We start from the raw sequence: 72,089 nt of genomic DNA on the forward strand, positions 1-72,089 counted from the left end.
TGTGTGTGTGTGTGTGTGTGTGTGTGTGTGTGTGTGTGTGTGTGTGTGTGAACTTAATTATTCCAGTAGTTTTTATAAAATTTTAACCATATTTGGTGAAGAGATTGACAGACTGTGGAGGGATTAATTTTTTTTTTTTTTTTTTTTTAAACCCTAAGTCAAAGGTCAAGGTTGCAGGTTTTCATTAGAGTTTGACTTAGCAATTTCAGCGTAAAAGTTCTTATTTGATTTACACAACTTGGCGCCAGAGTTGAGGGTAATGCAAGAACGAAGAGGTTCGATTTCGAGAGCAGTCAGCCAACGACCTAGGTTGAAGGGCAGGGCCAGAGTTCGACACATGTGTCTGTATGCGAACAAAATAACTAAAACAATTTTGATCTGATTTCGACCAAGGTTGGTGGAAGGGTTGAGGATCAGCCGTTTTGAGAACAGTAAGTCAACAGTCATGGCAGCATGGCAAGGTCGTCCTAAACAGTTATTACCAATTTACATCAACTTTGTTGAAGGGTTCAGAGTGAGGCAAAGATAAAGGGATATGATTTTGAGAACATTCAGTCAAAGGTGAAAGTCACAGGGCAAACTAAAAATTTACTGTCACAGGGGTCAGCTGAAACAGAGATAATTAGATTTGTACCAGAATTGATGGAAGCGCTTAGGATCTGGCAGTAATGAAGTAATTCCATGTCGCGGGCAATCTATCGAAGATCAAGGTAGCAGGTCAGAGTCAAATGTTTGGCCCTCAGACCAACTGATGGGCCCGGGTGTTGTACTCTCTAAGTGCTTATTGATTACTCTCCGAGGAGTTTATTAATCTCGGCAGGGGCTTTTATTACTTGAGAGTTTGATATAGCCTTCATCATTTACCTTTTCCCTACAACAGTGCCTTCCTATTTTTATTTTTTTTAAATCTGGTAGCAGCAAGAATAACTACAATTGACATCATTGGACTGAAGGGTTAAACTGGCTATTGGTAGCCGTCAGCTGACACATCTCACTTTCCCTCACCTCATTAGTGTGCCAGAGGTGGTGTTGTCGCTGAGCAGAAGCGCCGTTATCCCCTTCAGTCTGGTGATACAGTTTAGTTTTAGTCCTCCTATTGACAGACGATTTCATTAACAACAGGACAGGTTTTTGAAAGTGGAGGCATTAGATACAGCGTTACTAAATCCCAGCAGTACACCGGGGCTCGCCGTGGCGGAGTGCAGTTGTCTGGTAGTGATAGGAGTAAACGAAGGGGTTAACATTATACACTCACCGTCCTCTGGTCACAGCTTAAATCCGAACATTAGTGGGGGAATTCATGAAGGAAAGCGTGTTGAGGTGGCAGGAGGAGGGGTTGTGATTGGTGATTGAGAGGCTGATATGTATTGTGTCTGGGTAAACTCTTGGAATAGGCCTCGGAATGAAAGCATAATGAAAGGGAATGCTTATTTATCTATTTTTCCCCACTTGCGTACTAGTGACTGACAGTTCTTCATAAAGGAACACTTAATCCTACGTTGACGTACAGAAATATTGATTTTAACATCAGTGCCAGGATTACGTCTGATTTGAATAAAATCATTTCGCGATATTAAGAACACAGTATATAGGAATCCTACTTCAGGGGTTGAAGAGAATGGGTTTTAACTGTCACTGCAAGGGGTAACGCTGACGAGGACTCTACATGTAATGGCGCAGTATAGCCTGGGTGGAGAGAAGCAGCTGCGCCGTTCACCCCATGGACAAGCTTCCTCATATTTCCCAGCACCTTGCCGTGGGGAAGGACTCTGTTTGAATCCTGGCGAGACGCCTTCTACTACAATGGGGGTGCCGGTTTCCCACACGGTGTATGTTCTGTGTTGTACCTGTAGGCCGGCCCCATAGTAGTTGCTTACCTAAGGTCGATGAGTCTGCTGGGCCAAACAGACTAGGATTAAGTTAAAACAACAACAGCTGCCATGGGTGTAGGGATGAGGTCAGTATAATCATCCAGAAGCAGCAGAATTAACGTTTAGAAGTCGTCGTACTAAGTGGCCTAATAGATTATGTTTTCTAATGGAGACTGTTTCTAAAGCCTTCACGATGAGGGACCTTTCTTAACCAGAATAAAGATGTATGTGTTCAAGGGAGGAGTGGAAGTCGTTTGTATTGGGGAGTGTGTATGACCTCTTCCCTACGAAAACTCTCCTCCAGCGTTAACAAAAATCGTGTGGCCGTAGCAGAAGTACATAAAATAGGAACAGATAACAAGTGGAAGGCAAGATTAATGGAGTGGTAACCGAGAGAGAGAGAGAGAGAGATCCAAGTAAATAGACACAGGTTGAGATTCACATACGATTAGGTCTCTGTCGTAAATAAAATGTCTTCGAGATTGCCTACTTATACAAATACGTCTCTCTCTCTCTCTCTCTCTCTCTCTCTCTCTCTCTCTCTCTCTCTCTCTCTCTCTCTCTCTCTCTCTCGGAAAAACACAATAGCGGAGCACCTTTCAGTATTTTTAGAAACAAGTCTTAGTTCACAGTGACAGATATTCGCAGTTTTATGTGTGGATTCGTGAGAGAGACTAGGTTGGAAGAATTATGATGGTGTGGCTTGTATCATTGACGTATATCGTTGAAAAATTTATATATATTATACCCACGTAGATGGAAATATGTTGATTTATTGATATCGTCTGTGGTGTTATCATTGTCATAACTCTTACCTCCCCCACCGTCATCACTGTCATCACCATCATCACCGCCATCATTGCTATCATCACAATCTTTGCCATTTACCTCCATCACTATCATCAGAATTATCATCACTACCATCATCACAGTCACAACTACCATACCACCACTGCCACCACACCAACCACCACCACAGCTACAAATACCACTACAGTAATAATCTCCACAACTTCAACCACATTCACCACAATTTCTATCACTACCACACTCATTTACCACACCTTCCAATGCGTGGTATCTGGGCAGGTAGGGTTTCAGTGTTTACATGTGTGTATCTTGGGGTTCCTGGGTCACTCTCTCACTCCCTCTTTAATTTTCTCTCACTCACTCTCTGCCTGCCTTCTCTCAGTCTTAGTCTCGCAGCTTCTTACTCATATACTGGGATCTGAGAGGACATGGGATCAAACTCCGGCTAGGACAGGGAACAGCTTGGGGAGTTTAATTAATACGGTCCACACCTGAAATCACACCTGCTAATGCTGCCACACCTTTCCTGAATAAGACAGGTGTATCATGTAAGGGGTATGGACGATGGTGAATAATACCCAGGTGGTGACATGAGAAGGTGTGGCACCAGTCTCTCTCTCTCTCTCTCTCTCACACACACACACACACACACACACACACACACACACACACACACACACACACACACACACACACACACACACACACACACACACACTGACTTGCTCACTCACTGTCACATTACCATTTACATTCACTCCTTCTCACTCTCAACCACAATGACAGCCACTACGAACAACCACAACTACCACAACTATCCACTACCAAACTACAGCCTCCACTACCATCATCCCACCACTACCACAACCACTATAGTCAACCCCCACTACCACAACCACTATAGTCAACCACCACTATCACAACCACTATAGTCAACCCCCACTACCACAATCATTAGCAATCCACCACTACCACAACCACTATAGTCAACCACCACTACCACAACCACTAGTCAACCACCACTACCACAACCACTAGTCAACCACCACTACCACAACCACTATAGTCGACCACCTCTACCACAACCACTATAGTCAACCACCACTGCCACAACCACTATAGTCAACCACCACTACCACAACCACTATAGTCAACCACCACTACCACAACCACTAGTCAACCACCACTACCACAACCACTATAGTCGACCACCTCTACCACAACCACTATAGTCAACCACCACTGCCACAACCACTAGTCAACCACCACTGCCACAACCACTATAGTCAACCCCCACTACCACAACCACTATAGTCAACCCCCACTACCACAACCACTATAGTCAACCACCACTATCACAACCACTATAGTCAACCACCACTACCACAATCATTAGCCATCCACCACTACCACAACCACTATAGTCAACCACCACTACCACAACCACTAGTCAACCACCACTACCACAACCACTATAGTCAACCACCACTACCACAACCACTATAGTCGACCACCTCTACCACAACCACTATAGTCAACCACCACTACCACAACCACAATCAGTTATAATTACCACAACCACCACCACCTTCATCAACTACTACTTTCACCACAACTTTCACCACGTCTCACCACCATCAGCCACATACAGCAACATCCAGTCCAACCACCACAGTCATCAGATCCGTCACTACCAACCATCTCAACTACCATCACCATCCCAGCTACCACCACCATCCCAGCTACCACCACCATCCCAACCACCACCACCATCACAACTACGATCACCAGCCACCACCATCCCAGTTACCACCACCATCACAACAACTACCACCACCATCACAACAACTACCATCACCAGCCACCACCATCCCAGTTACCACCACCATCACAACAACCACCACCACCATCACAACTACTATCACCAGCCACCACCATCCCAGTTACCACCACCATCACAACAACTACCACCACCATCACAACAACTACCACCACCATCACAACAACTACCATCACCATCGCAGCTACCACCACCATCCCAGTTACCACCACCATCACAACTACTACCACCATCGTAACTGCCACCACTACTTACCACCACCTTCACAGTTACCAATACCATCATAGCTACCACCACAGCTACCAACACCATCGTAACTACCACCACTATCTACCACCACTTTCACAACTACCACCACCATCGTTTCTGCCACCACTATCTACCACACTTTTCATACCTACCACCACCATCGTAACTACCACCACTATCTACCACCACCTTCACAATTACCACCACCACCACCACCACTGCTACCAGCCACTGTAAAAACCAGTACTACCACCACAACTTCTGCAGCTACCATCAATACCTTCACCACCACCACCACCACCACCACCACCACACCTTGCAGTGTGTGGTGTCTGGGCAGGTACGGTTTCAGTGTTTACCTGTGTGTATCTTGGGCATACCAGGTCACTCTCTCACACTCTCTCACTCCCTCTTTTATTCTTCTCGCTCACATTCACACTCTCACTCGTTCTTTGGCTACCCTTCCTTTACACACCTGTACACTCCTTCACACTCCCACTCCATGCTTTTTCATCCTTACAGCCTCATACTTGTTTTTTATTATCTAACTCGTGCTTTTATTTTTTTCTGTTTTATGATCTGTATTTTTTTTCTTGTCTGGCTTTCCTTCCTTCTGATCTGACTTTTTAACCTTCACCAACAGAGCTGGAGGAGGTTATAATCGCCCCTGTTTTTCTGTTTGTTTGTCCACACGACGTCTCAAATGGTTATGGATGGATTACAGGGAAATTTTGTGGATATGTGGGTCGTGGACTAAGGAAATCTTTATGAAATTTTGGTGGTGGTCTGAGTTCAAGTCTCGGTACAGCAGTTTTTTTGGTTTGTCTGCCCACAAGGTCTCTCAAAAAGTTATTGATGGATTTCAGTGAATTTTGTGAATGTATGACTCCTGGACCATGAAAGAGTTAAGTGATTTTTGGTGGTGATCTACGTTATCTGGTGCAGGTGGTGGCGGAGGTATGCGTTTTCTGAGTCCTGTACTGTTTTTTTTTTTTTTTACGTGGTTTTCTAACTCCACCCGTTTCACTTTCATTCTCTCTCTCTCTCTCTCTCTCTCTCTCTCTCTCTCTCTCTCTCTCTCTCTCTCTCTCTCTCACTTGCTTCACTCTTGCCTCAATCTGATGAACTTTCCATTAGCCAAGCCTGAACGAGGTTAGGCCAGTTGATTGAGTAAAGGGAGGAGGGAGGGAGGGAGGGAAGGAGGGAGAGGGAGGGAGAGAGAGAGAATGGCCCAGAGAGGGAAAAAAATCAGGGAGGAAGGGAAGGAGAGAAAGGAGGAATGGAGAGAAAGGAGAGAAAAAGAGAGATGAAGGAAATGAAAGGAGGAAAAGGAAAGAAGGGACGGGGAGAGGAGTGAGGGAGGAAAGCGGTGGAGATAAAAAAGAAACGAGAAAGAGAGAGAGAGAGAGAGAGAGAGAGAGAGAGAGAGAGAGAGAGAGAGAGAGAGAGAAATTGAGAAAGGGAAGAGTGGAGGACAAAGGAAAGAAAGAGAATAAAAGAGAGATAGAGAGGTACCAATAATGAAGTAAGGGAGGTGGGGAAAGGCCGAGGGAAGAGATAGAAAAATGAAGGAGGAGAGAGATGGAAGGGGAGTGCAGGAGGATAAAAGAAGGAAGGAGGGGAAGGAAAAGGAAGGAGGGAAGAGGAAAGACAGAGAAAGGAAAGGGAGAAAGGAGGAGAGAGAGGAGAGACGGAGGAATATTAGAAAGGAGGAAAGCGAAGAGGAAGGAGAAGATGGGATGAAAGAGAGTGGGAGCAAGATGGAGAAAATAGAAGAAAGGGAGAAGGATAGGAGAAGAGAAGGAGGAAGGAAGGAAGGAAGAAGAGAAAGGAAGATGGGGGAGGTATATGAGAATGAAAGGAGGGAGAGGAGGATGAACAGAAGAAAGGAGGGAAGAGCAGGTAGGGTAGGGAGAGATAGAATGAGTAGGGAGCGCGGAAATAAATGAGAGAGAGAGAGAGAGAGAGAGAGCGGTAAGAAAGAGCTGATGACAAACAGAAGATCCGGGAGATAAAGAAAACAAGGAAAGAAGAGAGGAAGGGAGAGAAGAATAAGAATGATAACGATATGCACCCTGAGGAATAAATAACAGAGAGAGAGAGAGAGAGGGAGGGAGAGAGAGAGAGAGAGAGAAAATAAAAGAGAGGAAACTTGAATACAGTATTAACGTTCGAGAAAGGCCTTAAAAGACACTACGATGAAACAGACAGACAGACAGCTAGAGAGAGAGAGAGAGAGCGAGAGCCAGAGCCAGGCCATTAGCTCCCTCGTTAGCCGTGAACTAATGGCAGCGTGTAGTAATGCTAGCGATAACCATGAATATCGGCCCCGGGGGAAACTCACACGTGTGCATCACCGAATTACCGATAGTATTAATAATGCCCCTTGTACCAATAGTTTTTTATACCCGTTCATTAATATCTATGAGGATGTATGTATTTGCTGGGATATTTAATTTTTGGCAGGGGGGAACGGAATATTTTGCTTTTTATTTTGTCTGCGCTATTAACCCTGTAATACTGAAAGCGGGGTTGTTTTTGATTGGCGTTTGTGTGTTTGTTGACGTTTGTTTGGCAGCAGGATAATGGAAAAACTACAGCATGGATTTTAGCGAAACTTACGGAAAATCATGTTTAATATTCGGACAGAAAATACTTAAAATATGAATGGCGTTCGATGAAAATGAGGTTATTTATGAATGGATAACTCAGAGTGGGTACGGGAACAGGTAGATATTGGTCGGGTAAGTAGGTAGGCCGGTAGGTAGGAGGCTGCCTGGAGGAATAGGTGGATATACTATAGAAAGGTGGGTAGATAAGTAAGCAGGTGGGTGGGTTAGGGTCATTGCTGAATAGGGATTGAAATGGAGATCTTGCTGAGGTCAGCCTTCACTGATGATAAAGTAGGTTAGTAAGTAGATAAATTTTAGAAAGATGGGTAAGTAGATAGTGGTAGCATGTTGGTAAGTAGTACAGGTGAGTGGTTGTGTCAGTAGATAGTAGTATAACTTTGACAGGTATTTTTGGACGTAGCTTTGTAGGTAGGTAAATCTGCTGTTATGAAAGTAGGCAATTAATGTAGATATCACTTTGCTTAAATACACAGAAGCCTTAATGGACAGGTATGACGTTTTGAGCCTAGCCGATTACTGCACACGGGGATTTTGCTGGAAGAGTGTTTAGCGTTCTGCCCTTCGCCTACGTGCTCATACTCACGAAATTCATAGGCCCAGTCATCAGGGTCTCCTCTTTTAGTTAGCTTTTGAAAATTACCAGTTCCTTTCTGCTGGGGTAATCTAGTAGGTAGGTAGGTAGGTAGATGAGCAGGTAGATATGTAGGCATACAGTAGATAGTCAAAGAGAGGTAGACTAAAAAATTGACAGATGTATAAACAGAAAGACTTAAGGCTGATAGAGTGACAGGTGGTCAGACGATTGGCAGACTGACAGACAGAGAGGCAGAAAGACAGATAGATAAGCTGGTAAATAGATAAAGACAGATAGATAGATTGATATAGATAGATAAGTGGATGGATAGGTAGACTGACAGACAGAAAAGGATAACAACTACGTAGATAGAAGGACAGGTGAACAGACAGCGGAAAAACACACCTAGAGATAGACAGACAGCTAGATAGACGTAGACAGTTAGCTAGCCAGTCACCATTAGCTCCACTGCCCATTAAGAAATATAGTTCTGTTATGTCTGAAATCGCCAAAAGGAAATTCCAATAGAGTGGGGGGGGGTTGGGGAGGGAAGGGGGTAAAGAGAAATTGGATACCCCCTCCATGATTGGCCCTCCCCCCCCCCCACCGGCCAATCAGGGGCGGGGAAGGGCGGGGTTTGGCTGGGAGGGGCGGGGGCTGCCTGTGACGTGGACCAATGGGAGGCGGGTTGAGGTGGTGTGTTTTGTTTTGGTGATGGGCGTGAGGTTGACTGCTTGGCTTGCTGGCTGGCTCGGTGGATGGAAAGAATGGATGGATGGATGGATAGAATGGATGGATGGATAGAATGGGTGGATGGAGAGAAAAGGTGGATGGATGGAGAGAAAGAATTGGTTAATGAATGGAAAGAGTGGGTAGATGGATAGATGGATGGAAAGAATGGTTGATTGGATGGATAGAATGGACTGTTAGATGGGCATAGAGGAGAATGAATGGATCTAAAAAGAAATTATGGTTGGACTGACGGTTGGATGAATGTGTACTGAGAAGAACTGGTGGATGGTTGAAAGAGGTGGGTGGCTGGATAGATAGGTAGATGGGTGGATGGACTGGTAGAGCAATAGTTGTGTATAGAAAAAAATTGGTATAACAGAAAGAAAATAATTAAATAAACAGGAGAGGTAGACACAACAAATTGCGTAATAGATAGATAGATAGATAAACAGATAGATGGATAGATAAATATGGACCAAAAGAAGGTTCTGTTTATTGTTTTGGCTATGGGAGTGAGGTTGACAGTTGGATGGTTCCGTGGATGGATGGAAAGAATGGGTGGATGGATAGAAGGAATGGGTGGATGAAAGGAAGACATGGTTGAATGGAAATAGTTGGGTGGATAGAAAAAGAATAGATTGGAAATGAGGTTGACTGCAAGCTGACTCAAGGGATGGAAAGAATGGATGGACAGAGTGAAAGAATGGATGGATGAATATAAAGAAGAATTGAGAGATGGATTTGGGGAAGACCAGATGAATAGAATGACTGGATGGATGAGCGTAAGAAAGATTGGATGATAGATGGACGTAGAGATATAGAGAAAAATGGGTGGATGGATGGATAACGGATAGATAGATGAATGGACGTATGTGTACAGAGACGGATGGATGGATAGATTGAAAAAAAGTCGAATGCATGGGTGTATATGTGGATATAGAGAAGAGTGGACGGGTGGAAGAATGGATGGATGGGTGGATGGATGGATGAGAGAAAGAAAAAGGATGAATATATGATTTTAAAAAAGAATGAAGGGAAAGGAGGGCTGGATAGATGGACGGATGGAGTAAATGACAGTGGTTGAACTTGCGGATGGATAGATGGGCTGATATGGATGGATAAATGGATAGAAACGAAAGAAGGACGAATGAAAATGGTAAGATGGATGGAAAACGAGAAATGAAAGGATTGATCGGCAGAGAAGAAAGTGGATAGATGAAGGAAGGGGTAGGGATCGATAGATAGTACAGAAAGTAGATGGATGGCGGATGAATGGAGGTGGTGAGAAATGGATGGATAGATAAGTAGTGGTGGATAATGAAATAAGTAAATGGAAAAATTGAGTTAGAGATTGAGGAAAGAGAAGTGCATAGATGGATGGAAGGATGGATGAAAGAATGAATTAAAGCTTGCCAATATTCTGAAGCGAATGCAAGATGGTCTACACACCCCTGTATTACACTGACATACTATCGTAAAAATTGCCACCATGATATAATGAACATTGAAGAACGTAGGACCCCCAAATTTGTGTGTGTGTGTGTGTGTGTGTGTGTGTGTGTGTGTGTGTGTGTGTGTGTGTGTGTGTGTGTGTTGAATTTTGACCCCATAATTTCCTTCAAAATATCTATAAATATAAATAGATAAATAATAATAATAATAATAATAATAATAATAATAATGATGATGATGATGATGTCTGAAGGTATTTGGCCAAGGAACATATGTGTCAGATCAGAGGGGAACTGGTGTGGAGGTAAAGGCAAGGCACCAGACTGACAAGTGCTGGGAAGAAAGAAAAAAAATGAAGAAAGAAACTGAGCCAAATACAGTAGGTCTCCACACTAGGTGTAGCGACGTAATAAAGAGAAGGCTTGATTAATAGATGGATATGTAGTAGACAGATAGATAGATAGATAGATAGGGATACAGGCATATAGACTGATAGATAGATAGGCATACAGGCATATAGACTGATAGATTCACAAACAGGCAAAGTGATGAATGGCTGGACAGGTAGGTGGAAAGTAATAGATTCATAAATTAAGAATTAATTATTATAAGAAGTGAAATAATGAATATATACTCGTAGATAGATGGGTACGCCGATGAATATATATATATATATATATATATATATATATATATATATATATATATATATATATATATATTTGTGTGTGTGTGTGTGTGTGTGTGTGTGTGTGTGTGTGTGTGTGTGTGTGTGTATACACAGAGAGAGAGAAAGAAAGAAATAGATAGATGATAGTAGGTAAATGAAAATAGATAGTTAGATAGAAATACAGACAGACAGACAAACATAGACAGATAGAGGAGCTGCCATTAGCACACATTACCACACCTGTCCTTCCTACAGTCACACTTTCTACTCTCTCTCTCTCTCTCTCTCTCTCTCTCTCTCTCTCAGGGTAAAAGATATACCGTGTAATAAAAATGGCAAAAGAAATATAGACAAAAGGATACTGTATGTGTGTGTGTGTGTGTGTGTGTGTGTGTGTAAGAGAGAGAGAGAGAGAGAGAGAGAGAGAGAGAGAGAGAGAGAGAGAGAGAGAGAGAGAGAGGTATAACACTCGGAAACAGAAAGATTTAAATTATTGCAGTGAGAAAGAAAAAGTTAAAATGAACAGACAAAAATCAACAAGGTAAAGAGAGAAAGGTCAAAAGAATTCCCCGGAGAGAGAGAGAGAGAGAGAGAGAGAGAGATCAAACAGAATCAGGAGTACAAAAATCTAGAAACAGAAAGAAATAGAGAAAGAATTAGAAAGAGAATGACCAGCAGACAGAAATTAAAGAGAGGGAAAGATTAAAGAATTCCAGGGAGAGAGAGAGAGAGAGAGAGAGAGAGAGAGCAGGTGGAGGAGTGTAAGACAAACCTCTCCACCCACACAAAAACTGTGGTGGGGGGAGAAGGGAGAGGAGGGGAGAGAGTGGAGGGGGGGAAGTGGAGGGGGAGGTGATTTGCATGTGACCAGGCTAAAATGGGGGCAACCTGGGTATTGTGGGGGTGGGGGTAGTGGGGATGCGGGTGGTAGTGGACGGCTGGGTAGTGGTGGTAGTGGTGGTGGTGGTATGTGGTGGTGGTGGTGGTATGTGGTTGGGATGGTGATGGGTGGATGGTGGTGTGTGGCTGGGATTGTGGTGTGTGGCTGGGATGGTGATGGTGGACGGTGGTGTGTGGTTTGAAGTGGTGGTGGTGGTTGGGTAGAGGAGATAGTAAACGGATTAGGGTGGTGGTGGTGATGATGATGGTTTGGTGGTGGTTGTATAGATAGTGATTTTTAATGTGGAGGGTAGAGGTGGAGGTGAATGGATGATGGTGGTGGGAGTTGTGGTAAATGTGGGTAGTGTTGGAGCTGGTGATGGGGTGGTGTGGGAAGGATTGTGGTGTTTTTTTTTTTTTTTTTTTTTTTTTTTAAGAGCCAAAGGGTGTAAGCAAAATATTGTCCCCTCGAAGCAAAAGCATGAAAAATTTGTCCCCTCCAGGTATATTGAATAAATAAAAGCCAGAATCTAGCTCCATTATGTTTTTAAAGCCTAGACACAGCGTTCTAAAAGACTGGAGATCATAGGCAGTGGGAAAGACTGAATGAAAACAGCTTCCGAGTTTGCCAGTCGTGTTCGTGGATGACAATGTAGGTGATGTCTTGGCTTATGGAGGTGGATAGAAAAGGAGTGAGAGTGTGTAACTAGGCTGATGCTACGTGCCCGTCGCAATGGGGATGGAATGTATGCAGAGTTCTGAACAGTGGCCAGAATAAGAACAGAAGAGAGAGGCATCATTGCGTCGAAGATGCGGAGACTGGAGAGTCAGTGAGGATAGATCATGGGACGAAACACATTTGACTCTACTCTGTTTAGAAGTGCTGTATGTAGGGAGCCTCTCCACTCATGAGAGGTCTGCTCCACACTGGAAGCCCCTGAACAAAGTTAGAAACTGAGTATTGATGAAGAAAGCACGCAGTCAGTTCAGCATACCCAACATCCAGACTCTGCCGATGGCTTTTAATGTTTGGTGCAATATCAGATGTTTTACCGACATCCCGACAAGAGGATAACCAGGAGTATGGGACGAATGTTAGAAGATCGCCAGTGAAGCGTTCCTGGTGAAGCCCATATTTTTAGTTGGAAAGAAGGCTGTGAGACGAAAGGTGCTTCAGAATCTTTTTTTTTTTTTTTTTTAGACATACTGAAAGACTTTAGAAATACAAGAGATTACAACAACCGAATTATAGTTAAATGGTTGGGAGCAGTCACTGAGTGGTTACTGAGATGAAACTGTGATTGTAGTACCTAGCTCAATGGAAGTGTGAGAGAATTATCAGAATGATTAATTGTAAGTAAAGGGTCAGGTGAGTTGAACCTCTCCAAGGATAAAGGTTATGAGTAGGGTGTTGTACAAGCTGCTTTGGAGGTAGAAAAGTGTAGGCTTATTGACCTAGTGTATCAGCGGATGGAGAAGTGTCAAAAATGGAGGTGAACAACAAATTCTCCTAAAATAGACACTTCAGAGAAACAAAAAATGGAAAGAATGTCTTCCACTTTAAAAGTGAGAAAGTCAAAGAATTTTAGTCAGTAGAGTTAGGAGATAATTAAGCAGCAACAGATCTTTTACTGAGAGAATGCGGAGTAGTCAGAACAAAGAGTCCTGTGAATTCAAAAGACGCTACGAGTATATTGTTGCGTACATACTCGCAGCAACCACCTTTGGCCTTGAAATGAGTACAGAGAGTAGGTGGTGGTGATGAAGGACGTTGTGGTGGTGGTGTTAATGGTGGGGGGCTGTTGTTGGGAGTGGTGATGGAGAGGGGATGGGGGTAGAGACTGATAGTAATGGTGATGATCATGATGGGGTGGTAGTGGGTGATGTTGTTCCGAGTGATTTTGTCTTTGTTGTTGGTGGTGGTGGCTTCCAAGAGTAATGTTGGTGGTGATGGTAGTGATTGTGGTAGTGCATGGAGTGATTGTGATGGGGATGGTAATGGTTGTGGGAGTGTTTGGAGTGTTGGTGATGGTGATTATGGGTGGTGGTGGTGGTGGTGGTGATGGTGGTGGTAATAGTAATGGGTGGTGATGATGGTGATACTCGTGGTGGTGGTGGTGGTGGTGGTGGTATTGAAAGTAATGGATGGTGGTGGTGGTGGTGGTCATGGTTGTGGTGGTGGCAGTTCTCTGAGTGATGATGATGGTGGTGATAAAGGAAGTGGTTTGGAATAAGTGATAAGGTTGAGTGTTTAGATGATGAATCAGTAGTGCATGGCCATAATGATCACCACTTCAGTCATCATCATTATCTTCACCACCATCATGATCATCATCATTATGGGAAGACACACACACACACACACACACACACACACACACACACACACACACACACACACACACACACACACACACACACACACACACACACACACACACACACACACACACACACACACACACATTTGACCTCATAAATCTTCAGTTGATTATTAGTTACCGATTTATTAAGGCGTTTATTACGGCTATTCTTTATTCGCTCTGTTTATTTATCGGTATTTTTATTCCACCGTCGCTCTCTCTCTCTCTCTCTCTCTCTCTCTCTCTCTCTCTCTCTCTCTTACTTCCTTTCTTGACTAAGGCGTAAATGCTAGTCCCAATTAAGTCAGTGTTTGAGAGAGAGAGAGAGAGAGAGAGAGAGGAAGTGAGTGAAATAGAAAGGGGGGGGGAGAGGTAATGGGGAGAGACAAAGGTTGAGGAATTTGGGGAGGAAGAGAATTGTGGAAGGAGAGAGAGGTAGAAATGAAGTAGAGGGAGAGGAACGACGAGAAGGAGAGAGGAAGAGTGGAGGGAAGATGGAAGAGGAATGAGGTGAAGGGGAAGGAGAACGGGAAGGAGAGGTGGAGGGGGAGAGGGAAGGAATGAGTGGAATGGAAGAGTTGGAAAGGTGAGAGAGAGGGAGAGAGGGGGGGGAGGGAGAGAGAGAGAGAAAAGGAGGAGGGGAAAGAATGAGAAGGGGAAGGGGAACTGGAGAAGAAAGAATGAGGGGGGGAGAGGGAAGGAGAGGTAGAGGTGGAGGGGAGGAAGAGGAGGGAAGGAATTAGGGGGAGGGGAAGGGGCTGGGAAGGTAAACAAAGACAGACCTCACCTTCCTCCCTCATGTTTGCTGCACAAATGCTTTTCCTCCCTCCCTCTCCTCCCCCTCCCCTCCTAACTTCTCCCTCCCCCTCCCTCTCTTCCTTCCCCTACCCCCCCTCCCTTCTAGCTATTCGCCCGGTGTTCCTCTCCTTCGGCCTTCTTCCCCCCCCCACTCTCTCTTCCTCCATCCTTTATTCCCTCCCCCTCTCTCTCATCTTCCATCCATTTATTTCCTCTCTCTCTCTCTCTCTCTCTCTCTCTCTCTCTCTTCATCCATTATTTCCTCCCTCTGTCTGTTCCACCATCCTTTCTTTCATTCTTCTTTTCTTCCTCAACTTCTCCTCCTCCCTGTCTGTGTCCTTCCTTCTCATCCCACTCTTCATTCTTCTCTCTGTCTCTCCACCCTCTGTCCTCCTCTCTCTTTCAGTCCCTCTCTGTTTCCCTCCCTCATCTTCTTCCCTCCCTTTTGTCAGTCATCCTCTCTCCTTCTCTTCTTCCTTCATTTCCTGTGTTCCTCCTCCTTTCCTCCTTCTCTTGCCCTCCCTTATTCCTCACCTTCAGTTTCTCACTCACTCTGCATCCCTACTCCGTGGTTCTCTCTTTTTTTTTTTTTTCTCTCTCTCTCCCTCTCTTTCTTCATTCGTGGCTCAGTTCTTTTTCCTTTCCTTCTCCCTCCTTTATTTTGTCTTCCCTCACTTCCTGCTTTCCCTCCGTACCTCTCTCCATCTCTCCAGCATTCCAAGTCTCCCTCCTTGCCTTCCCTCTTATCTCTAGTGCATTTGACGTCATTTCTATCCGACCTCACCTTAAATACGCTGTGCAGTTCTGGTTAAGTATGTAAAAAGCATCTTAACTGTTTCTTTTAATGAACAAATCTCCGTTCTAGTTAACAGCTGTCTTGAATCATTTTGTTTCGTTTTGTATTTCGCTTTGATGTTCACCTTGATTTGGTTCTAAAGGGTTTGTTATGAGCGAAGATAAAAATGATAAACAAGGGATTTTATGTATATCACAGAATCTCAAGGAACTCAAGGAAATTAACCCCTTCATGGCCGGGACAGCTCACGTATTTTCTTCCAGCCACCGCCAGACGATTATATTGATCTGAGAGTAAGTAAAGGAGCCTGAGAGTTTTAATGAATACGGTTCCTGGTTCCTCACTAAAGACGGGAAGAAGGGAAACTCAGCTTATACCGTCTTTCAGTAACAAAATCATGAACAAGGACCGAAAGATCGATTTGTTCCTCCCAAAGGGTCGGCACAGGAAAACAAATCTGATTCTTTAACAATAGTAGAAGATTAGCCAGCACTGATTTTAAAGTGCGTTTGCTGTAGCTCCATTACATCCCATTCAGAGTATTGGTGTGGAACAGAGAGGTCATGGAAAATTTACTTGGTACTGAGCATTACCAAGGAGTTCTATATGAGGGAAAAAATGCCTAAAAGCATCGCCACAGGTTTCCTCTATGTTGAGTAAAATTGTCCGTTGATGACAAGAAAAATGTATAAAAGATATAATGGTACTGAAGGTGTTAATGGTCATTATGTTTATCACTATTCGAGGTATCTTTGGAATTTGTATACAGTTGGTGGCAAGTATCGAAGTAGATAATAAAGAAAAATATATAAGTAAATAAAATGTTACATCCTACTATAGAAATTAACGGTAACATTTTGACCCCTTCTACATAGGCGTCTCGTAAGCTGAGTAAAATCGTCTGGTGTATAATATAAAGTAAGTCTTGGTGATACTTTTTAAACCCCTCACTTTAATGGTCTCACCTAAGCTGCCTAAAATCGTCTGGCGGTAGCAAGGACGAACTGTGATATACGTTGTTGTACTGAAAGGGTTAAAGGACAATGATTTTAACCCCGTCACTTAGAGGCTTGTCCTAAAATAAATAAAAAATGGTCTGGCAGCAGCAGGAATAAATATAAGAGACGCCAATGTGTTGAAGGTTTGAAAGACTAACCAAACAAGACTGGCACATCCCATTTTCAGCATTTCCTGCGTGAGAGTCAGAGGTGAGCTACATTTCCTTATTTCATAGCTGGAGTGTTACCCAACCTGGATGTATTGTAGGATAAGACCATGGTAGTAGGTAAAAGTAACTACGGCAGCTGAAACACTGATATTTCCTGATTTCTTAAAAGCGGTACTGAACGCTCTAGTAAAGCTTTGGGATTAGGTATTGGCCCTAGATAAGTGGGTAGGTAGGAAGTTGAATATATTACTGAGATTTCCCAATTTCACAATAACAGTACTGACCACCGTGGGATCAGATGGAAACAGATATATATTCCTGCCCCAGGGAGTCACTTGGTAGTAGATTTAATTTTTTACATGAACACCTGCAAACCTTGGCTGACACATTCAAGAGGTTTATAGAACTTCAGTGTCTTCAGTGTCACAGAGATTGCTAGAGATTAATGTAACTGTTTCCTACGCCATTTCTTAATTATATTTCAGGTTTTATTGCTGTTCCATTTAATTTTATTCGGAGTGGCAGATGTAGTAGGGCCACACAGTTCTTGATGGCTGTAGTAGTCGCCACCTCATCCCACCACCACCACCTCCACCACCACTCACACCATCACCGTTACCACCGACATTACCACCCTCATCATATCCCCACCACCAGCTCCGCTATTCTCGTTGGCTCTGGAGACATCGTAGGTCGCGTTCACACGTGTGCTAGAACAAGTGCTGGCAACATGTAAACAACACGATAACGAAAAAGCTGCAAACATGCTCGACGCAGTGGCGTCCAGACCATGTTGGCAACATGATGATGAAGTCTCAGTTGCCTCCTTTGGACACACTTATCTCATCACCTCTGCTGCCAATAAGCTCGAAGCTGCACTGAAACATGTTTGCATACATCTGTCCAAATACTGCTGCATACGTGTATCCAAACATGTTGCCATCTGTGTAGTCAACACATGTTCGAGGGCATGTGTGGACGCGCCCTTAAGCACCTTCTCCAGCAGTTTGTTTTGCATGTTACATCATAACTACTCGTATTTGCCTGGCACGAATCCTCATAGCAGAAAAAGTCGTCTGTCACTCACCTAAATAACCACCTTAAGTGTATCCATACCAGTGAAAAAGATTCTTACCAAAGCGTTAATGTGTTGGTTCTGTTTTTAGTATTCAGATTTACTCCGTGACCTTTGAGCTGACGTCCATTACACAGGTTGGGGGTGATGATGCCAAGGGGAAAAAAAAAAAAAAAGGCTTTCAGTTTCTCTTGGGAAAACTTTTAAAATACCTTGAAGCAATGGATTAGTTTTCCCGCAAGCCAATATTGTGGGAAGGCAAGTAAGTCGAGTTCTGTATCTTCTTCACGAGGATTACTGCGGAGAGAGGGAATGAGCTATGGTACCCCCTTTATCTACTATCTTCTATTTATTACCGTCCTTGCTTAATAAGTGAAGAAACCAGAACTGTACTATACATTCAAGGTGAGGTCGAACAATATTTTTTTCTTGATCATATAATACCGTCATTTCTCTGGACCCCGTGATTCCAGTGACATTTTTTTTTTTAGTTCATTTATGCTACCTTCAGACGATTTTATGCAGCTGACAGAGGATTTCCAGCAGCAAAAGGATTAACGAGGGATTAATCTAACACCTCCAGTCCTAAGCAGCTCTCCAAAGTGAGGTAAAAACGTTCGGTGGGAAAAAGAATAAAGAAAAAAGTAAACTAGATTCATAGGGCTGAATATGAAGCTTGTGCGTGTAAAATCCAGTATTGTGTTTGCTTCCTTGGCTGCTGCATTGCACTGTTCTGAAAGTTTTAGCGTGAGTGGCTGGAGGGTGTGTGTGTGTGTGTGTGTGTGTGTGTGTGTGTGTGTGTGTGTGTGTGTGTGTGTGTGTGTGTGTGTGTGTGTGTGTGTGTGTGTGTGTGTGTGTGTGTTGGAGAGAGAGAGAGAGAGAGAGAGCTTGTAGGGGAATGAGAATGAGAAGGAGAGGGAGGGAGAGGGGTAGAAGAATAGTTGTTTCATTAACAGCTAAGGTAAACTGAGAGAGAGAGAGAGAATAAACATACATAGGTTCGTTCATGGCAGGGATTTTTTTTTTTTTTTTTCACAGCAGCTTTAGGCAGTTTAGTTTTAATTTTAGGATTCAAATTTCCTCCCTGACCTCAGAGCTCATGTCAGTCACCTTAATTTAGGGAGTACTAGAGCCAAGGTAAGTATATATATATATATATATATATATATATATATATTGCTGTTAAATCCTTTCATTGTTTTAAGGCATTCAGTTAGCTATCTCGTACGTCTGTTTAGTAAATTGATGTCTCTGTCTGCTTTCATGATATAGTTACTATTAAAACATGGAATTACAGTAGGTTTTTTATATATATATATATATATATATATATATATATATATATATATATATATATATATATATATATATATATATATATATATATATATATATGATTTAGTCATTACAGATTTGTACGGTACTACCCATGATTACTAACAACGGTGACACCCTATTTATATAATTCTTTCCAGCCCCAGACAACTGCAATAATCTTAGGAGAGGCCATTCTTAGTTTCTTAATCAACTCATTCTCAACAAGACGATTCCCGCAAGCTGAGTAAAATTGTAGGATGGTGCAAGATTGAAATACATAAATAGTTTTGTTGTACTGGCAAGTGTAACTGATGATCCCAGAACTGTACAGCACATTCCAGATGAGATGTAACAACAAGGTATTTTTGCAGCATAACAACGTAATTTCTCTTAAATGCTAAAGTTCTGCATATGAATCCTAGCACTGTTTGCATTCTTGGCTGCTTCATTGCACTGTTCTGAAAGTTTTAGGGTAAAGTGGCTGGAGGTTATGTGAGAGAAAAAGAGAGAGAGAGAGAGAGAGAGAGAGAGAGAGAGAGAGAGAGAGAGAGAGATTGTAAGGGGATGAGGAGGAGCAGGAGGGGGTGGGGAGGGAGGGAGGGAGAGGGGTAAAAGAATAGTTGTTTCATTAACAGCTAAGACAAACTGTGAGAGAGAGAGAGTTTTACATGGTGATTAGTCCATATAATTAAAAAAAAGTACGATTCCATTTTGACAGAAATAAAAAAAACAATACAACAGAAGGCTCTCCCCCACCCTCCAGTCCCTCCCAGTGATATCCCGGACAGAAAGAGAGTTCATGGACCGTGTGATCTGCGTCTCGCCATTATACCTTCCAAAAGGGGTAAAGAAATGCCCCTGGTTTGCGGGGAGTGGGTGGGATGGCCTGTATTTTGGGGTGGACGATGAAGCTGAGATAGGGGAGTATACCCTGTGAAATTTGGTGTTGTAGGCTTAGTGGTGTGGGTGTGGTGAGTTTACTTCAATGCATATTCCCAAAACGATTTTAAAATGTAACTAGAGGAAAAGAAGTGAGTGAGATGAGCTTGAATTATGGTGGGTAGGGAACTTGTGGAAAGGAGTGTTAAGGGAGAGATGCTTGGAGTGCAGTGAAGGTTCATGTAAAAAATTTCTCCATGAACAACAACAATAACAAGATGAGGTAGTGTTTGGTTCGTCATGTCTGGTGTCTTGCTGTGTAGGGCAAAAAATAACATGCATGGCTGAAGTGGTTGATTGAGTTCACACACACACACACACACACACACACACACACACACACACACACACACACACACACACACACACACACACACACACACACACACACACACACATACAAAGAATTTTCTCTCTCTCTCTCTCTCTCTCTCTCTCTCTCTCTCTCTCTCAGTTTGTCTAAGCTGTTAATGAAACAACTATTCTTTGACCTCCCTCCCTTCCACTCTACTCCTGCTCTTACAAACTCTCTCTTCCCACCTCTCTCCCTCTATCTCATTCTCTCACATCACTCTTTCACTCTCTCACTCTTTCCATTATATCCCTCTTTCATTTTCCATTCTCACACACTCTCTCACTCCCCAGTATATCCTCTCTCACACTGCATCCTAACACTTCACTCCATTTCACACTCCATCTTACACCTCTCTTACACTCAGTCCAGCCTCATACTCCACTCTCTCTCTCTCTCTCTCTCTCTCTCTCTCTCTCTCTCTCACACACACACACACACACACACACACACACACACACGTAAACTCCATCCACTCACCCCAAAACTTCCAGAACAGTGCAATGAAGCAGCCAGGAAAGCAAACAGCGTAAGGATTCATATGCAGAGATTTCGCATTTAAGAGGAATTGCGATGTATGATAAGAAAAATGTCTCGTTCAGTCTCACCCAGAATATGCAGTACAGTTCTGGTCCCGGATCCACAAACTTAAGATGAATTTCCCTTCGTAACTCAGATTTTTTGTTTTCCAGGTAGAATAAGATGTTTGGGAAGCCTCTGCCCTAGTTCATTCCTTCTTCCTTCAGAGCAAAACTTTGATCATAATTTTTTTCCCTCGTAACTAATATTTATTTTTGCTATTTTTGCAGAATAAACAAGTACCAAGGGACGATTGTACACTGTCCTTGTGCTCTTACAAAAACAAACTTTGCATGTCACAGGAAATTGATTGTATGCTTGTCCTTGAATCTAGCCTCTGGGATTTTCAGCTCACCTTTTCAGAATATATTTTTCCTCTCAGTGTCATGCTGCCATTATGCGTCTTTTAGCCAGCTTAAGGCAGTCGTCTCGCTGTTCAGAGCTTAGTTGAGATTGTTGCTAACCCCTTTACTGCAATAGGCCTTTCCTGTTCTGAACTACATTGAGTGGAAAAAAAAAACAGTATTATGAATTATGAGTTATCGTAGTGAAGTCGTTAAGTGGTACTAACACCGAGAAACATTGTAACGATGTTTATTCTTTTATCATTAGTATTTGAAAAAAATAAAATAAAATAAAACATCGTATAGGCCTCATGAGACTAGTATCCCTAGGGAAAACTTATCGAATGCTACAAAATTCCAAAAGAATGTAACAGAGGATGTATAATAATAATTTTTCTAAACCTTGGCACTGCCACTACAGCTGAAGCAGTGCTCTTCAGCTCAGAGGTCACAGCGTAAACGTCAGTGCTAAAACTGAACTCCTTGACAACAGCATACAGTATCATCCTTTTCACTGATATGTATGTCATTAATACACACACTCCATCTTACTCCTAATACCAGTCGCAGAAGTTAGCCATTTTACAGTTTTACTTCTCTTCAGGCACGTAAGTAACATTTAGACCAGTACAGTGTGAACTAGCTCAGAGAAATCCTGACTGGCCGGAATAGTAATAATAATAAAGAACATTGTTGATTAGTTTATTTTTCTAACACCAGACAATTTTTTTCAGCAATGAGAGTTAGGAGCAGACTAAACGAGTATAAGCTAATAACTGGTACAGATATTAAGTGAGGGAGTACTTGTGAGGCGATGTTGGAATCAGTTTCATACGTCATTTCGTTCACAATTAAGAAATAAGTTCCCGTTTAACATATGAGAAATTCTGAAATAAAACTCAGTCGTCCCCATCACAAAGGGTTAATAAAATCGCATATATTGTTGCTGCAAGAATTTAGGTTTGAATAACGTTACTTATTTACTGGCACTCTGATGTTAGTAATGCTTTTGTTTTCCTTTATTTTTTTATTCTGGATTATATAGTCTCTTGTTCCCTTTCTCACTCTGCCCATCCTCCTCTCCCACTTTTCCTACCTCCCATTCCCTTTCTGTACCTTCACACCTTTCTCTCACTCTCTTCCTCTTCCTCTCCTTCCCTCTTCCCCCCATTCCCTTACCTCTTTTCCCCTCCTTCCCACTTCCCTCCATCCCCATGCCTCTCCTCCTCCTCTTCCCCCCATCCCCTTACATCTCTCCCTCTTCTTTCCTTCCTCTTCCCTTCCCTCTCCCACTCCCATCAGCATTTCCTCCCTTCACCTTCTCTCTCTACCTCTCCTTTTCCTTCTTCCTCTCCCTCTCCCTCCATCTCATTCTCTTCCTATCCCATCACCTCGCCCTCTTCCTCCATCTTCTCTCCCTTTCCCTGTCCTCCCTCCGTCTCGCTTATTTCCTCCCTCCCTCTTCCCCATCCGACCTAATGAAACACTCTGTCCTTCTCTTCATCACCCTTCTCTCTCTTTCTCTCTTTCTCTCTCTCTCTCTCTTCCATTTTCTTTTTTTCCATCTTTTCTCATGTTCCTCCTTTTCTTCACCCCTTTTCTTTTTCTCTCTCTCTCTCTCTCTCTCTCTCTCTCTCTCTCTCTCTCTCTCTCTCTCTCTCTCTCTCTCTCTCTCTCTCTCTCTCTCTCTCTCATCCTTTCTTTCTTTTCTCCATTTTCTCTCTCTCTTTACTCTCTCTCCTCTCTCTCTTTCCTCTTTCTCGGAACTCTAAACTTCCCTGACCGTAATGAATCTCTCTCTCTCTCTCTCTCTCTCTCTCTCTCTCTCTCTCTCTCCAGTTTGTCTCATCAGCATTCATCTACCTCTCACATTCTCTCTCTCCCCATCTCCCCTCCCATTTTCTCCTCTCCCACTTCCCCATTCTCTTTTCTTTCTTTCTCCATATCACTCCGTTGCTGAACTGGACATTGCCCTGAGAGGGAGTGTTATCAAAAGAATTTACCCCTCCTGATGGCCAAGTACGAATCACACAAACAGCTGTCTGTATGAGGACGTTGTATGTGAAATTAAAATGTGGTGTTGATTTTTTTTTTGTGTGTGTGTGCAAGGAAGAAGGAACCAAAGGCCAGACAGAAGCACATAAGATTGTTGCCTCCAAGGAAAAAAAAAAAAACAAGATAACAGAGGGCTGAGTGTGTGCTGAATGTGTTTTTGAGAGAGGCTGTATGTGGCACCAGGATGGCCAAAAAGGTGAGCGAATATGTGTGTGTGTGTGTGTGTGTGTGTGTGTGTGTGTGTGTGTGTGTGTGTGTGTGTGTGTAGTGCATCTTACTATACTATTTTCACTGTAAATTGGCCCAAAATTGTCATCTTTCCACCTTGAATGATGAGTTATAACAGATTAACACTAGAATATGGAGCTAGTCACGAAGAAGTGTTTTGGGAAAGGATGTAGAGCCGTAGTGTCGTCTGATCCTGCCTCTGAGATACGGAAATAAGCTGCGGAAGGATAAAAAAAAAAATTGGGCCAAGTTTAAGTGAACAGACTAGAGTATAATCGACTGCTTGATGTGAACTCTCTCTCTCTCTCTCTCTCTCTCTCTTTTCTTTCCTATATCTTCCACTGTTTGTGTTATATATTTCCTACCCTATCTTTCTCTTCCCCTTATTTTATAATTTGTCTTCAATTTCGTCTGTCCCACCTTACTATCTCTCTCTCACTATCTCTCTTATCTATCCCACTTTCTTTTATCCCTCGCTGACTCTCTCTCACTCTCTTTTTTTTCTCTTTTTTTTCCCCTCGCTCCCCGCTCTCTTAACTTCCCCCGGTCCTAATGAAACACGGAGGTCTGATTGAAACCACCGATTCCGCGGACCAAGTTTTAATTAGATCTGGCTGCCTCTCTCTCTGCCTCACCCTGCCTCCTGCCTCCTCCTGCCTCCTGCCTCCTCTCTCTCTGCCTCCCCCTCCCTCCTGCCTCCCCTCTTTCCTTATCTCTCTTTCTGCCTCACCCTCCCTCCTGTGTCCTCTCTTTCTCTTTCCTTATCTCTCACTGTCTCATCATTTAGCTGTTTCTCCTCCCTATCTGTGTCACTCTTATATCTTTATCTCTCTCTGCCTTCCCCTCCTCCCAGCCTCTTCTCTCTCTCTCTCTCTCTGCATTATTCTCTTGTCTCTATAGTTCTGTTTCACTCTTCTGTCTCTGCTTCACCTCATTATCACTATCTCTCTGCCTCACCCTCTTGTCTCTTGTCTCTCTGCCTCACCTGCTTGTCTTTATTGATCTCTCTGCCTCACCCTCTTCCCTCTTATCTCTCTGCCTCATCCTCTTACCTCTTATCTCTCTGCCTCACCCTCTTGTCTCTTATCTCTCTGCCTAACCCTCTTCTCTCTTTCTTCTCTGCCTCTCCTTATTTTCTCTTTTATTTCTCTGCCTCACCCTCTTGTCTCTATCTCTCAGCCTCACCTTCTTGTCTCTATTGATCTCTCTGCTTCACCTTCTTACCTCTGATTATCTCTGTCTAACTTTCTTGTCTTTGTTTATCTCTCTGCCTCACCTTCTTGTCTCTGTTTATCTCTGCCTCACCTTCTTGTCTCTGTTTATCTCTGCCTCACCTTCGTGTCTCTTATCTCTCTGCCTCACCTTCGTGTCTCTGGTTATCTCTCTGCCTCACTCTCATGTCACTGTCTCTCTGCCTAATCTTCTTGTCTCTCTTATCTCTGCCTCACCCTCTTGTCTCTGTCTCTCTGCCTCATCTTCTTGTCTCTATTATCTCTGCCTCACCTTCTCGTCTCTCTTATCTCTGCCTCACCCTCTTGTCTCTGTCTCTCTGCCTCATCTTCTTGTCTCTGTTATCTCTGCCTCACCTTCTCGTCTCTGTTTATCTAACTGCCTCACCCTCTTGTCTCTGTTTATCTCTCTGCCTCACCCTCTTGTCTGTTTATCTCTCTGCCTCACCCTCTTGTCTCTGTTTATCTCTCTGCCTCACCCTCTTGTCTCTGTTTATCTCTCTGCCTCACCCTCTTGTCTCTGTTTATCTCTCTGCCTCACCCTCTTGTCTCTTGTTGTTTCTCTGCATTATCTCTTGTCCCTGTCTCTCTGTCTCAGCCTGCTCATCCTGCATCACTGTGTATCTCTCCATTTTTCCTTGTTATTCTGTCTCTCCCAATATCTGTTTCACAGTCTCTCTCTCTCTCTCTCTCTCTCTCTCTCTCTCTCCTTCTCCTTGCCTCACGCTCCTTTCCCTCTTCTTCCTGCCTCACCCTCCTACCTCTTCTTCTCCCTGCCCCAGCCTGCAATCTCTCCCTCTCCCTGCCTCACCCTCCTATCTCTCCTTCTCCCTACCTCACCCTTCTATTTCTCCTTCTCCCTGCCTCACCCTCCTATCTCTCCATCTCCCTGCCTCACCATCCTACCTTCTCCCTCCTCACCCAGCCTCACCATCCTACCTCCACCCTGCCTCACCATCCTACCTTCTCTCTGGCTCACCCTGCCTCTGCAGTTTATCTTTTTCTCCCTTCCTCCCCCTGCCTCACCATCCTGCCTCTCTCTGTTTCACCCAGCGTGCCTGAAGATAAATGAGGTTCGTGGGTAGGCCGGTCCGGGATGGATAAGAGCCTAATTGCGAACAGGACTGAGTGGAGAAAGTTGTGGGAGGTGTTAGGTGTTAGTGATGGTGATGATGATGATGATGATGATGGTGGTGGTGGTGGTGGTGGTGGTGATTATGATAATGATGATGATGATGGTGGTGGTGGTGGTGGTGTTGATGGTGATGGTGGGAATTATGGTGATGGTGATAAAGAAGGACTTGGTGTTGGTGTTGATAATGATGAAGGTGATATTGGCGGTAATGGTGATGATTCTCTCTCTCTCTCTCTCTCTCTCTCTCTCTCTCTCTCTCTCAGTCTGTTTGTCTGTCTTCCGGTATTACATAAAAACTACTGAGAGGATCATGATGAAAATTTGTAAAGATCTTCCCCTCGACCCACGAAAGAAACGACTTAATTTTAGTGAGACCATGTCCAGGAAGGGTCTTTGTTGTGGGAAAGAAAAAAAATGAAAAATAAAGGAGAAAGAAACGCTCGTAGGTGGTTTGGCCATGAGAGAGAGAGAGAGAGAGAGAGAGAGAGAGAGAGAGAGAGAGAGGGGTATGAAGGTATGCAATGCCCTCAGGAGCGAAGGCTAGTTACCCCCCCATATCTCCTTCAGCCTTGGGATAGTAGTAGTAGTAGTAGTAGCAGCAGTAGTAGTAGTATTAGTAGTAGTAGTAGAGGCTAACACCGAACGTTACCTTTCATCTTAGACACATGGAGCTGAAGGATTTGGAAACTTTGACCATTAATTTCAGGACTACAGTAGAATCGCCTTGGGTCTCAGTGCCTTCGATGGAGTTATGTGGGATTGGCTGGCACTTTATCTCATATTATGCCCCACACTGATATGCAGATTAGGAGGCGGGAATTTTGAATATTTAGACGAAAAGTAAATGGAGGTGTGCCATTTTTTCACACGGCAGTCTAGTGATAGTTCTGCAGTTCTGTTTTGCCTTTTCTGTATCCTACCTACCTCATTAATGTAGCGGGAGTAGGATTTTGATGATGATGATGATGATGGTATTAATGATGTTGGTGGACGAACAATTGGTATACAGATCATAACCACTTTGTTATAATAAATAGACATCACTTATACTGTCCTCCTGTTGGTAGCAAAGTAACCCGGGGCCAAATCCTTTTATCATTTTATTCCAGTATGTCAGTACAGTGTAGAACGATTTAGAAACATGACTTTTATCTGAAGCAACTCAATATGCTGACCAGATGAAAATAGTAATTACCAACGAAGAGAACTTAAAAAAAAAAAAAAAAAAAAAGGCTTAACAGCCATTCATGGAGTGAGAACTCCTCAGTACTCCGAATATAAAATGTAGGTAATGCAAATAAATTACAACTCTTTTACACAGCAGTTGGAAGAAGTCGAAGATGTATATCTAGAGGATGCTATTGTTGGGGAACTGAAACTTTTAAATACTGTATAACTTTGAAAAATATAGCGAAAGAAAATTGCAAAGAACTCTGACATTAACGCACAAGACAGTTTGTTCGTTATGCAACGCATGCCATTAGTCAGGCCACATTTGGAACACGCTGTCCAGTTTTGGTCTCATAGCTTCTGTGCACGGCTTAGATAAATGCAACGAGATTAGGAAAAAAAGCTTACTTGAAGGACTTCTTCGGCGTCTTACCTCTACTATTTCCCTCAGTTGAACAGTATAAATTTTGTTGTCGCCTGAAACAAATACTTTGGTTCGTTCATGGCAGGGAAACGTTTAATTCTTGTTCATTTGAAACACACTGCTGCTGGGATTTCTCTCAGTGAACGGAATAGTCTTTTTCTCTCGTGAATAAGGTACCCAGGTCCGTCCACTGCAGTCAGATATTGAAGACTTAAAATGCTATATGCCATCATTATGAAACATGAAGGTAACGGATATCCGATACAAATATTCAAAGAAAATCATATTAATTAAAACTTTCATGGTCAAGACAACTTTAGTATTCTTTTCCAGCCAACTCCAGACGATTAAAATTAAACTGAGAGGGAGTGTAGGAGCCATAGGGTTATTTCTGTGGTACCTATTATGAACACTTATTTGAAGTATAAAGTGAATCTTCGCCAAAGAGATCCGGGAATAAAGTCTAGGGAAAGAAAAGCAGTACAGGGAGTTGAATTGGAGGAGGTGTTTTGATCATCGCCTACTGGAACATTGAAAAAAGCTATTACGAGCAGCATAAACCTCAGACACCATCACATATTCATTAAGTTACCATTTAAAGACAGTAGAATTTCAATAATTTCTGTTTTGTTTACTGTATGTGCTGATGTTACTGGTCATACGGTAGACGTGATATAGACAGGGTGGTGAACCAGGCACATGAGAGAGAGAGAGAGAGAGAGAGAGAGAGAGAGAGAGAGAGAGAGAGAGTGGGAGGAGGAGGGGCTGGCTAGAAGAATGTGGATGGATGTGGTAGATGAGTGTGTAAGAGAGACAGGAATGGAAGTGGATGAGGCCACGGAATTAACAGTGAATCGAGTGGTTTGGATAACATACGTACAGAGAAGCACATTGCAAGGACTGGGTGTCCATTTTGTAACCTGAGAGTAAAAAAAAAAAAAAAAGAAAGAAAGAAAAAGATAAAAAAGAAGAAGGAAGAAGTATATGTGGATGGTCGGATATGTGAAATTGAGTCAGGATTCCGGAGGCATAATTGATATGTGAATGATCGTGTGGCCCATTTTAAGGATTGACGAATCCACATCTTTAATTCAGCTGTGTCCAGTGTCCAATTGAAGGGGCAGAACTGGGCATTTTCGAAAGTTAATTATGGAAGGAGCTCTAATGATTGTGTCTATGAGTTTCGTGACTATGAGCTGATAGGCGAAGGGTAGTATGCTAGGTACACTTCTAAAAAATCCCAGAGCCAGTAACACCAGGTACTGTTAGGCTAACTGTGCAGCTTTTGTGCTTTCCCTTTCCTTGTTTCCGGGTCCTGCCTCATCTTAAACTGATGTGAAAATAAAAGTAAGGACATGAAGACCGAATGTGCTACACCGAAGAACGCTGGGTTATTTTCTATCATTATCATGTATCGGTTTTCGTAATTGGTATCATACAGACATAAAGTTAAAGAAGCCTGCTGTTTCTCCTTAATGTTGTGTATAATTATTCATGTTCATTCTTTGCAATATACACGTGTTTTTCTTCCTTTTTCCACCTGGATAATGTAAAGGAGGGAATGGTGGGTGGGAGAGACTGGCTATCCCATCCCGACAGTTAATTTACATCTTTATTGTTATTATTTACCTCTGCTAGATAAGACCAGCCTACTGATATGTTCTTCTTAAGGACATTCACCTACTAACTCACTCAGCTGCCTATCTCCCCGTGTAACTACCTATCCTTCCGAGTTATGTGTTCATTACCCATATCTGCCTCATATAACAGTCCTTCCCACCTACCCAGCGCAGCAACCTACATACCTCCTACATGCCTACCTCACTCCCTGTCGCATCCTACCTTCGTACCTTGGAGCCAATATATATATATATATATATATATATATATATATATATATATATATATATATATATATATATATATATATATATATATATATATATATATATATATATATATATATATATATATACAACATCCTCTGTATATATCTACCTATTTATCTATCTGTCTATATATTTGTCTGTCTATCTTCCTGCCAACCTGCCGACCAGATCCTAGACAAACAACAACCCTTCATACCCTCTGGATCCACTACACAAGCCTGACTTAGCTGGACTGAGAGTTGAACCGCTTGCAAATACGGGTTATGTTGTAGCGCAGTGAGAGAGAGAGAGACAGAGACAGAGACAGACAGACAGACAGACAGACAGATGCGAGGGACTGTATTATATTTTGATGCATGTCATATCATCCTTATTGGTGAGATGACGTATAGCAGTTCATTACTTTATTCGTGCCATCTCCAGACTTTTTCACTCCATTTTGAAAAGACCCGTGAAGGGGTTAATGAATCGAGTTTTTAACCACTCCAGTTAGAAAAGTCTGTCATAAGTCGAAACAATGGTCTTCTGGTAGCAAGAGCACAATTAAATAATCGAAAGGAAGATGTTTATGTCATATATTTAAAGCTAACGTGTTTACTTAGTGTAGAGTCGGTGGGTGGCTTTCTGTTTTCTGCTCTTGCTGCCGACAAGCGATTTTATTCCCTTGAGCTAAAGCCATCTAGGTTGTTCACAGTAATAGCAGTAATTTTCATCATCATCATCATCATTATGGCAGCTACCACCACCACGACTACCATGTTGGTCATCATCATCACAATCACTACCATGACCACCACCACCACCATGGTTACGGCCACCACAAACCCTGACATCCTCCTCCTCCTCATCTCCTCAGTGTGATCGCCTCTTTTGTATCTTATATTTCCTGTCTTCACACACTCATATTCGCCTTAGCAGAGGCATTGCTAACTAGAGGGGTTTGATACAGCCTTCATTAACCACTGCACTACTAGCACTCTCCCCTAAGCTAAATAAAATCGTCTGTTAGCAAAATTAAAATATATATATACAACTAGAAATATGTCCATAGGACATGAATGCCCCGCCGTGGGCTATCAAGAAAATAAGCTAAACACAAAATCAAGAAATGTGAGGTCAAGGTCATACGGAAGGTCAAGGTCATCAAAGTTTGGCATGGTTGAAATGCTCTCACCAATATATATCTCTGTATGAAGATTAATGAAGGTATCTTTAACAGTTTCTTCGTAAATGAGATAAACGTATAAAGGAACAGACGGACGGAAAGGCGGACAACCAACACTACATACCCCCGCCATATACATTGCGGGGCATAAAAAGACGTAATTCGCAGTAAATGGGTGACTGCCTCTAAGCTCCTCAACTCTTAATTTAATTCTGTCTTTTTGTAAACTTAGCACTCCTAACTTTGCCATTAAAGCTACAGCCTGGCTTCCATGTTGTGAGCTAACTTTAAGGGTGGTGCGGTGAAGTTTTGAGAGAGAGAGAGAGAGAGAGAGAGAAGACTGTGCAGAAGCGAGTTAAACACTGGTTAAAAATAGACGTGTGTGTGTGTGTGTGTGTGGAGAGAGAGAGAGAGAGAGAGAATGTGCAGAAGCGAGTTAAAACACGGGTTAAAATTGACTTCTGTGGAAAGAGAGAGAGAGAGAGAGAGAGAATGTGCAGAAGCGAGTTAAAACACGGGTTAAAATTGACTTCTGTGGAAAGAGAGAGAGAGAGAGAGAGAAACCTTCACGCATTTCCAGAAAACCCAAGAGAACTCTCCATTTTCAGCACCAAACAATTTTCCTCCATTCTGACATATATTCCAGCTTTTAAAATTCTCATGTTACCCCCAAAATTTTTTTCCACAATGGTGACACATGGAGTCTGGAAAATTTAATAGAAACTTAAAATTTTCTGTCCGTGTTCAAACAGTATATATCCTTTTTTTTTTTTTTTTTCAGTTTTTTTTGCTTTTATTTTTGGACACCTGACAACCCTCTTCCCGTTTTCTGTGTTATGGTGGCAGTTTTTCTGGTAAGGCCGGACTGATGTATTTTTAACCTGATTTGATTATTCGGTGTTTTCTGAAATGAGGAGGTGGATGTGGCGTTTCAGTCGAGATATATAATTAATTTGTGCTTTAAGAAGGTTTGTGTTTAATATCTTTTGTGTTCGAGTGATTAAAAGAAGATAACAGGTATTTAATAGTGCTAGAGAGAGAGGGGGGGGAGGGGGAAGGGAATGTATGTGTGTATGAAAAATATGTGTGAGATGAAAGTTTGTGTGTGTGTGCGTGTGTGTGTGTGTGTGTGTGTGTGTGTGTGTGTGTGTGTGTGTGTGTGTGTGTGTGTGTGTGTTGATATGACGACCTTTCTTTACGCTCATAGATTGGAAGTTGCAACAGACGACTGGAGGTTCTACTATCACCAAACCTTAAACACAATCTATCAGTCAGTCTATCAGTCTTGTATATAAATCTATCTGTTATCATCCCCTATATCTCATCACCTGTACAGTATATTATTTGTAGATATATACGCAGATCAGGGGTTTTCATCAGCTAAAGAAAATCGTCTGGTGATAGCTAGAAAAAAAAATACCCAGACAAGACGATGCCCTCAGAAAGGTTAATTAGGGTAAGTTTGGGTCCTGTAGAAGGCAAAGTTTCCCCTCAGGTAAGTAATATCGTTTATTTTTTCTCTCGGTAACCAAAGTAAAATTTCTTCCAAGGGTCGCTGTCCTTTAAATGGTTAAAATAATATGTACTTTCGGCAAGGTAACTAAAAATGGTAAATATGGAAGTGTGTGTTAGTGATTTTTGTACTACTACTACTACTACTACCGGTACTACTACTACTAGTACCACCACCACCACCACCACCACCACCACTACTACTGTTATTATTATTATTATTATTATTATTATTATTATTATTATTGACAAAACCCAGTCCATTGCCACCTGTCGCGAGGTGTAAGGGTAATAAGACAAGGCTATCGTATTTCAGGACATTTAGGGGTAGATAACCAGCCTACATAACCAGAGGCATTACATGATACAAAAACCTCCCGTCATCTCTCAGGGATTTGGGGATTCGAACTGATGCGCCGACAGGAAATAACTTACACTCGACATGGATCCTACATCACAGCATCGTTAGGCATGAAAGATGCCACACGTCAGTAATGAGGCTAACTTGGGTGTGATGTGGAAGGGAGGGAAAATGTCTGACGGGAATATGTTGCAACGTGTTGGAGAGAGAGAGAGAGAGAGAGAGAGAGAGAGAGAGAGAGAGAGAGAGAGAGAGAGAGGGAGAGAGAGAGAGAGAATTTGAGAATGATTTTCCTGGTGTATCGTCCTAACGTATCTCTAATGTTGTAAAAGGGATGAGTATTGTCCACAAACAGGGAAAAAGGAAAGCACAAACATAGGAAAACTATCACCTTTGTCCTCACCATAAGTGTGCCTTATACTGTATACACCCACCCATCAGTTAGCCTCTTGCACCCCATGAATATATATATATATATATATATATATATATATATATATATATATATATATATATATATATATATGTGTGTGTGTGTGTGTGTGTGTGTGTGTGTGTGTGTGTACGAGCATATGCGCGCGCGAGAGAGAGAGAGAGAGAGAGAGAGAGAGAGAGAGAGAGAGACTTCCACCACATAAATTCAAACCGAGAGAAAAAATTAAATATATATTGGACAGTGCGTGTTAATTGGGACCTTAATTCATGCATGATTACCCCCGACAGACAGACAGACAGGTGGGAGAGAGAGAGAGAGGGGAGGGGGGGGAGGGGGAAGAGAGAAAAAAATTGCATGTGATAGAATTCTTTTCCCTCTTTGTCTCCCTCACTTCTGTGCCGAACCAAAAGCAATCTATCAGTCTATCTATTAGTCCTATTATGTTTTATGTCTACCTGTTACTCATTACTGCCTTATTACTCGTTTATTTACCTGTAGATATAATTACAGGTAAATCCATAAAGTATAACAAATGCACAAATAGCGAAGGAAAACTGGGCCCTCCATCTTTTTTTTTTTTTTTAGACTGATATTTTAAGTGATCTAAAAAATCTATTATTTTCACTGTCTCCATCCCGCCCATCCATGCAGGCCTCCCTCATGTATTCTGCTCGGAAATGCTAAGTTGAGAGTCGCATGAATTATACTGTGCATGAATAGTTGCCTCTCTCTCTCTCTCTCTCTCTCTCTCTCTCTCTCTCTCTCTCTCTCTCTCTCTCTCTCTCTCTCTCGTACAGTAAGGGTAATGAAGTGGCAGGCCAGAGATGGAGTGAGAGGAAGTGGTTGGCGGAGAACCAGATGGAGGCGGTTGAGAGAAAGTTGGAAGAGACCTTTGTCTTGCACTGCACTGTTGTAGATGGTGATGGTGATGATGTTGGTGATGGTGATGGTGATGATGTTGGTGATGGTGATGGTGATGATGTTGGTGATGGTGATGGTGATGATGTTGGTGATGGTGATGGTGATGATGTTGGTGATGGTGATGGTGATGATGTTGGTGATGGTGATGGTGATGATGTTGGTGATGGTGATGGTGATGATGTTGGTGATGGTGATGGTGATGATGTTGGTGATGGTGATGATGTTGGTGATGGTGATGGTGATGATGTTGGTGATGGTGATGGTGATGATGTTGGTGATGGTGATGGTGATGATGTTGGTGATGGTGATGGGGACGATGATGGTGATGGTGTCGTCATCGTCATCATTGTCATGCTATATTCACCATTAAGTAGGCTCAACGATGGCTCGGTAGTTGTTGTGTTCCTCTGCCAGTCTTCGGTGTCTTGATTCTGGGTTTATATTCAGCCGTGGGGATTATTTTTAACGGGTGATGGTAGAGTGTCCTTTCATATGTTGCATGTATTGGCACCGTTTCTATTCAAACTGTTGGCATATACAGACTGACACATACTCAAACACAGACATTACAACAACTTCGCCATGCACTGCTAACTCCACAGACACCTATTCTCGATTCGCACTTGGTCATCTCGAGGAAGGATTGAACCTGGCTCTCATTCTCCCTCCGAGTAGTACTGGGCCTCCCATGACCTCGTACGGACTGATACAAGCCGTCACACCAGTCCTGAGTGTGGAGGGTCATGTTTGTGATGTATCTCACTGTGGACGGTGGGTCTTAGTGCCCAAAAGGTGATGTGCGTGTATGTGCCGTGTGTCAATTAGTGTATTGATGGACTACGGGACGTTCAGAACAGGATTTCTGCTTGTAAATAGATAGGTAGATGATACAGAGACAGACAGACAGACATACAGTGGAAAAGTAAGACGACCGTACTTATCGTATCAGGATTTGTTGGTATAATTTTATAGAATTAAGGTGAATTAAAAGCCCAGCTTCAAGATTTCATGAATTATAAAGCTAATATCATAATTATAGGCGGTCGATTATCAGAGAGCCACTGAAAGAGATGGAAATCATCGCTAAGGAATACCAGCAAAACATTAGGAATTGTAAAAATATCAGGATGGTTTTATAAGTGACTGAAAGCTAAATATTAATGATGGATGAAGATGGAAATACTGAGTTGTAGGCAGGAAAGAGGTATACCTGTGTGTGTGTGTGTGTGTGTGTGTGTGTGTGTGTGTGTGTGTGTGTGTGTGTGTTTTCCTGGTAACAAATTATGCAGATTTCAATATAAAGAAAAAAGATTGCAATTGTAAATATCCGAATAACTGAAAGACCTAAGGCTCCTCTATCTTCACCCATCTACACTCCTTCCATGCCGTCCTCCCTCATTTACTCGTCCATTTTATTTAGTTAACGTGAATTATTGACTAAAGAATTTACTCTCTCTCTCTCTCTCTCTCTCTCTCTCTCTCTCTCTCTCTCTCTCTCTCTCTCTCTCTCTCAGTCGCAGATATCATAAAAATATCACCAATAATAACTTCGAACTAAAGAGCCTCCTTAAATTATTCAGGCCCGATGGGTATTTAAGATAACCCGAATAAACGTAAATAAAAATAAAATCACAAATTATCACCTAGAAAATAATACCACTTCAGTTATTAATCAGCCATAACTTACATATCGTCTGAAGAAAAAGTCCTACACAGTCACCACCGCCAAAAAACAACCCAAAGAATATTAAAGTTTTGTTATTTATCCCCTTAAGAAATTTCAAAAGACGTATGTTAATCTTTGGTAAAACTAGAACTGCCTTTTTTATTCCTTTCAAGACTCAGAGCTGTTTGTAAATCCTCTAAATACGGTCTCAAGTTTTTCATTTTAATCTTGCAACCTTTTTTACGCGGGGAGGATCAGTAGGTTAAGGATTGAAGGAAGTTCATTTTTGTCTGCCATAGGTGTGAGAGGGCCTGCCTAATGCGTATAAAATTGTCTTGTCTTGAGATTGTAGTTGAGATATAGACGTCGTATTAAGGGAGGTAATTATCCCCGACTGAAACTGTAATTTTCGCTCTTCTCAGCAGGATGGAGTCAAAAGATTTTCATCTCATCAACTCCCGTCCTCTTACCCTCTTTAATCTCTAGGAAGTATAAAGTTATGGCGAAATCAGGATTACTTTAGAATACAATTATTGGAATAGTTGTAGATATTAATAAATTTTGTACTGTATATATACTGACAACTACTATAGAAGTAAAGGAAAAACTAAACTCATCAGCGTTAGAAAATAGTATAATAATCGGTAAAGGATAATGGCTGCTATATCGAGAAAGTTTAAATATATCTTTTTTTTTTTTATTATATCAAGAAACGGCAATTTTATCGAGAATGATGATAATATAAAAAAAATATTAAATCGTGGAAATAATATCGTCGTCGTGATGTGGTAATTGTTTTAGGGTGAAGTCTTTATCTTTTTTTATTTTTTTTTTATTTTTTTTTTATGTGTCCGACTCTAGGCATAGGCTTCACAGCCTGCTATCAAGGCCCAGCAGTCCTCCTTCATACCATACACCTCTACATGTCACCACTTCGGCGCTAACACCCACCGTCCATATTGAATACATGCTAGGGCTGTCTCATACAGGACTGGTGTATTGGTATTAGCGGGGGTATTTTTACGACATGTCGGCGGTCTTCTGGTAGATCAGTAAAGCCTGATTTAATGAAATTCAAATCCTTAAACTGTTCCCTGCCCCAGCCGGGATTCGAACCTGGGTCCGTTAGGAGTGCAGGCCACCTCTCTACCGATTGAGCCACCGCCTCCCCCAAATAGTTCTGATAATATTCCTAATACTTCTTCTAAATATTACACAGAAGTGGGAATAATATCCGTAACACTAACTCTATAGCGAAGTTCCTCGTTTTGTTTCGAATTATAATCTTTCTCTCGCTGAAGAATATATAAATTAAACGATAAACTTATGCAAAAGTATTTTAAATATAGAGGTGTGCTAGACTAATATTTAATGCATGAGCTAGGGAATAAGGGCCACTGCTATGCATTTCCTGTAGTTATTTTGCTTTTTACTTATTATGAAATCAGGAAGAGTAATTATATCTAGAACATAATATTGATGATAATAATAATAATAATAATTAATAATAATAATAATAATAATAGTAGTAGTAGGAGGAGGAGGAGTACTAATAGTAGTAGTAGTTGTTGTTGTAATGATAATAATAATAATGAAATTAGTAGTAGTAGTAGTAGTAATAATAATAATAATAATAATATTAATAATAACAGTTACCGTTTATTGAGAAGGCAGCAACTATATAAAAAAAAAAGCCACAGTATTGAAAGACAAAATTACCGAGACACTAGTAATTATCATACTGGAGATAGTAATTATATCGGTCAGTTAATTAGTATCGGGAAGCATGTAATTATAGTCTATCGGGAAGCAAGAAATTATATCGGAAAACGAATAATTGTATCGTCTGACAAATAATTACCTCAGATAATTAAGTACTGAGCCGCGTAATTAGTGGATAGATCGGCATTTTAAACAATAGGAAAATTGCAGGTTGTTTCGTAATAAAAATGTATCTAATTTTATTTTTTGGTAACAGATTTCACGTCAGTAATAATAATAATAATAATAATAATAATAATAATAGTAACACTGATAAAATCTAAGCTTTATCAGAAATCCATGTATAAATTTTCACCACAAGGTCCTCCCAGTAATAAATAAAAACACTCAACAGAAAAAATAAAAAAAAGCAAGACGTCATCGTACTGAAGGGGTAGCGGCCTTTCTTTGTACCCTTTCTCTACTAAATCTCTCTCTTAAATCCCACCAAATCGTCTGGAGGTGGCAGGGGTGATAAATCGTCTTGTTGTGGGGAGAATTTAGCACTTTCATGTTGCTGTATTTGATAGTTTATTTGTGCTATTTTCAGAGGATTTTCTTGAACTTAAAAATCTAGCCATAAAGGGGTTAGTGAAGGCTTTGTCACCCCCCACTCGAAAATTATCGTCTGAGCCTACTAACACCGTCTTGAGACAAAAAAAAAAATAATGATAATAATAAGAAGAATCAAAATAATAGTAATAATAATAATAATAACAATAATGATGATGATGGTGATGATGATGATGACGACGATAAAAATGATGATAATAATAAAAAAATGATAATAACAATAATAATGATAATAATAATAACTAATGATAATAAAGTAGTAATAATGATGATTATAATAATAATAATAATAATAATACGTCATTGGACTGAAAGAGTTAATTAGATAGTTCTTTGGCCCCAGCAATAAGATACAAAGCGTCATCGTACTGAAAAGGCCAGTGGAGATTATGCGTAATTAGAAAAATGATAGATTTTATTTTTTGGAATTATTCAGCCATAATGGAAAACTTTTAATTGCATCGGCAGTATAGCAATTTATTCCATGATCATTTATACGTAATACTAATAATTTTTCTTTCTTTTTTTTTTTTTTTAGATTCTAGTTAATGTTGGAAGCGATTTCTTTCACGATCAAGAGTATTAGCCAAATAATGATCAAATGTATGTGAGGTTGATGAGGTGGAATAGAGAGGTGTGTGAGAAAGGTGGGTGTAAGTTGGAGGGAGGACAGCGAAATGGCAGGTCACAGGGCGACATGGAGGCGATTTGTTTGTGGCCACCGCTAACGGGATTGAGACGCCTGGCTATAGAAAGACAGATAGATAAATGGGTACTGCTAATGACTTTGGTAATCCACTGTATCGTGTAATGCATAAATGGTACAAAATATAATGCATAAATGGTACAAAAGTGATAATTTTATAGTTAGAAAAAAATACTAGAAGATTAGGAAGTCATTTTCACTTATAACGATGTATATGTGACAGTCTCTTGTCTTGTGTAACACCTGAATGACTGAAGCGATTATTTCTGGACGATGATAAAAATAAATAAGTAAATAAATAAATAAGTAAATCATGTAGACGCTTACGACTAGATATGAGAAATGGATAACCAGGAACGAGATGAAAGACTAAGGTGAGGGAGTACATGAGGGAGGACGGCGTGGCTTGGCAGGATGAGACGGAGGTGAGTGGTGATAGAGCAGCTGTTCTCCCCGCTAGTCAACACCTAACACTTTCTAACAGTCCCCTCTAATTAGCTAAGGTAATTTTCTCTCCTGGTGATAAAATGATACTCTGTCTCACCCACTGTGTTCATATATACTCATAAATTTCACACTGACCTTCCTTGAGTCTAATATAGTGGGTAAGAAGGTGCGGTTATGGAAGCTCCCTAACACCTCCTCCTAAGCGACTTATTTTGCTTATTACACCTTGCCTGTCCTCTTCTATGTTACTTAAATCATTCTAATATCACCACACTCTGTATAAAGAACGTACAAAATGATATTAGTCTGCCGTATCCAGAAATAAATCGGTAAGGAAGAGGTATTAGGGTATGTTTGAAGTGTGTGTTACGGAGTTTAGGAGGTAATACTTCCGCGGCCACCTGAATAAACTCTGGGATTAGGCGCTTGGCAGGTAACAAATAAGAAGTTTTGGAAATCTGATAATATACACGTTGAATTAAGAGAGGTTTCTATAAGGCTGCATAAAGTCGTCTGGGAGCAACGAAAGTGAAATACAAAGAACGAGATTTTACTGAAGGCGTTAATGTACTTATATCTCATCCCTTCACTGTGAGAGATGTAGACTAATCTAAAACTAATAATAATAATAATAATAATAATAATAATAATAATCGTCTGGCGGTAGTACGAACAGGAAAAAAAAATAATCGCACTGAATCATCTACAAGGAAGCAGAAACAATAATATACCACGAAACCATGTAGAAATTATACTAAAAATTATAGTGGTGAATGGGTTGGGAAAAGGAGCGCTAGGGGTCGGCGGAGAAGGGTAGCGCAGGCGTTGGAAATTACCTGTGCGAGTTACCTGTGTGCCGATAATTGGCTACCTGGATACCGTAGCGATTATTTCCTGGCCTTATATTATCTGTAGTAGTAGTAGTAGTAATAATAATAAGTTTACCGCTACTTAGTTACCTGTACATTATTCGTTTAGCGATAATTTGTTACCTGTAGTGATAATTCTTACCTGTAAATTACCTAGTCATAATTAATTGCCTGTTTAGTCATTAATTACCTTATATCCATCATTAGTTTTCTGGACATCACTAATGAGGTTCTTGTTTGTATTTAATTAGTTACTTGTATATTATCAATTAATTACATGTGACTAATTAGGTATCATATTACTAATTAGTTACCTGTATATAATTAGTTACCTGTATATGACTAATAAGGTATTTATATATTGTTAATTTTCTGTATATGGCTTTTAATTACTTTTATATCAGTAATTAGGTATTTGCGTTATATAAATAGTAATTATTGATAGAAAAGTAATTAATAAGCGATATACAAGAAACTAATTAGCAACATCTAAGTTTTTAAGCTAATTAGCTTTCTGAGTATTGCCTTTTAATTACCTTGATATCAATAATTAGTTACTTGTATCACTATCTAATTACAAGTATAGTGGTAAGTACGGTAGTCACCTATATGTCGCTAATTACCGGTATAGCGATAATTAAGTTACCAATATATCACCAACTAATTACCTGTATAGCGATAATTAAGTTACCTGTATATCAGCAATTAATTACGTTTATAGCGATAGTTAAGTTACCTGTATATAATTAATTACCTGTATAGCGATAATTAAGTTGTATATAATTAATTACCTGTATAGCGATAATTAAAGTACCTGTTTATCACTAATTAAGTTACCTCTGCTTCACCTGTCAGCCACGAAAGGGTTAATTGAGGCACTTTATAAGCATTTGTTTACTGGGATGTGTCTCAGCTTAAGGAAATCGTCTGGTGTTAGTCAGAAGGGTTAATCGGGGTAATTGAAACCTTGGCAGCTTTTCCTAGGCGATTTATTTTGTTTATTACACATTATTCTCCTCTTCAGTGTTGCGTAGATCCTTCCAATATCGCCATAGTCATCATAAATAACGTACAACAGGATACTAACCAGCTATATCCAAAAGTAAATTGCTAAGGAAGAGGTGTTAGGAAGAATATGGGCCCTTGTGTCTGCCAGGATTTCTCTAAGATGAAAAAAAAAAAAAAGTGTCCTCCAAGATTTCTCAAAGTCCAAGAAAATCATGTGGTGTTTACTTCCATGAACTGGGTCAACTGGCGTCCATGGGTCATCGAAATACACTTTGACTATCGGTATTTTTAGCTGAGTAAATTCATGTAATGTTAACATGAAGAAAATCTGTTAATACGTCGAAGAAACGAAAGATTGAATTGGATCTGACTTAAAGAAAATATGTAAATACGTCCAAGAAACGAAAGGAATAAGTAGGAGCAAAATTCTTCTCTGCCAATCCCTAGAATAATTTTTCTTATAAATGATTATTATATAGTACTTTATAATGTAACATACTTCCAGATTTCACTGAATACTGAGCACAGAAGTTAAGACAGCTCTCTTGTTTATATTTGGTATATTTAAGTATCTAATTTATTTTTGTTTTCGTATTTCAATCAACATTTAATATTGTCATGTTTGTACAGATTATTTTTGGCTGTTACTTTTCATTGATAATTTTGTATAATTTTTTCCGGCGAAAATTAAAGATACATTTTAGTTGTGTTGAATAATATGAATTGCTTTAATATTTTCCTTTTCGAGAAATCGGGTTGGGTTAATAATGTTCGTAGATAATTCAGCTTAACAGATTCCTTTGCTGTGATGATTTCAGGTGTAATTCATCCATTGTTACCTTAAATTACCCTGGACGACGGTAGGGCGGAGAGTAGTGGTTATTAAAAGATTATTCAGGTTATGTATATCAGTAAGTTACACAATTTTATTATTTTTATAGACGTTTGGTTACAGTATTTTAGTTGGCAGTTCTACACGTGACCACTTTACCCCGATATACTGTATTCGTATATCACATGGAATAATATATGTGGTAGGCTACTCATTATATGGATTTTTCGAAGTTACGTAGCTGCTGTGCATATTATCCATTTTTTTAATGTCTATTTCCACCCGAATTGTAGCTTTGAAAATATATAATCATTTAACTTCATGGACGGAAGAATTTTAAACGTACTGTATATGCTTTTGTCTTACTAGTGCGCTATATTTATCAGGTATGAATTTTCCACACAAGTTAAATGCCTCATATTCTAGTTCTTTGCTTTCTTTCCACAGTGTAACGAAAGGACCTAATTATCTTCATGCTGAGAGTTGCGAAGGCTTGAATGAGAAGCGAGTGGAGGTGGGCCCATATTTTGCTAGTTGCTATGATGATATTTTACCTGATTTTGTGTTTCTCCTAACCCGTGTTTCTGGATCCTGCCCATCCCATGAATAATGATGATGATGATGATGATGATGATAATGATGATGATGAGGGGAGGAGGAGGCTTTTTTCTTTTTTTATATGTTTTCCTTCCTCTTGTTTCTGGGTTCCTCCTACTCTGTTTATAATACCGTCACACCTTCAGAACAATCACGTCTTTTATAATTCATTCATACTGTTTCCATACGATTTCCTTCAGGTTAGGCGCAAGAAATTTACCCACTGAAGGGGTTTGGGCCCTCACCGGTTCCTTACAACTTGGCCGCTTTCCCATGATAAAAATCGTCTGCTGGTAACAAGAAAAACAGTAAAATAGACGCCATTGTACTGAATAGGGTTAGAATGGCGATGATGACGATGATGATGATGATGATGATGATGGTGGCTGACTCTAAAGATGAAAAATGAATAAAGGGAATAACAAAGTGCTGTCTCGTGTTGGGTCTCCTTGCCACAGTGAGAGGCGGTGGTCGGGACGCAGCGCATCACACCGCTAATTTCGCCAGTGTCGGGATGCGCATTAGTTGCTACCAGGAATAAAAACCAAATTATGATGCTGTATTACCAGGGTTTTTTTCCCGTAGATTCGAAGCACAGCATTACCAGCCGAAGCCATGAAACAACTTAGTATACGATTTTTTTTTTTAGTTTTTTTCCCTGATACAAGATAGGTAACATTTAAGTGCTTTATTCTGTCCACTGCGAGACGATTACATTTCAGTGACGGAAATCCCTGTTCTCTCAAAAGTTAGAGCCTATGTAGAACTTACGAGAAAAGTACGCAATTCAGCAAGGGCCGAAATCACGCAGCAGCTTACGAACATCTTACAGTTAATGCTTAGGAGTGTCAGGTAGCCTAGGAAACAAGTCTGTAACGTATGATAAGACATTACTAGAAATATAGGAGTTTATAATTACTAATGATTACACCTTACTGGAGTTTCGAAATTTCCGTGTATATTCACAGGATTTATAGATATTTTTTAATGACTTATGGATGTAATTGTGTATATCTTATGTTAATCCTTCGGGCTGTCAAGTAATTTACCTTTTACTGTTACCTGCCTATATCTGTTTGTATGCCCGTCAATCTGTGTATTTATTCGTTTGTCTGCCGATCAGCCTGTCTTAGTCCGTCTGTGTATCTGCATGTATGTTAATTTATCTTTGTATCCCTCTGTCTATGTATATAATAATTCTGTAGCTTATACTAGTATGAACTGCATAGACCTCCATTTTGCTGTATTTTGGAGGAAGTGACCAGAAACTTTTAAAAATTTTGCCCGTCACAAAGCAACATTTATCAGATTTTTAGCTTTTGCCTTTTAGATTCCTGAACACATTGCTTTTCGAAGACTGGATATGGTAGAACAGGAGGGAAAAGAGGCTGAGGAATCAGTGTACAGAGCTAACCTGTTGTGCAAATATAGAAACCTTCCCCCTTTACCTCCTCAGTGCCAGGTCTACCTTTATACTGTATCCCTTGCTGTTTCTGGGCGATTTTCTTCGGCTAAAAATGGCCTCTGATAATGAAGGATTAGATTAGGAAGACCTGTAAACATTGCATTAAATCAAAAGAGTAGCTGTGTATATATTGTCGGGTGTTGTATGCCTGCCTTAAAGGGGAAGGACATTTTAGTAAGTGGCGAAAAGCAGTGCCCAGTGTAACCGCGATAGTATAGGTAGTAAAGGTGCACTGCCGTGAAGAATATGTTTCAAGAGTGTCAGCAAGAGACAGAGTTCTGATAAGTTAGAAAAACCTTTGATTCCATCCCGTTGTGAAGAGCCAGCAATGATGAAACGTATAAGTCACACACGGGAAGGAGTTAAGGAAGAGTTAGGATGGTGTCAGTAAACAAAAAAATGATGATACTGAAAAATATATCAACAGATTAATACATGAAACTTTGGCTGATCATGCTAACTTTTTCTTTTCCATTTTGTTTCGCTTAACGTCAAGCAATATTGTTCACCTTGGCCCGTCCCTCTCGTACTGAAGGGGTTAATAAAGACGGTATTTAATCCCATCTGTTCGAGAAATTCCTATAATCCTGAATAAAATCGTCTGGAAAAAGCAAGAATTAGATAAAAATCGCCCATGTATCGAAAAGGTTATAAGCAAGCTATATCTAAATTCTTCAGGTCGAAAACTCTCTCTGGAGCTGAATGAATCTTTGTGGAGATGGTAAGGATGATATAAAACGTCCTCACAGCGAAGGGGTTAATGGGGTCACTGAAAAGAAGAGAATTAATAAGTAGAGAAGCCCTTTGATTCCACCCAGTTGAGAAGAGTTGTATGTAGAGAGCCCCAGCACCTGAAACACACACACACACACACACACACACACACACACACACAACTGACCTAACACACCCATCCATTAATCCCTTCAACCCAAGTACGTCATTAAAATAAATCTTTCTTCTACCAGACGATTTTATTCATCTTAAGAAGGATCTCTAGTAATAAAGGGATTAATTAAGACGACACCTATCCTATGAGCATCGAAATGTCTTGAAGAAGCTGAATAAAGGCCTCTGAAAGTAACATTAAGAACTACGTCGTCGGGGTGAAGGTGTTAGGAAGAGGTGGAAGTGGAGAGCCTGTGTACGTAAGAAAGGTAACGTACTCCATAGAAGGGTGAGTAAGGCGGTAAGAAGGCAAAGAAACCGCGGAACTCCTCAAGACACCCGTAAGAGAGAGAGAGAGAGAGAGAGAGAGAGAGAGAGAGAGAGAGAGAGAGAACTATACTCCGTTCATCTTGACTTGGAGATTTTCACTATTTTTTTTTTTTTTTAGTTTATTTCCCGTAATTTAGTGGCACCAAAAAAAAAAAAAAAAAAATCTTCACTTCCTTTCCACAGCACTTTTTCGTGACTAGCACCGTGTGTATTAATTTCTCGTTATGGTTTGGCTTTCAGGAGGGAGAGATGGCAAATTTAGGCCAGGTTAGAATGAACAGAGTATGGGAGGTGTATTCTCGTGGACTTAGGAGGCCCCCTGACACCTCCTCGTTGCCAGTTTATTAATGCAACCGATACGTTATATTTTGTTGTTATTTATGAAAACTATTTCCTTATATAAAAAACTGCAGAAAACATGATAAAATAGCAAGGCATGTATGTAAAATAAATCGCTAAGAAAAAGGTGTTGGGTAGTTTCTTAAGCCCACGAGAATACACTACCGAGAACAGTGGCTCGTTTTGTCATTGGGTAAAGAACCTCCGTAATACCGTGTCCTAAGCGATTTATTTTGTTTATTATACCTTACTGACCTCTTCTTTGTTACCCATGTCCTACCAATTGTCCCATACTCTGCATAAAGTACAAAAGGATACTAACCACCTATACCCAATAATAAATCGCTAAAGAAATGATGTTAGGGAGCTTCCTTGACCAACATAGCTAAAATAGTATAGTTTTGATACGCGTTGGTCTGAAGGAGTCATTGGAAAGTACTTGATTTTAACACCTCTTCCTTACCGATTTATTTTTTATTCTGCCCCGTTGCTGTATCCTTCTGTGTTATGTAATCTATGTCAGCATTAAAAAGATATAGGAAGCAGCAGAGGATATTATTGTATAGTTCAGAAAATAAATCGGTAAAGAAGAGGTGCTAGGGAGTTTCCTTAAAAAAAAAAAATCTTCACTTCCTTTCCACAGCACTTTTTCGTGACTAGCACCGTGTGTATTAATTTCTCGTTATGGTTTGGCTTTCAGGAGGGAGAGATGGCAAATTTAGGCCAGGTTAGAATGAACAGAGTATGGGAGGTGTATTCTCGTGGACTTAGGAGGCCCCCTGACACCTCCTCGTTGCCAGTTTATTAATGCAACCGATACGTTATATTTTGTTGTTATTTATGAAAACTATTTCCTTATATAAAAAACTGCAGAAAACATGATAAAATAGCAAGGCATGTATGTAAAATAAATCGCTAAGAAAAAGGTGTTGGGTAGTTTCTTAAGCCCACGAGAATACACTACCGAGAACAGTGGCTCGTTTTGTCATTGGGTAAAGAACCTCCGTAATACCGTGTCCTAAGCGATTTATTTTGTTTATTATACCTTACTGACCTCTTCTTTGTTACCCATGTCCTACCAATTGTCCCATACTCTGCATAAAGTACAAAAGGATACTAACCACCTATACCCAATAATAAATCGCTAAAGAAATGATGTTAGGGAGCTTCCTTGACCAACATAGCTAAAATAGTATAGTTTTGATACGCGTTGGTCTGAAGGAGTCATTGGAAAGTACTTGATTTTAACACCTCTTCCTTACCGATTTATTTTTTATTCTGCCCCGTTGCTGTATCCTTCTGTGTTATGTAATCTATGTCAGCATTAAAAAGATATAGGAAGCAGCAGAGGATATTATTGTATAGTTCAGAAAATAAATCGGTAAAGAAGAGGTGCTAGGGAGTTTCCTTACCCGACTGGAATACGGGCCCTAAACTGATAATATACGCCTGGAGGTAGCGAGAAGGAAAGGGTTAAGATTTATTTCGGTTCTACAAGGATTTGGTGAAGAATGACTGAGTTGTGCGTTGTCGAAAGGAAGGGGAAAGTCGTGTGGATGTTTGTGGCGGGTAAATAAACACAGGAACTGACTTATCCTTGCTGTTTTAATCTTTTCACCGCCTTTCTGTTTTTATTTTTCTTTATTCTCGCTGTCTCCAGATGATTATATTAAGCTCAGGAGGGGTTGGTTGTATTCTCCCTTAACCACGTCACTACTGAAATTTCGTCCTAAGCTGAATAGACTCCTGTTGCGATGGATATATTTAGTTATATCGTTCAGGCCCACACCAGGCGATGTTGTACCAGTGTTCAGATTGTTATTCTCACCATGCCGTCGGTCCTGCACAACTCTTTCAGTAGAACACACACAGAAAAAAAAAAATAGTCGTAGGAAAATTGATCATAAATTTGGCTGGACAAAAAATATACTCATTCACCAAGGAGCGCATAGCTGATACCTCCGCCAAGATTTCAGAGTTGAAGGTAAAACTGGATAAATTCTGACCATGATCTCTTGACGGAAGTATAAGGCGAAGAAACATATTGGTCTTATTGATCTTGGCACCATGTCTGTATTTTCCTTTTTTTCCTTTTTCTTGAGATATACATACGTTTGTCTTCATGTTTTTTTTTTTTTTTTCATAACATTGATCATCACTTCTGACGTTTTTCGCCCAGAACTAAATCACTTGTTCGTTTCATGTTCATATTTTTCAGGTTTGGTAAAATTCCTTCCAGTATTCTTTTCTGTTACCTTAAACTTAATTTTCCTCTCCAAGAATTTATTAAGTTTTCCCTCTGATGTCATCAGTCATTATTTCAAATTTGGTATAATTCCAGTGGTTTTTTCATAGTTGCTGACAGACAGGCGGACAGACATACAAACTACCCGAACTTGGCATTGGCATTTGATGGGTAATATATATCAGATTGGATACTGATGATGATGATGATGATGATGATACAGGAGGGTGAAGAAGTGAAGCATGAGTTAGACAAAAAAAAATTCCTGATAATGAAGAAAAAGAATGTGATTAAGAAGAACAAGAATATTAACAAGAAGAATAAGACGAACAGGAGGATACACACACACACACACACACACACACACACACACACACACACACACACACACACACACACACACACACACACACACACACACACACAAACATTCCAGGCTCTTCTAGTCATAAAGTAAACTGCCTACCACCAAAAATATTACCTCCCCAAAATACTACAAAATAACTAATATTTCTGATACGCCTTATCTGTAGCGACATATTTTAACTTTACATGCTTTCCATTTTTTTTTTTTATTACACTTCTTTGGACCCAGTTTTTTCATCGCTTTATTTTTCTCTTTCTCTTTTCTCTCACTTTGCTTCCTTTTTTCCTTTTTCCTCCCTTTTCATTCACTTTCTTTTTGCTTTCAATTTTCTGTTTCTTTTTGTTTATTTATTTTTTTCCTTTTTCTCCATTTTTCGCTTCCTTTTTCTTTCTTCAATTTTTCTTTCTCTTTTTTTTCATTTTTTTCCCCTGCCACTTCTCAGTCTTACTTCTGTCTCTTTTCTTGCTTGAATTGTATTTTTTTTTAAATTATTCTCTCTCTCTCTCTCTCTCTCTCTCTCTCTCTCTCTCTCTCTCTCTCTCCCGTGTGTGTGTGTACTGGATATGACGTCAGTGCTTTCTTATTTGCCACTTTCTCCAGTCTCTCACTTTCTTTAAAACATATAATTATGATATATATTTGTTGTCATCCTTGTTTCATCTCTTCATCTGGCTCACATTTATATATATTTTCTTCTTTTCTTTTTCTGGTTTTGTTTTGTTTTTAGCATTTTCCCCTGTTTAATATACTTTCACGTATTTAATTTTCTTGCTTTCTTTAATTTTCTTTATAGTTTCCCTCAGTTTGTTTTGCTTATGTAGTTAGCTTTTCTTTTATCTTTTCCTTATATAGCTTTTTTCTCACGTATTTTTCGCTTTCTCCCCCCCCCCCTACACATTTTCCCTCTCATTTTCTTTAAACAGTTAATAGGATTTTTCTTTAAGCACATGTTTATTTCTTGTGTTTCTTTTCGTTGCGTTCCTTTCTCACGTTTATTCTTTTCTTCACATTCTTTCGTTTTCGTTTTTAATTTTCTTTGGACACTATTGTTTTGCGTACGTGCATTTTCTTTCCCTCATGTCCTTACTTTGTTTTCTTACTTTTCTCACGTCCTTACTTTCATTGGTTTTCTTTATTAACATTTATTTTTTAACATTTTTTTCCTTCACAGTTTTGTATATTTTCCGTGTTTATTTCTCGCTGTTCTCTCTCTGATCGTCCTCATCACTCCTCCTTTGTCCTCCTGATTCTCTCCTTTACTCTGATGGCGACTACTTAACCCCTTCAGCTTATGGGATGTTCTAAGCCGGATGAAATAGTCTGTCTGTGCCAAGAGCAAAATAGTGATGGCAAATTGGAGTGAAAAAAAAAAATGGATATATACTTTACTCCATTTCATTACGACGTGTGCCTCAAAAGAAAAAAAAATCGTCTTGGAATATCACCATCACAATTATTATTATTTTTTTTTAATGCTCTCGTAATTTTGGTTAATTATTTTCTCCATATAACGTTATTCAGTTGAGGAAAGGCATCATACTGAAGTGGTTCGAGGATTCATTAATTCTTACAATAATGATGATGATGATGATAATAATAATAATAATAATAATAGTAATAAGAATCATCATCGTCATCATCATCATCATCCATCCATCCATCATCCAATTCTACATTGCCCCATGAGGAGCGTAGGAGCCCGGGGCTAGGCAGTTGGTCCCGACATTTAATAATAATAATGATAATAATAATAATAATAATAATTATTATTATTATTATTATTATTATTATTACAATATACCTTGCTATTTCGTCCGTGAATAAGTTAACCCCTTCTCTCCGATATCGCGCTTTTTAATTTATTTATTTAGTTATTATTGATTTAGGAAGGTTCTTAAGAGAGATAAATGAAGGCTGCTTCTAACATCTCCAGTTCTAAGAGGGGTTTGGGTAGGGAAGCTCCCTAACACTTTATTTCAGCGATTTATTTTGTTTATTACACCTTACTGTTCTATTCCGTATCATAGAACTCCTTCAGACATCGTCGTACTCTGCAAAAATAACGTACAAAGGGATATCAACCAGTCACATCAAAAAATAAGTCGCTAAGGAAGAGGTGCTAGGGAGAATAAGGGCCTAAGTGTCAACCCTGAGCAAAATAATAATAATAATGATGATGATAATAATAATAATAATAATAATAATAATAATAATAATTATAGTAATAATAATATTATTAATAATGTGACTGTGACAAGAATAATCCTAAAAAGTCACGGTAATGAAGAGGTTAAAACTCAACAGATTTTTTTTTCCCGTTAATAACCCTTTACTTATGCCGATGACTTGTTTATTTTTATCCTTGTAACCACCACATGATTTTCTTAGGTGTAAAGGGCCGCGTAGTGAAGGGTTAAGAAAGCTCCCAAACTCCTTTTCCTTTGGCGATTTATTTTGCTTATTACTTCCTACAGTCCTCTTTTGTGTCATATAAATCACCTCATTAATCCCATTTTCAGCATAACACAAATTGGTATTACCCAGTCGTATCCAAAAATAAATCGCGTAGGAAGCGGTGTTAGGGAGCATCCGCCGGGCGTTCCTAAACTGGATGGAACTGTTTGAAGGTTATAGCAGGAAAAAGAAACAAATAATGAAAATGATCCTTGTGGTGAAGGGGTTTTTCAGTCAGACGATTTTCCATTGTGTTTTTTCCTCTTCATTTTGTCCATACCTCCCTCCATACTCTTTCTTGTTTTTGTTTTATATCACTGTTTATTAGCCTTCCATTTGCGCCGTCTTCCTTGCGCCGTCTTCTTTGTCTTCTTCTTGAGCCATTTTCTCGATATGAACTCATCTTTCTTTTACATTATTTTGCGGCTTAGGTTTCTTCCCTTTCCTGTTTTATGTATTTATATCATTTACACATATAGGTATTTTTCGTCCTGCCAGCTAAGATCGTAATAAAGGGTCGTAGCCATTTTTTTTTTTTTCGATAAACAGGTCCCCATAAACGATAAACTACCATGGATCATTTTTCGTTGCATTTTTCACGTTATCATTAATTTTCGTTCGGCTATGAAGTGTTTAGCAGCTGTACGAATTTAGATAAAGACATAAACAACACAACTATGGCGCAAGAATTAAGGTTTTTCACTCAGGTGCACTTTACCCTTCCCGAGCACTTAGATACACTTGCCGCGACCTTCCTTTGAGTATCGTAAAATTCTGCGTTATTTCGTATGTTTTTTTTTTCATGGGTAGGCTTGTTTTTCACTCACATGCTACAAAAACTTAGTGTAAGGAAAGAGGAAGAGCGTGTGTGTGTGTGTGTGTGTGTGTGATGGCGTCGTGGGTGTGTGGGAGCTTGAGAGTGAGAGGGAGGCTGGGGAAGAGTGTTTGAGGGAGTGTGTGTGTTATGGGAGGATGGGGGAGGGTGTGTAAAGGGGTGAAAGAGCTTGTGTGTGTTTGACGGTGGGGGAGTTAAGTGTGAAGATGTGCAAGAGTAGGGAGAGAGAGTGTGTGGGAGTAGGTATGGTATAAATAAGGGTGTGTGAAGATGAGGGAGGGATGTGTGACAGTGGAGGGCGAGTGGAGAATGGTGTGTATGTGAGGGAAGAGGATGTGTGAGTGGGGGGAAGTGAGAATAGGCATATATGTGAGTGGGAAGGCTATATAAAGGCGTGTACAGGTGTGTGAGGAAGCGGAGGTATGTGTGTTAGGGTGTGTTAAGATAAGGGAGGGTGGTAGGATGTGTACGAGAAGGGCTGGGAGTGGGTTAGAGTGTGTGAATATAGTGGAAAGCATTGTATTTTACCCACCAAACGAGAAACATCTCTATATCACGAAGGTAATGTCCGATATCTTGTGTTGGAGAGTGTGTAGGTAAGCATGAGAGAATGAGTGAGTGAATGGGCATGAATGTAGAAGGAAGGCAGTGAGAGAGTGAGTGAGAGAGTAAGAGTGAGACTGTGTGTATGTGTGTGCATATGAGAGAGAGTATGAGAGTGAAAGGGAGTGTGTGGGAGTGGGAGTGTGTGAGAGAGTGATTGTGAGAGTTTGTGAGCGGGTGTGTGAGAGAGAGAGAGAGTGTGAGACTGTCAGAATAAGTTGTCTTCTTAGTCACTGTGTATACCCTGACTTACCTCTCTCTCTCTCTCTCTCGCCCCCTCTCTCTCCCTCCCAGTTTACCTATCTCCCACTTTCCCTCCCTCCCTCTCACACACACACACACACACACACACACACACACACACACACACACACACACACACACACACACACACACACACACACACACATTCTCTCTCTCTCTCTCTCTCTCTCTCTCTCTCTCACCGGAATATAATACCAAACCTGCCCTTGTCCTGTTTTCCATCAGCCCATATCCTCACAGTAAATTAACCCAAGAATATGGTACTAGTCACGAAGAAGTGCTGGGGAAAGGATGCAGGGCAGTAGTACAAGTATTGATTTTTTTTGCCTCAGACACGAGAAATTAGCTGCAAAATAACGAAAATCTTGCCAAGTTAAGGTGAATGGAGTATAGTAGGAATTATAAGTGTTGTGTGGTCTGTATGTCTGTGTAACTCTCTCTCTCTCTCTTTCTCTCTCTCTCTCTCTCTCTCTCTCTCTCTCTCTAATTACCTACCTCCCACACCCTCCCTCCTCCCTCCCTTCATCCCCCTCCTTCCCTTGTTTAAACTGTCCTTCCCCCATTCTCTCTTTCTCCTCCCTTCCCTCTCCCTCCCTCCCTCCATTGAGCAAACTCTCCCTCCTTCCCCTCCCCTCCCCTCCCCTCATCTCTCTCTCCTCCTTCTCCTCCTCCTCCATTCTTTCTCCCCCTACCCCTCCTCTTTCTCCCCTCCTCCCCCTCCCCTTACAAGACTACTCTCCCTCCCCTTACAAGACTACTCCCCGAAATTATGGAAATTTTTAAGTAACGTAATACTAAGAATTGCCTTATATTCATTCTCGACGGCATTCTCTCTCTCTCTCTCTCTCTCTCTCTCTCTCTCTCTCTCTCGCCCAATCCAATAGCCACAAACTTTTCCCCTGTTCCAGCCTTTCTCAAGGTCCTTAAATAATTTGCATACATTTTACCGAGAGACAGATCCATTTCACAGCCTTGGTTATCATCATCATCATTATCATCACCATCGTCATCATCATCATCATCATCATCATCATCATCATCATCATCATCATCATCATCATCATCATCATCATCATCATCATCATCATCATCATCGTCTCGCTGTTAAAGTAGGGTTGACAGTATCCAGAAACAAGAATGATTGATAAAAAAAAAGGGGGAAGAATTTACCATCAGAATACACAACCAATCAAACTACTTATCCAGTCGTAAATCATAATCGTGCGGTGTGAGTCCTACAGGAGGCTTTGTACTGAACGTTATTCTCTCCAGTCAGCCTCACTCTACATATCCCAACCTCACCTGTCAGTTTTACCTCATGCCACCCCGCCAAACCCCACCATTGCCTCACTTCACCCCACCCAGCCCCACCGTAACTCACTTCATCCTACCCAACCCTGCCATTATCCTACCCTACCTCCCAGCTTGGCCATTACCCCGCTCCACCTCACCCAACCCCGCCATACTCAACCCCACTGCATCCCACCCAACCCCCCAGCACCCAGCTCCACCCTACCCAACCCCACCATAACCTACTTCAGTCCACTCAGTCCTACCAAACTACCTTTCCATACCTTTGAATTTTACCTCACTGTATTACACCCAACTCCGCCATTACCCCACTCCGCTCCACTCACTCGCATCATTACTCCAGTCCACCCCACCCATCCTCACCAATAAGCCACTTCACCCTGCTCAACCCCGCCTTACCCCACCTTACCTCATCAGTCAATTTTTGTCTCACTTCACCGCATCCAACCCCTCCCACCCCCTACAGTACCTCATTGTCAGGTATTCCCTACCCACTCACCCAACTCCACCATTACCCCACTCAGCCCCATCCAACACCGTCATAGTTTACCCTTCTTCACCTGTCAGTTTTATCCCACTCCACCTCTCCCAGCCTGCCATTACCCCATTCCACCCCACTCAACCCCTGCCTTCGTTACCCTGTCTCACCACTATCCCACCCCACCCAAACCTACACCGTCATTAACCCATTCATGGCCACCCAGCCCCACCGTAATCCCACTCCACCCCACGCGACCCCTGCATATTCTACTGTAGCTCATTTGCACGTTTTCCCCAACACACCCCACCCCATCTCACCAATCTCTTCCCTGCCCTACCTACCAATTTTACCCCACTCTACCCCACCCAACCCCACCATATCCTCACTCTACTCCACCCATCCTCACTTTTACCGAGTTGCATACTACCTAATCCCACCGTACACCTAGTCAGTCAGTTTTACCCCACTAAAGCCCACCCTACGTCGCCATTACCCCACTCTGCCCCACCCAGGCCCTGCGTACTCTACCCTACCTCACCCATCCAATCTGTCAAACTCTCTCTTACCTCCACTGCCAACTGTACCCGACCCCACGCCATCCAACCCCTCCATTACCCCACTCCACTCACCTAACCTCGCCATACTCCACTTTACCTTGCCTGTCAGTTGTGTCCCTCTCTCCTCCACCCAGCGCTATCATTTTTCACCCAAAATTACTTTTCTGTTTTGCCACGCTGTATTCCCCCAGATCCCACCATTACCCCACCACACCCCAGCCAACATCGCCATTTCCCCACTCCACCTCACTCAGACCCGCCATACTCTACCCATCTTCACTTTCTCGACCCCTCCCATCCCTGCCATACACCCTACCCTACCTTGTCTCTAAATTTTACCCTAGTCCACCCCAGCCAACCCCTCCTTACCCTGCTGTACCTCACTTGTCAGTGTTAGTCCACTTCACCTTGCCCAGCCTCGCCGTTATCCCTCCACCCCACCCAACACCGCCGTACTCTGTTCATCACCTTTCACTTTACCCCACTCCACCCCACCTTACCTCGCCATACTCTAAGCCACATGTCAGTTTTGACCCACTCCACCGCACCCATACCACTACCACCACATTGTACGCCTCTCAGCCGCACCACACTCTACCCAGTCACATATAATTTTACCACACTTTCTTACACCCCAGTCAGCGCTGTGATATTTTACCGTGCATCGGCTGCTAATTTTTTCCCGTTTCACCACACCCAAACCCACCATTACCCTAGTCCACCCCACCGAACCGCACCATACTCTACCGTACTCCACCTGTATGTTTTACCCCACTCCACCCCCCCCCCAACCCTACTATTACCCCACTCCACCCCACCCATTGTCCCTATCCTTAGCCTTACCTCGTGTCAATCCCAATCCACCCCATTCAACCCCTCCATACTCTGCCCCACTCCACCACAAGTACCCCACCAAACTCCAACATAACTCCGTCACACCCCATCAACAACACAATAACCCCACTCCATTCTAGTCAGCTCCGGCCTACTCAGTCATTCCTCACTGATCAGTTTTGCCCCACTCCAACCCGCTCCACCTGGCCACTATCCCACTTCTTCCCACACAACCCTGTCACACTTTACTGAACCTCACTTATTAAATATTATAACCGATTCCACATCACCTTACCTTCTATAACCCCATTCCACCCCACCAAACCCCGCCACACCTCACCTGTCAGATTTACCCTACTGTACCCCACCCAACCCCACAGTTACCCCCTCCATCACACCCATCCCCGACATTATCCCACTCGAACGTGACTCCATCCAGCCCCACCATTCCCCCACTTCACCCCAACCAAGCCTGCCATAGTCAGCCCTCTTTCACCTTTTTTTTTTTTTTTTTTTTTTTTTTACGTGTCCGACTCTGGGCAAAGGCTCAGGGCCTATTTCTTGGGGGCAGTCACCTATCCCAAGGCCCAGTAGTCCTCCTACATCTCCACATGTCACCACTTCGGCGCTAATACCCACCGTCCATATTGAATACATGCTAGGGCTGTCTCATGCAGGACTGGTGTATTGGTATTAGCGGGGGTACTTTTATGACATGTCGGCGGGTCATCTGGTAGATCAGGAAAGTCCGCTTTTAGGAAATTCAAATTTACCCCGCTGCACCCAACGCAGCCCAACCCCACTACGCTCTATCTTACCTCACCTGTCAGTTTTACCCCACTCCACGATATTCAGTACCTTTTATTACCCCAGTTCACCCCACACCACCCTACCATTACCCGACTGCACACCACGAAACCCCGCCGTATCTAACGTACATCATCTTTCAGTTTTACCCAACTTCACCCCACCCACACCCACCATTATCCCAATCAGTTCCGCCCAACCTCACCCTATCCTCACTCCACCCCACACTACACTACCATTCTACCATTTCCCTCCTATCACCAGCATAACCCCCGCTTCACCCTACCCGACCCTACGATTCTGTACCCTACCTCAAATGGCAATTTTACCCCACTCCACCCTTCCCAACCCAGACATTACCCTACTCCACCCTAGCTAACCCTACCCTACTTTAACTTACATTACTTGCCAGTTTCCCCACAGTCTTCCCTACCCAACCCTGCAATACTCAGCCGTTCCATACCTTATTATTTGACCACGTTCCATCCCATCCAGCCTTGCCACAACCTCACCCACCTTCTCCGTTCTCATTCCTACCTCACCTCTCAGCTTTACCCCACTACAGGGCACTCAGCATCACCGTTACATCACTCTGCCCCAACCAACCTCTCCAACGCCCCAGTTCACCCCACCCAGTCCCACCATTACCCAACTCCATCCCACCCAACTCCGCCTTTACCGAACACCATGCCATCCTGCCATTCCGCACTCAACCCTAACTTACCTGTCCATTTTACCCCAGGGCACCCCACCCAACAACGCCAGCCTCTGTCCTATCTCACACGTCGGTTTCACTTCACCTCACCCCATCCAACCCGCTCATACTCTCCCCTGCCTCACGTCAGTTTTACACAGTCCACTCCACTCCACCCAATCCAGGCACCTGTCACATTTACCCACTCCATCCCACCCAACCCCTCCTTAAACCCACTCCACCCCTCTTAACCCCGGCATAGTCTACGATCGTAACCGTTTGAATATCACCCCACTCCACCTAAACCCACCATTACCCCACTGACTAATACACCACTCCACCTCTCGAAAACCCGCAATGGTCTACCCGAACTAACCTTTCAATTTTACCCGGGTTCACTCCATCCAACCCGACCATAGACCATCTCCACCCCACCTACCCAGGCCATACTCTGCCCTACTTCATATGCCAGTCATACCCCAGTCCACCCCATTCACACCGGCAATATTTTCCCCTACCATATCTTCAGTCTTTTCCACTTTCACCCCACCTAAACCCAGCATTACCCCACTCCACCCCACTCTTGTGTCACCATTAACCCGGTCCACCTCCACCAACCCCAGCATAACCCTCGCCTCACCCTGTTTAGCCCTACCGTACTTCCCTCACCTCACCTGTCAGTTTACCCCACTCCACCCTATCTAACCCCACCACTAATGCACTTCAGCCCTTTCAACTCCAACATACTCTCCCATATTTCACCTTTTAAGGTACCCCATTGTGGTAGGTGGGGGCGCTCTCCATCCATTCACTCGATGTAGTGCTGCTTTCGGGTGTATGCCCTTTCCTCTCCTCCATCCTTCTTTCCTTCCATCCTCTTCTGTCTTTCTTTCCTTCATTCTTTCCTCTTCCTTCTGCCTACAGGTGACTTTACACTTGTCTTCTGTCTTTCTTTCCCTCATTCTTTCCTCTTCCTTCTGCCCGTGGGTGACTCAACACTGAGTGACAAGCCAAAGTGTTTTTTTTTTTTTTTGTACACCAGGGAACCATTTACTATGCTGGTGGTAACCATACAACCAAATTATGACGCCTGGTGGTTTAGTGGGTAATTACGGCGCTCCAGTCGGATTCAGCCGGTGTAGGTTTATATCCAGGGGGTGATTGGGGTTATTGCTAACGTAATGCCGCTCAGGGATGAGTGAGGCTGGTCACTGTCATCTTAAATGTCAGGACCAACTTGACCAGCCCCGGGCTTCCACGCTTCTCATGGGGCAACGTAGGATTGGATGATGATGATGATGATGATGATGATGATGATAATAAGATACCCCACTTCACCCCACCCATCCCGACCTTCACTCTGTGTCATTTGTCGATACCCATCACGGCCCACCCAACCCCACCCTGACCTCACTTTACCTTACTAAACCCTCTAAGTAACTCACTCCATGCAGCCTAACCCCCTCCATTACCCAACTCCATCCCACTCAACCCCGCCATACTCTACTCTTCCTAACCTCACATCTTTTTCTCCACACCACTTCACCCAACCCCTCCATACTGTACTCAACATCAACTGTCAAGTTTAACCCACTCCACCCAACCCCTCCATAATTTACCCTGCCCTTCATGTCAGTTTTACCCCACTCCACCCCACCATCCCTGCCATTACCCCGCTTCACCCTCTTAACCCCACCGTACTGTGCAATACCTCACCTGTCAGCTTTTCCAGACTTAACCCCACCAACCCCACTAACACCTCACTCCACTCACGAAACCCCGTAAAAGTCTTCCTGAACTCTCCTTTAAATTTGACTCTACTCCACCTCACTCAGCCGAACCTTAACCTCACTCCACCCTCTTAACCCCACCATTATCCCACTCACCCGCTCAGTCCCACCATTACCCTACTCCAAACTACCCTACCTCGCCATACGTTCCCCTGCGTCCCCTGGCAGTTTTATCCCATTCCACACCGTCCAACCCCACCATTACCCCACTTCATTCCCGCCAACCCCCGCGATAGTCTACCCCACCTCACCCGTCAGTCTTACCTCACCTCACCCACCCCCTCCATTACCCCACTACTCTACCCAACCATCCCTTTGCTCCATCCCATCTCGTATGTCATTTTTACCCCACTCCATACAAACCAACCCCTCCATCCTGTACCCCCTCTCAGCTGTATCTTTGACGCTTTTACCATCCCACCAAAGTCCACCATGACCACACACCACCTCCCCCCACCCACAATTTCATTTAACCCTACTCATCTCCACTCACACCATTTTCTGAGCTGCCTAATTGACTTGGCAGTTTTACCTCACTCCACCGTATCCAAACCCCGCCATTACCCCACTCCACCTCATCCATCCTTGCCATACTCTAACTCTCACTTGGCAATTTTTTTCCCAAGTCCATCTCAAAGGTGGAGTTGGTGCTACAGGATGGGATGATGGGGTAATTATGGGGTTCATTGGTTTGGAATTGGGTAGTGGTGGGGTTTGGGGGTTGGACATGGGTATTGACAGGAACTTGTGGGGGTTATTGGAGAAATGGGGGTTTTGAAGAATGGATCGGGTTAATGACGGGGTTGGATGGGGTGTAATGGGATAATTGCAAGGTTTGTCAGGGTGGATTTGGGTATTAGTTGGCCCTGGTGTGTGGTTTGGAACAATGACGAGTTTGTGGGGGGATTTCTGTACTGGCAGAATATGGTAAGATGGATTGGATTAATGGTGGGGCTTGGTGTGGTGGATTTGGGTGTTGGCAGAGATTGGTAGGGTGGACTGGAGAAATGGGGGGGGGGGGTTGTGAAGTAAATTTGGGTAATGGCGGGGTTTAATTGGGGTGGATTAAGGTGATGCCGGGAATTGGCGCGCTGCACTGGGGGTAATGTCGGGACCTTTTCTTAGAGGGGGGGGGGGGATGGCGGGCTTTGGTAGTGTTGATTGGGATGCTGGAAGGCTTAGTGGTGTGGACTGGCGTATTGACGGGGTTTAGTAAGGTTGATTGTGGTAATGGCGGGCTGGGTTGGGGTACGTTAAGGTAGTGGTGGGGCTTGTTTTGGTTTGGGGTCATGGCAAGGTTTGTTGGGGCGAACTGAAAATTGGCCTACTGACCGACACCAGGAAGTGGTAGTTACAGGGAATACCTCTGCCTAGATATAATTTACAAGTGGATTCCCCAGGGCTCATTTCTAGGACTAATAGTATTTATCATATACATTAATGATATAGATGTAGTCATCGCCAGTCAGATTGCAAAATTTGGAGACAGCATAAAGTTAGGAGGTAAATGCCTCATCATTAGAGAAGATAGAACTACGTAAGGACTTGGGTTAAAATAGGGGAGTGGTTTGAATGGTCACCAGGGCCGTTCAGCCTGGACAGTTGTGAGGTGATGCATGTCGGTCATGTAAATCCAGGAACCAACTACCACTTGTTAGGAAGTAAGATTTGCAGTAGCCCAATGACTTGGAAGGAAGGAGGGAAGGAATAATGAAGAATTAGCACCAAGCCGTAATATGGCTATATGGCACTTTAGGAGTAGAGGGAAAACAAAGACCGGAAGAAACATGGAAATATCAAGAAGAGATGTAGGACAGAAGAGGAGATGAGGACAGTAAGAAGAGAAAGACTGGAGACAAAAAGGTCCCTTTTAGTCGCCTCTTACGACAAAAAGGGATACTGGGGAAGTATTCTTTCTCCCCCTCCCCAGTGGGTAGTACTGTCTAGGAGAAAGTCTTAGGTGTACTGATCAGCAATGACCGTATGTTCTCCAAACAGTGCACTGAAGTAGAAACGAAAGCACAGAGGCCCTTAGGTTATATTAAGAGACAGTTTAGATACATAAACAAGGAAATAGTACTGTCTGTACTGATTTTCTTATACTGTCGCTTCTGGAATATGCAGTGCAGCACTGGGCGCTGACCCTGAAATAGGATATTGTAAGGCTTGACAGAGTCCAGGTGCGGGCGGCGTAACTGACCCCATCCATCAGGTACATGGGGTGCCACGGAAGACTGCAGACACTGAGCCTGTTTTCTTTAGAACTTAGGACTTTGCTTGGATAGCTAATTGAGATTTTCGGAATCCATCGTGGATTTGAAAGCATTAACTACCAGTACATATTAAGTTTAAACCGTAACCCGACGAGGAACCATGGATGGAAGGTTGACTGGAAGCACTGTCACCATGTTACATAAGACAGTTTCTGCAGAGAGAGAGAGAGGATAACAGTTGGGTGCAGAAGGTGAGAGGAGTGAACGTCAAGGCTAGGGTTGCGATGGTCAGGAAAAAAAAAAAAAAAAAAAAAAAAAACAACGGACGAGGTGACCTCAGGAGTAAGGGACTGAGTGCGGAGGCTGCTAGAGATCGAGCTGCATGCAGAACCGCCATGCAAGCATGTTGGAATCTTTACAACCTAAACGATACAATGGTTTGCAGTGCCTGGAATCGACCACCAGAGCAAGTTGTTGATAGGTCCTTGATGGAGCCGTTCAAGGCAAGGCTAGGCAAAGTTTCGGTAGGCCCGACTTAGTGGTTGGTGGAAGGTTTCCTCCTTTCCTGTAAAATTTCCCAGCCCGGCATTTTCCTCTGGGTTTGGTGCCTTCCTTTTCCGTGTCCGTTCTGTGGGTGGGAGAGGTGGGTGGGGAGAGCCTTCGTCTTCACTATACTTTTCTCCCACTAGTAAAGTATGAATGACTCTATTCATGGTACCTCCTCGGTATATCGTAAGACCTTTTGAGGTATTAATTGTCCTTTGTAAGTCTCTCTCTCTCTCTCTCTCTCTCTCTCTCTCTCTCTCTCTCTCTCTCTCTCTCTCTCTCTCTCTCTCTTCCTGTAACCCCAGCGGGGCTATATGTCCTTAGTTGCCTAGCTCGGGGAATTCATTTCTCTCTCTCTCTCTCTCTCTCTCTCTCTCTCTCTCTCTCTTCCTTCTGTAACCCCAGCGGGGCTATATGTCCTTAGTTGCCTAGCTCGGGGAATTCATTTCTCTCTTTCTCTCTCTCTCTCTCTCTCTCTCTCTCTCTCTCTCTTCCTCCTGTAACCCCAGCGGGGCTGTATGTCCTTAGTTGCCTAGCTCGGGGAATTCATTTCTCTCTCTCTCTCTCTCTCTCTCTCTCTCTCTCTCTCTCTCTCTCCGTGTTGACCGTCCCCTCAATATTGTTCCCTGCTGATATTCCCGGCTTGTTGGCGGGACCTAAGAAATACCCTCTTTCCTGCGTTCCTGACCTCTTTCCTTCATTGTTTTAGTCATTTTCTACTCTTCCTGCAGCATTCCTTCTAGTTTTCCTTTTTCCTCCCTTCCTCCCGTCTTTTCTTCCTCCCTCCCTTCCTTCCTCTAGTGTTTTTTTTTTCTATCTCATTTCATTCTTCATATCTATTTTCCTCCCTCCTGTAATAATTTTCTTTTTCTTCTCTTTTTTTCTGTAGTCACTCTTTTTTTACTGCCTTCCTCTCACTTCCCTCTTCCTTGCCTTGTTCCTTCCTATTTTTTCTTTAGTTACTGTATTTGATTTTCGTTCCATCTTCCTTCCTTTCTCTTTCTGTCCATCCTTTCTTCCCTCCCTTTCCTCCTATCCTCCCCCCACTTCAGCCATTTGTACTTGTTTTATTTATTTATTTATTACTTCTTTTATTCACTCTCCTTTTCCTCTTCGTTTATTTATCGCATCATTTATTCCCTCCCTGTTAGTGGACTCCCCTGTGCTGAATGGAATCGTCCGGCAACATAAAATAAAAATAAAATAAATAAATAAATAAATATCCTCGTACTGTATAAGTTAAGTAAAAATTAAGTAAAAATGACGGTCAGAGCACAAGAGTAGCGTATCAGGCCATAAAGGAGTTAACTGGGACTGAAAGGAGAAGGAAGGAAATACCTGTACGAGATAGAAATGGTAATTTGATGACTAAAGATTTGGATATAAAAGGAAGATGGAAAGAGCACTTTGAATCTGTTCTAAATAGACCAATCCCAGCTGAAGAGGACATTTTGCCAGCCGAGAGAGATTTGCAGATAGAAACAGGGGATATAACTTTGGAAGAGGTAGCAAAATCTATAAAGGAGTTAAAGAATTTTAAGGCTCCAGGTGAGGATGGAATATTCCCTGAAATGCTTAAGGTGGAAAATGACGAGCTGATGAATGTGCTTTTGAAACTTTTTAATGTGGCTTGGGATAATGGTGGAATTCCAGAAGAGTGGAAAAATGGAGTGATTATAAAAATACCAAAAAAGGGAGATTTAAGTGTGTGTGGCAATTGGAGGGGGATAACTTTGACACCTGTAGTTGCAAAAGTCTTTTCCAAAATATTGTTGAACAGAATAGAGCCAGTAATTGATAAAATTTTAAGAGAAGAACAAGCGGGATTTAGAAGGGGTCGAGGTTGTAATGATCAGATTTTTATTGTAAGGCATCTAATGCAACAAGCTAATGAGATGAAAATGCCACTTAGTATGTGTTTTGTGGATTTTGAAAAGGCGTTTGATAGTGTTTCACGTGGAGCTATGTTAAAAATTATGAGATTCTATGGTATACCAGAAATGTTTGTAAATATTATTAGAAGCCTGCATGAAGGTACTTTTTGTAAGGTAATGGTGGGTGGTTCTTTGAGTGATCCATTCCAAGTTAGGTCAGGAGTGATTCAAGGAGGAGTTCTTTCGCCATTGTTGTTTGTTTTGGTTATGGATTATGTTATGAAAAAGGTTGTAAGGAGAACAGGTGCAGGAATTAACTGGACAGAAAATAAGAAGCTGATGGATTTGGACTATGCTGATGATATTGTACTGATTTGCGGAAGTATTTACGAGATGCAGAGGGTGCTCGATTGTCTGGTGGAGGAAGGAGAAAAAGTGGGATTGGTAATAAATTGTGGAAAGACTGAAATTATTAATATGAACGTGGAGAACCAAATCGATTGTGTAATTGGGAATAATGTGGTGAAGAATGTAGAAAACTTTAAATATCTGGGAACGATTGTATCATCTAATGGATCATTAAACAATGAAATTGAGGAGAGGATTAGACAGGCTTGGCGAGCTGTTGGAATGTTGAAATCTGTTTGGAATAATAATATGCTTTCGGTACATACTAAAGTGAAAATTTACAAGTCCATGGTTAGACCAATTTTAATTTACGGGCATGAGTCATGGTACAGTACAATTGCAACAGATCAGAAAGTATTAGGATTTGAGAATAAAATACTGAGAAGGATTCCTGGGGTAAAGTGGCAAGACAGAGTTACAAATGAAAGAGTAAGGGATATTACGAGAGTGGAACCAGTTAATGAATATGTGAGACTGTCTCGCTGGAAGTGGCTGGGGCACATATACAGAAAAGAAGGTTGTTTAATACAGGATGTGCCAGAGTGGACTGCTAGAGGAAGAAGAGGTAGAGGTATGCCGAGGGAAACCTGGTTGAGGACAATGAAAAAAGAAGCAGGAGAGGAGTGTTGGTGGGACCTGAAGGAGATGGCAAGAGACAAATATTGGTGGAGAGAGTTCATTGAGGCCCTATGCATCCCGTGGGGTGCCACAGGAAATGATTGATTGATTGATTGTACTGTATAACGGAGAATGTTATTAAGGTATTTTCTCGTGCATTTAGGAGGCTCCCAAGCACTTCTTCATTACGAGTTTATTTTTGTCTAAGGCAGTTTATTGTTGCTGATTAGGTCGTTACAAAGAGATAGAGAATGATAACCCTCTCCACAACTCCTCCTCCTCCTCCTCTTATTGTTTTTTTTTTCTTCTTTTCTTTCACTCACATTCCACGTCCACTTCCTTCACATCCTCGTCCTCCTCTCCCTCACTTCCTTCTTCCTTGAACACTGTCTGCGGTCATCCTTGAGCATCTTCGCATAACAAGAGGGTTGAGATGTAGTGAGTGAAATAAATCGCCGAGAGAAGGATGTTAGGAGACTTTCAGAACCCACGAGAAAATGGAGACTATACCGCAGAGAATTGATGTTTCAGGGGGCCTCCTAAACCCACGAGAATAGTCCCAAGTTTTGCAGCCACAAACAAGAGAGTAGCGTCTGAGGCAAGAGTGTGCTTATGGTAAAACATCCTGTGGCTCCACCTCACTGCCACTGTTGCTGAGACTTACCTATTGGCCAGACCCTCCCAGAGTCTGGCCTAGACATGCCATTGACTTACTGAGGACCGATTAAAAAGTAAGCCCCGTCCAGTGCCCGTAAATCCCCCAGAAGAATTCCAGGGGCCTTCTTAGGATCCCCACAGGAAATCCGTAGAGGTTTCATCGTTGAGCTTCCTTTGGGGGCCTTTTTATGTCTTTTTTTTTTTTTTTTTTTTTTTGGGGGGGGGGTTCGAGAGCGCCATGCTGGAAAACATGGCTGCAGAGTTTGATTACTTTTATTTTACTCGCAGGTCTTGTCTTTCTGGTTAATATAAATTTGGGTCAACCATTTCTTACGGGATCCGGCAGCAAACAGCATGGATGTTGTGTTTTAGCACAGTGCCATGATACCTTTATTCTAGCTGCCTCCAGACCGTTCAACTCATCACAGGGAATGATTTTTATTGAAGAGGTTAAGAAAAACAGTATGATGATTATTTTCTTTTATTTCATTATTGCAGCCCCAGACGATCTTATTTAGCCAAGGCAAGACGTCTCGCAGTGAAGCTGGTAGTATTTTTTTTTTTCTCCCCATCCCCAGAGGTTCTTTTTCAGCTGTATGGTTCATTGCTAATTTTCAGACACTTATGCTTCTCTTATTTGTTCCGGGAGCCAAAGAAACTACAGTGTTCTTTACGAAATCCATCCTCTTGAACTGCGATTCCCAGCTAAGCCGACTTTAATCGTCTGGCACTAGAAGATTACGTGGGACTTGATGAGGATCGTTTCCAATCTCTTTACTACGAATGATTCCTCGTTAACTAAATATAACTAATGTGGCGGTAAAAAAAATAAAATAGAAAAGACAGCATTACAGAGGAGGTTAGGTGTGTTGGACGATGTGGGCCAAGCCTCGTAGCCGTACACTTTGCAGGGGATAATGAGATAGGCGGGTACCATTGTGTGCCATCAATTTACATACATTAACTTTCATTATGTCAGTTGATGTACGTCAGTAAGGTGGAAACACGAGTACTTCTTCACTTTTTATTTTGCCAGAGTTTTACAGTAGTTTGTGCTTTATAATACAGATGAGTAAGAGTAATTAGTTATGTCATTAATTATTGCGATGATAATATTAGGTAGGTTATTTGTGTATCATTGTCAGTACATACATACAACAGACCAAATAATGAACAAATCCGTCCCCGGTTTTCTCGTGGGTTAAGGTGCTCCGTCCGGTTGTGTCCATAGTGATCAGAGCAAGGCCAGGGGTTAGTTGAGGTTCATTTATTCACGTAGTGCGGCTTTGGGGCGAGTGACTGGCCACCCTCGCCTGGAAGCTGTAGACATATTAGCCAAGCCACGTACTCCTACCTTCTTGGTTGGACAATACAGGATAGGGTAATGGATATATGGACCATTTTATATAAGAACTATTGACTGAAATACTGATTGATCTGTTACTGTTACTACATTTATTTTTCTCCTTTCATTTCAGAACTGAGAGAGACAGCAACAGTCTCAGGTATGTGTATTTTTTGTAATTACTTCAGTAGTGGTAGTAAGAGTGTTGTGATTGGAGTTATTAGTGTTGTCATGGCCATTATATTTCCCCGTCTAGTGAAGGAAGGGAAAAAATTGGCATATCCTCGCATAGGCTAGTCGCACCCCGTGTATTTTGCGAGGGGAAGTTTGTCATGTTTCCTCCATTTTGTATCTTTCATCAGACTTCTGTATGACTCTGTGGATCGTGCTGAAACTAGGCTTGTGAATAGAGATGACCCGTCCTAATATAAGCCTAGAAGAATTAACTCCTTCCCCTCCCCCGCCCCGTCGCCTTTACTACATTGAGTGTTCCTCTGTCCTTCTTTCCATTATGTCTGTTAGTTTATTGTGTTTATTTATTTATTTATTGGTTATTATACTCCTTCTAACCGGCTTTATGGATGTTAGTGAAATCTGGCGTGTAAAAAGAGTTAGTTTGCCTTAATGTTAGTAAAAACTGCCTGCCCGTATTCACTTCCATAGCCCTCAGCCCTTGATTCTGACCTTTCCACTATTCTTCCCACATCACTCTCAAAAGGTCCATGCAAGTTTTATACCCTTTATTCTGAAGAGTTTATTATTATTATTATTATTATTATTATTATTATTATTATTAAGTCAGTGTTTGTTTTTCATTAGCCAGTCAGATAAGGGTTACGTAGAAAGACCTAACGATATAAATTGATAAAACGCTGATTAATTAAAACATATATATAATTGAAGCATATTATAATTAGAAAATAAAATAATTAGTACTGTGATAAATAATTGGAGATATAACTGAGAAACTATTATAATTGTACCCCATAATTGTGCTAAAGGTAGATTATAATTATCAGAACTAAATAACAAAGACCCTTACCTAATATTGTTACCTGAGGATAGTAATGACAGGTGTTCCTAATGATCTGAACACACCTGACAGGGGTTCAAAATTATCATACACGCTCAGTACTCCCACTCTCGTAATGTGTTTCTCAGTTACACTTATTAAACGATATTATTTTAGTTATTATTGAGTTATTTATTTATTTAGGGAGGTTAATGAGGTACTGAAGGGATTAATGGAGACTCTTTTAATCACCCGTTCTATAAATTTTATCTTGAAAATCGTCTGAAGGGAGAAAGAATAAATCAAAAATAAATTACATCCAGGGACGGATGGTGGTAAGTCGTGTGTGTGTGTGTGTGTGTGTGTGTGTGTGTGTGTGTGTGTGTGTGTGTGTGTGTGTGTGATTTTTAATTGTGGTCACAGAGAGGGGGAGAGGAGGTGAAGGGAGAAGATGGGAGGAAAGAGAAGGTGGAGAGGATAGAGCGATAAGGTGAGAGAGAGAGAGAGAGAGAGAGAGAGAGAGAGAGAGAGAGAGAGAGAGAGAGAGAGAGAACGAGGAAGGAATGGATGGGTAAAGAAAGAAGGGAAGGAGAGGGGGGGAGGGAAAGAGAGGAAGAGGGAGGGAGTAGTGAGATGAAATAAAGATGGAAAGAGAGAGAGAGAGATTGGGGGGAGGGGGAAGGAGAGATTAGGAAGTGAGAGAGCCAGAGGAAGAAAATGAGGGAGGAAAAGAGGATGAAAGGAGGAGGAAACAAGAAGAGGAAAGAGAGGAAGGAAGATAGGGAAAGAGAGAACGAGGGAGAGAGAAAAAGAGAAAGAAAAGAAGAGATGAAAGGGAGAGAATAAGACAAGGTAAGAGGGAGATTAGGGAGAAGGAGGGAGGAATGGGAGAAGAAACGAAAGAAAAAGAATTGGACGAGAAGGGAGAGAGTTAGGGTGTGAGAAAGGGAGAAAAAGAAAAGAGAGGAGAGAGGAGCGAATGACGGAGGAATGGAGGGAGGGAGAGAATGGGGAGGGAAAGAGGGGAGAAAGAGGAGGAGGAAGGGATGGAGGGAAGGGAGAGAAGGAGGAGGAGGGAGGGAGGGAGGGAAAGAGGGAGAGAAAGAGGAGGAGGGCGGGAGGGAGGGAAAGAGGGAGAGAAAGAGGAGGAGGGAGGGAGGGATGGAGGGAAAGAGGGAGGGAAGATAATGACCAGGAGAATGATAAGTAAGGTCTTTAAATGCGCACACACGACCTGTCCCCCCCCCCTCTTTCTCTCTCTCTCTCTCTCTCTCTCTCTCTCTCTCTGTTGCCCTTTCCATCTGTCACTATCCCTGATTCTCGTTCCTTACTCTCATCTTCTCCTCTCTCTCTCCCTCACTTTTGCTTCTCTCCCTGCCTCCCTCCTGCCTCCTCTTCTCTCCCCTCCCTCCCTCCTCCCTCCCTTTACCCTTCCTCCCTCCCTTTCTCTCCCTTCCCTCCCTCCCTTGCCTTAAGTGACTGCCATCTCTCCCACAACATTAGTCCTTCACAAATCACTTTTACACGCTTCAGCCTCTCTCTTTATCCCTCCTTCCTCCCTCCCTCCTCTCTCCCTCTCTCCCTACTCCTACCTTCCCTCCCTCCCTCCCTACTCCTACCTTCCCTCCCTCCCTCCATCTCTTTCTCCCTTCTTTCCCCCATACCTCACCTGGAGAGGTATTCATGAACTTTCTGGCACTTAACTTGCGTATGTGGTCGTTTGGGTGTAGTTTTTGGCCAAATTTATGAAAAACACTAAAAAGACAACTTGAATATTAAAATGAAAATATACACTCAAAGTATAGATGTTTTTTTGACAATGGTTCACTGCTGTAGAGGTTTGTTGACTCTTGAATAGTTAATACCGTTTGTGACTCTCTACCTTGATGTCTTTCCTTCCTCCTCCTTCCCTTTACCTTTCCTCCTTTTCTCTTTTACCCTTCCTCCCTCTTCTTCCCTTTACTCTTCCTTCCTCTTCCTCCTCCCTTTATCCTTCTTTCTCCCCACCCATCATTTACCCTTCTTATCTCTCCCTTCCCCTTCTTCCTTTTACTGTCCTGTTTTTATTCTCCCTTATCCCTTCTCTCCCTATATGCCTCCCTCTCCCTTCCCTACTTTCTCTCCCCGTCTTCATTTTCTTCCCCTGTTTACTTCCCCCCGTTTCTTGCTCTCTCCCCACCTTTTGTAGCTTATTTCATGTTGCTCAGTGGCAGAAAAAGGTGCTGGTATGACTCTGCCCCCCTTACATTGCACTTCTTCATGACTAGCATCGAATTCAAGTGTTAGTCTATTGATAAAACTCAGGATTTAGGTTGAAGAGATGGCAATTTTGAGCCAGGTCAGAGTGAGAAGAGTATAGGTTCATGCATGTTTAACTGGCATTTATATTTTTTAACTGTTATACCGTAGATGACGTTGTAACCATTATTTTCTTAGTGTAAATATTTCTTAGTATTATTTTCACTTTAACTGCTCAGAATAGTCTCCTTCCCGCGTCTGTAGCCAGGTTTTGAGTCTAATATATCAGCGCTTTCTGTCTTTTATACTCCCTCGGCTGAATAAAATCGTCTTGCCTGAGCCGGAACAGAATACTGGAGTTGCGTGAAAGGGTTGATGGTATAGGTCTGAAGTTTCTGTGGCCTGTGTTGTCGTCGGTTGCGGAAGCCTCTTAAAACCTTTTCCTAAGCGATTTATTTTGTTTATTACCTTACTGTCCTCTTCTCTGTTACCTAAATCCTTCCAATATCGCCATACTTTGCATAAATAGCGTAGAAAAGGATATTAACCACCCATATCCAATATATAAATCGCTAAGGCACAGGTGTTAGGGAGCTTCCATACCGTCGAAAATACAAGCCTGTGACTCGCCATCAGATGGGTAAAATCGTCTGGCTTTAGGTGGCATGAAATGAAAGAGAAGTGTACACGAGAGGATTAATCTGAAAAAACCGCACCCACAGTATATATATTTTTTCTGCCAATACAAAGAACAGTAAATGATGCTTAGAAAATTACTATAGCCTTTGCGGTATGTTCCTTCTCACTGTTTCCTTGTATGGCTCTTGGTCGGTGGATTTTATTGGGTGGGGGAGAGAGCCTTGTACTGTGCTAATTTCTGTTTTTATTTGTGTGATTGGGAACTGAATTTTCTGCTAATATTAAGACCAGATCAACTTGCTGGTATAATATCTGTGTGGTCGATGTATGTACTTCTCTTTACTTCCTTTTTTTCTCCCTTATTTCCCTTTCCCTCCCTCATTCCCCTTTCCCCCTCTCTCCCCTTTCCCTCCCTCTGTTTCACCTGATCATATGTATTCTCACACCCCTTACACTCTCCTTCTCTCACTCCTTCCCTCCCTCTCCCCCAGCCACACTTTTCATCTCCTTTCACCCCACTTCTCACACTCTCTTATCCCACTCCATCCCTCGCTCTGTATTCTTATCCTTCCATCCCTTCTCACCCACCCCTCAAACTGTCCTTCCCTCCATCCTTCTGTCTTCATATCTCTCTCTTTCATTCTCTCCTTTCTCTTCCTCCTTTTCCACTCCTACATCTGCCACCCACCTCTTGCTTCACTATTCATATCTTCATCTTCTAGAAAAATAATATGGTCAAGGTCTTATCTGTAACAATCAGTCTTGAAAGGATAATTAGGTCTGTTGTTTTTCTTTGTATTCGCTTGTATTCTGATGTATTCCTTCCCTCCCGTCCTTCCTCCTTCTCTTCCATCCTTCCTCCTTCTCTCATATCATCCCTTCTCCTCTCCCAGCCTCCCTCCTTCTCTCCAATCCTCCATCCCCAACAGTCCTCACTCCCTTCTCTGTTAAAACACCCATCACATTCCCCATCCCTTGTTTTTCTCTCTATCCTTCCATCCCTCTCCCTTCTCTCCTTCCATCCCTTCTTACCTCCTGTCATTCTTCTTGCCCCCCCTCCCCCGTTTCCATATTGGTTTGAACATTCCTCATTCTCCCTCTCCTTCTCCTTCTTCTTCTGTCCTCTTTCTATCCAGCCTCCTCTCCTTTTTTCTCAGCCTACTTCCACCTTTCACCCATACTTCTTCCCTACCGCTCCCTCCCATCTTCTCTTCCAGCCTCCCCCTCTGCTCTCTCCACCCCCCCATTTCCACCTCTCACCCATCCCCCTTCTCTCATAGCATCACCTCTTTCACCTTTCCCTTCCTATTGCCACATCTCACACACGCTTCCGCCCTGCCCTTCCTTATCTTTCTGCTCCCTCCTTTTTACTTTTCCTTTCTTATTTCCATTTCTTTATCCCTACGCACTCAGCTCACACTCTCCCACCCTTTCATTTCTCTGCTGCTTTCTTTCCTTTTTCTCTCATCCTCCCACTTTTTTCTCCTCCCTTCCCATCATGTTTCATCTTTCCTCTTCCCTCCAGTTCTTACGTTTCTTCCTTTCTCTCCCTCCCTCCCTTCCTCCTTCATCCTCCCCCCCTCCCTTTTTTTTTTTGCCATACCTCTTCTGTCTTCTCCCACGTTCCTCTCTTTTTCTTCTTTGCCTTTTACATAATATCCTTTCCATCCTCATTCACACACACCCTCACACTATCTACCAGCCTCCATTTTCTCCCCTTTTCCCTCCCCATTCTCTCCCTTTTTCCCCTCCCCATTCTCTTTTTCCCCTCCTCATCCTGCCCCCCCTCCCCCCCTCCCACTCTCTCGCCTGTTGACCCGCTAATCGCCGGTGCCGCGTCTCTGGCGATA

The sequence above is a fragment of the Coenobita brevimanus genome, chromosome 62 (genome assembly GCF_032717465.1).
Source record: "Coenobita brevimanus isolate Jiangsu-jjx chromosome 62, ASM3271746v2, whole genome shotgun sequence".
Lineage (NCBI taxonomy): Eukaryota > Metazoa > Arthropoda > Malacostraca > Decapoda > Coenobitidae > Coenobita > Coenobita brevimanus.